We start from the raw sequence: 53,352 nt of genomic DNA on the forward strand, positions 1-53,352 counted from the left end.
CCCTCACCAACTTCAAACATCAGCTATCTGAGCAGCTAACCGATCGCTGCAGCTGTACATAGTCTATTGGTAAATAGCCCACCCTTTTCACCTACCTCATCCCCATACTGTTTTTATTTATTTACTTTTCTGCTCTTCTGCACACCAATATCTCTACCTGTACATGACCATCTGATCTTTTATCACTCCAGTGTTAATCTGCAAAATTGTAATTATTTGCCTACCTCCTCATGCCTTTTGCACACATTGTATATAGACCCCCCCTTTGTTTTCTACTGTGTTATTGACTTGTTAATTGTTTACTCCATGTGTAACTCTTTGTTGTATGCTCACACTGCTATGCTTTATCTTGGCCAGGTCGCAGTTGCAAATGAGAACTTGTTCTCAACTAGCCTACCTGGTTAAATAAAGGTGAAATAAATAAAATAAAAGAAGCTCTTTAAGTCTATGCTAAGAACTACAGAGCCTTCTCCCCTCCTCTTTGATGGCAGGGTGAGCTGAGGCCTGCTGGTCCAGGGCATCAGAGGGGTCCTAGAGAACAGGTGTGGTCTGGTGAGAGGATTTTCTACCCAGTCCTGTGGGTAGCGTAGATATCTCTGCTGCAGGTTGCCACGCTAAGGGGCTGTCAGGGGGAAAATAAAGGCTTTAGGTGACTGCTGTAGCTATTTGTTGTTGTTAATTAAGTCAGATTCACAGATCAGTTTAAGTCAGAATCACAGATCAGTTTCCATTGCAACAACACTCTTTTTTTATGAATCTTCACCAGAAGTATTGTGAATAGCTAGCCTAGACCGTCTCCCTAACATACTGACAGACATTGGCTAACCAGGAGATGTGGAATGAAGAATAGGTAGGAGATACGGATGGAATAAAAGCACAACATACAGATGGAGAGATGGACAAGAGGTCGACAGCCTACCTCATAGTCAGGACTTGGCACCACTGGTGGACCACGGCCTGCTGAGCGGTACGTCTCTAAGGTGAAAACCAAATATAAATTTATATAAATAAATAAGCTATTCACTGTACCTATAAGAAATGATCAATACTATGCCACAGAGGAATTTATATTTTTATGATGTGTGAATACTTTGCTGTCGAGTAGTCCTGGGTATGGTCAAATTAAATAGTTGAGAGCGCTCCCTATCACCAAGTGCCACTGTTGGCTGATGGATAATCAGATGGTAACAGCGTTACGTTTTTGGGGTGCAGCAGGTCCAGACTTCTTCTGAGCCCAGCTATACACAATGAAGATGACCCCTCCTTTCACCAGCAGGTCCCCAACAATAGCCCCGGTAACCAGAGTCGCATCCAGCTCAAGCAGTTTTCACACACTGCAACACCAAAAACAATACAGATAGGGTTAGTAGTCAAATTGTGTTAAAACATGGGTGTATGAAGGGAAGAAGGAAGAAGAAGATGAGTCAATGGGTGTATGGGTGTATGGGTGTCAATGGGTGTATATATTTCCTTTGCTTTTATCACTCTTATCTAATGTAAATGAGGAGTCATCTTTTTTCATTAATTCACCCCCGGGACATGTCATAGTAACAATGCTTCTCAAGAAGGATACACACCCTGAAACAAACAACAATTGACATTACCACATACTCTTTACATTTATTTATTTAATGCATAAGAAAAAGTATTTACTTCACAGCTAACTTTTCTTTTAAACTAACATTGAATTAATTGAATTGACACCAAACAAGACATTCAACATTACAGTTTTTCTCAATCATGTACAAGCAGTTGTTTGTAACAATCTTGTCGATCTTCAAAACAGAGTCCACAAGACACAGAACTCTATGGCCTGTTGGAAAACAGTCAATGTAGTTGCCTTCCCAAAACATATACAGTACATTTATCAAAACTACATTATACCTTCAAAATTGCAAATACATTTATCCAAAGAACACGACTGCCTGCAAAAAGATAGACACAACCATACATATCTCTTGATTCCAAGCAGACAAAACAGAAAGTTAGTCGGTCTTTAAAAAATCCCAGTAGATCAACACATTTTCTTTGCAGTCACTTAATCATGATGATAAAACATTTGAGTACAACTATCCAAAAGTGCAGAATTATGGGGAACTATTCTCCTTTGACACATATTTCTCCAAACAATTTCATACACAAAATATTATTCCAGATTATTTTTTAAATGCACATTGTGTGCAGGATTCGTTCATTGGTATCATCACAATCCAATTCCATGTATTCAATGCAAAGGTTATACTTTTGTAGACTTTTCATTGGTGCAATGAAACACAATCCACAATAGAAATATGGAAGGTTGAGGACAATGGAGGAACACACTTGACATGAATGTATAGGACATGAATGTATAGGACATGAATGTATAGGACATGAATGTATAGGCCTAAATCCACATTAAAGCAAAGCTCGATAATGAAAGGACACAATGTTGGCTATGATGACTTAGGAGTAACCCAAGGTTATGTAAAAGTAACACAACTTCATTGTCTGCGATATTGTGAAAAATCACAACAATTACACATAGATCTTTCCATATATTGTACATGGTATGACACTGATGTGAGACTTTTTGTGCAGTAGTAGTTACTGATTGCAGGAAACATTTATCTTCTGATGAAAACAATGTGTTAATATTCTTGAACTGAACACTAGACAGTGAGTTTTGTATTCACTGATGACATTTGTATTTAAAGTTTTGTGAGATATGCAAGTCAGGTACTAAGGCAATAAAACGATCAGAAGCTCTGTAAATCTATTTGAGCATTTGATCATTGATGTTCTGCTATGGATACGTTTCAACACAGATACCAGAATTGCTTGTACACTATTGAGAATAACTGTAAATACTTTCAATATATAACTAAACCATATATTTTTTGTTTAATACAATCAATCTCTACATTGTAATACATGTAAATATAGGACAACTGATTTGAACAAAGAAACCATAGAAACCATCTCAACCTGATTTTTGTCCCTGCACAGCAGTGATGGCGACCATGAAGAAGATGAGCACACCACTCATGTTAACTCTGTTCATGTCTTCTCTGTCTCTCAAGGTAAGTCAAGTGTACTTTTGTTATTGTATTCTGTCTGAATTTAAGTGCTGGAGATCTACAGTACTTATGTGAATATAGTCTGAAAATGTTGTGTTTAGAAAAGTCAATAGTTCTCTCAAAGCCCGCTCTCTCTTTTGCCTCTCTCTCTCTCTCTCTCTCTCTCTCGCTCTCTCTCTCTCTCTCTCTCTCTCTCTCTCTCTCTCTCTCTCTCTCTCTCTCTCTCTCTCTCTCTCTCTCTCTCTCTCTCTCTCTCTCTCTCTCTCTCTCTCTCTCTCTCTCTCTCTCTCTCTCTCTCTCTCTCTCTCTCTCTCTCTCTCTCTCTCTCTCTCTCTCTCTCTCTCTCTCTCTCTCTCTCTCTCTCTCTCTCTCTCTCTCTCTCTCTCAGGAAGAGATTTTTTCAAGATGAGGTTTTGATTGTTCTGATGTTACACACCTCTTTCCGTAGGCTTTACACTGAATATAGAAATATAGTAATTTAGTAGTTAACGAAATGATTAAAATAATTATAAAAATTGAACAGCATATTCATTATTTGATCTAACTTCAAATCGCATTTACTGTATTGTGTTTTTGAAGGTGTTTTTTAAATGTTGTGTAGTAATAGCAAACATTTTGACAAAATATATTTATATATGTATACATATATAATGAGAAATACACTATGTACTATAAAGAAGGAACTGGGACCAGCGGTAGGGCAACTTAATATGGAGAAGGCCACACCATAGGACAGTTGTGCCCTCTGCTGGATTCAGTCAGTGAACTACTGTAATGATGAGTACTCAGTACTGTAAATGAAAAGGTTGACAAATGCCATATACAGTAATAAATGAATACTCATTTTCCTGTGATGTTCATAAATATTGTAGGCTACATTCCTAATTATTTGCTATTTGACAATTCCGTTACTCTAGCTTTGATTTGTGAAATAAATAAATAAATGCAATGCATGACCTATAACCTACACGGAATTGTAATGGCACAAATGTCGGTTACTTGGTTGGTGATTTGTTAATAACAGACTTATTTTAGCTGCATAGCTAGTAACAATGTAAACCGTACCAGGAGGCCATCAAAACATTAAATATAGGGCCTATTCATTATATTTCAAATGTCAGCATTATAGTCCAAACATTTGCAACAAATGGCAGTTAAAGGGATAGGGAGGTATGATGAGGATGTGGAGACTATAGGTAGACATCATAGTGGGTCTACAGTGCATTAGGAAAGTATTTAGACCCCTTGACTTTTTCCACATTTTGTTACGTTTTACAGCCTTATTCTAAAAAAAATTATTTAATATTATCTCATCAATCTACACACAAATCCCCATAATGACAAAGCAAAAACAGGTTTTTAGAAATGTTTGCAAATGTATAAAAAAATGTTTAAACTACCTGGTTCCCTTTGCTATGAGACATGAAATTGAGCTCAGGTGCATCCTGTGTTCCATTGATCATCCTTGAGATGTTTCTACAAATTGTTTGTAGTCCAACTGTGGTAAATTGACAGTTGACAGTGCATGTCAGAGCAAAAACCAAGCCAGAGGTCAAAGGAATTGTCCATAGAGCTCCGAGACAGGATTGTGTCGAGGCACAGATCTGATGAAGGGTACCAAAAACATTCTGCAGCATTGAAGGTCCCGAATAACACAGTGGCCTCCATCATTCTTAAATCGAAGAAGTTTGGAACCACCAAGACTATTCCTAGAGATGGCTGCACAGCCAAACTGAGCAATCAGGGGAGAAGGGCCTTGGTCAGGGAGGTGACCAAGAACCTGATGGTCACTCTGACAGAGCTCCAGAGTTTCTCTGTGGGAGAACCTTTCAGAAGGACAACCATCTCTGCAGCACTCCACCAATCAGGACTTTATGGTAGAGTGGCCAGACGGAAGCCACTCCACAGTAAAAGGCACATGACAACCCACTTGCAGTTTGCCAAAAGGCACCTAAGGACTTTCAGACCATGAGTCTGATGAAACCAAGACTGAACTCTTTGGCCTGAATGCAAAGTGTCACATCTGGAGGAAACCTGGCACCATCCCTACGGTGAAGCATGGTGGTGGCAGCATCATGCTGTAGGGGTGTTTTTCAGCGGCAGGGACTGGGAGACTAGTCAGGATCGAGGGAAAGATGAATGGAGAAAAGTACAGAGAGATCCTTGATGAAAACCTGTTCCAGAGCACCCAGGACCTCAGACTGGGGAAAAGGTTCACCTTCCAACAGGACAAGAACCCACAGCCAAGACAACACAGGAGTGGCTTCGGGACAAGTCTTTGTATGTCCTTGAGTGGCCCAGCCAGAGCCCGGACTTGAACCTGATTGAACATCTCTGGAGAGACCTGAAAATACCTGTGCAGTGACAATCCCCAACCAACCTGAAAGAGCTTGAGAGGATCTGCAAAGAAGAATTGGAGAAAATCAGGTGAAACCCAAGAAGACTCGAGGCTGTAATCACTGCCAAAGGTACTTCAACAATGTACGGAGTAAATGGTCTGAATACTTACAGTTGAAATCGGAAGTTTACATACACCTTAGCCAAAGACATTTAAACTCAGTTTTTCACAATTCCTGAAATGTAATCCTAGTAAAAATTCCCTGTCAGTTAGGATCACCACTTTATTTTGAGAATGTGAAATGTCAGAATAATAGTAGAGAGAATGATTTATTTCTGCTTTTATTTCTTTCATCACATTCCCAGTGGGTCAGAAGATTACATACACTCAATTTGTATTTGGTAGAAGTGCCTTTAAATTGTTTAACTTGAGTCAAATGTTTCAGGTAGCCTTCCACAAGCTTCCCACAATAAGTTGGGTGAATTCTGGCCCATTCCTCCTGACAGAGATGGTGTAACTGAATCAGGTTTGTAGGCCTCCTTGCTCACACACGCTTTTTCAGTTCTGCCCACAAATGTTCTATATGATTGAGGTCAGGGCTTTGTGATGGCCACTCCAATACCTTGACTTTGTTGTTCTTAAGCCATTTTGCCACAACTTTGAAAGTATGCTTGGGGTCATTGTCCATTTGGAAGACCCATTTGCGACCAAGCTTTAACTTCCTGACTGATGTCTTGAGATGTTGCTTCAATATATCCACATAATTTTCCCTTCTCATGATGCCATCTATTTTGTGAAGTTCACCAGTCCCTCCTGCAGCAAAGCACCCCCACAACATGATGCTGCCACCCCCGTGCTTCACGGTTGGGATGGTGTTCTTCAGCTTGCAGGCCTTCCCCTTTTCCCCTTTTCCCTCGAAACATATCATCCTAACCAACCTGCCCTCCTAATACACCTCTGCTGTCTTCAACCAGGTCTGCTGTCAAATTACCACCCCTCATCAGTGTCAAACTCTCCCTAAAACACTTCAGCGAGCAGGTCTTTCTAATCGACCTGGCCCAGGTATCCCGGAAGGAGTAGAGGATGCCTGGTTATTCTTTAAAAGTGCTTTCCTCATCATCTTAAATAAGCATACCCCATTCAAAAAATTTGGAACCAGGATCAGATATAGCCATTGGTTCACTCCAGACCTGACTGCACTTGACCAGCACAAAAACATCCTGTGGTGTACTGCATTAGCATCGAACAGCCACCCCGATATGCAACTTTTCAGGGAAGTTAGGAATAATTATACACAGGCAGTTAGGAAAGCAAAGGCTAGCTTTTCAAACAGAAACTTGCATCCTGTAGCACAAACTCCAAAAAGTTCTGGGACACTATAAAGTCCATGGAGAATAAGAACACCTAATCCCAGCTGCCCATTGCACTGAGGCTAGGAAACACTGTCACCACCGATAAATCCGTGATAATTGAGAATTTCAATAAGCATTTTTCTACGGCTGGACATGCTTTCCACCTGGCTACCCCTACCCCGGCCAACAGCCCTGCACCCCCCACAGCAACTTGCCCAAGCCTCCCCATTTCTCCTTCACCCAAATCCAGATAGCTGATGTTCTGAAAGAGCTGCAAAATCTGGACCCCTACAAATCAGCCAGACAGTCTGGACACTCTCTTTCTAAAATTATCTGCTGAAATTGTTGCAACCCCTATTACTAGCCTGTTCAACCTCTCTTTCGTATCATCTCAACAGCCTTGGTTTCTCAAATGACTGCCTCGCCTGGTTCACCAACTACTTCTCAAACAGAGTTCAGTGTGTCATATCGGAGACCTGTTGTCCGGACCTCTGGCAGTCTCTATGGGGGTGCCACAGAGTTCAATCCTCGGGCCGAATCTTTTCTCTGTATACATCAATGATGTCGCTCTTGCTGCTGGTGATTCTCTGGTCCACCTCTACGCAGACGACACCATTCTGCATACTCTGGCCCTTCTTTGGACACTTTGTTAACTAACCTCCAGACGAGCTTCAATGCCATACAACTCTCCTTCTGTGGCCTTCAACTGCTCTTAAATGCAAATCAAACTAAATGCATGCTCTTCAACCGATCGCTGCCCACACCTGCCAGCCCGTCGAGCATCACTACTCTGGACGGTTCTGACTTAGAATATGTGGACAACTACAAATACCTAGGTGTCTGGTTAGACTGTAAACTCTCCTTCCAGACTCACATTAAGCATCTCCAATCCAAAATTAAATCTAGAATCAGCTTCCTATTTCGTAACAAAGCCTTCACTCATGCTGTCACGCCCTGACCTGAGATATCTCTGTTTTCTTTATATTTTGGTTAGGTCAGGGTGTGACTAGGCTGGATACGCTAGTTTTTTGTTTGTCTAGGGGTTTTGTATTGTCTAGGGTTTTTGTATGTCTAGGGTTTTTGTAGGTCTAGGTATTTGTATGTTTATGGTGGCCTGATATGGTTCCCAATCAGAGGCAGCTGTTTATCGTTGTCTCTGATTGGGGATCATATTTAGGTAGCCATTTCCCTTTGGTGTTTGTGGGATCTTGTTCTATGTTTAGTTGCCTGTCTGCATTATTCATATAGCGTCATGGTTTGTTTTGTTATTTTGTTAGTTTGTTCAGTATTTCATTCTTTAAATAAAGAAGAATGTATGCATACCACGCTGCACCTTGGTCTCTTTCGTATGACGAATGTGACACATGCTGCCAAACATACTCTCGTAACTATCCTACCGATCCTTGACTTTGGCGATGTCATCTACAAAATAGCCTCCAACAATCTACTCAGCAAATTGGATGCAGTCTATTACAGTGCCATCCATTTTGTCATCAAAGCCCCATATTTAATTTACCTTTATTTTACTAGGCAAGTCAGTTAAGAACAAATTCTTATTTTCAATGACAGCCTAGGAACAGTGCCTGTCTGTGCCTGTCTGCCTGTTCAGGGGCAGAACGACAGATGTGTACCGTGTCAGCTCGGGGATTCGAACTTGCAACCTTTTGGTTACTAGTCCAATGCTCTAACCACTGTGACCTGTATGCTCTCGTTGGCTGGCCCTCGCTTCATATTTGTCGCCAAACCCACTGGCTCCAGGTCATCAAGTATTTTCTAGGTAAAGCCCCGCCTTATCTCAGCTCACTGGTCACAATAGCAGCACCCACCTGTAGCACACGCTCCAGCTGGTATATTTCACTGGTTGCCCCCAAAACCAATTCCTCATTTGGCCGCCTTTCCTTCCAGTTCTCTGCTGCCAATGACTGGAACGAACTGCAAAAATCACTGAAGCTGGAGACTCATATCTCCCTCACTAACTTTAAGCATCAGTTGTCAGAGCAGCTCACAGATCACTGCACCTGTACATAGCCCATCTGTAAATAGCCCATCCAACTACCTCATCCCCATACTGTTATTTATTTTGCTCCTTTGCACCCCAGTATCCCTACTTACACACTCATCTTCTGCACATCTATCACTCCAGTGTTTAATTGCAATATTGTAATTATTTAGCCACTATGGCCTATTTATTGCCTTACCTCCCTTATCCTACCTCATTTGCACACACTGTATATAGACTTTTTCTATTGTATTATTGACTGTATGTTTGTTTATTCCATGTGTAACTCTGTGCTGTTGTTTGTGTCGCACTGCTTTGCTTTATCTTGGCCAGGTTGCAGTTGTAAATAGCCTACCTAGTTGTAAATAGCCTAAACTAGCCTACCTGGTTAAATAAAGGTGAAATAAAAAAATAACAAAAAATTAAAATTAAACATAACAATGGTCATTATGGCCAAACAGTTCTATTTTTGTTTCATCAGACCAGAGGACATTTCCCAAAAAGTCAGATCTTTGTCCCCATGTGCAGTTGCATACCGTAGTCTGACTTTTTTATGGCGGTTTTGGAGCAGTGGCTTCTTCCTTGCTGAGCGGCCTTTCAGGTTATGTCGATATTAGGACTCAGTTTACTGTGGATATAGATACTTTTGTACCCGTTTCCTCCAGCATCTTCACATGGTCCTTTGTTGCTGTTCTGGGATTAATTTGCACTTTTCGCACCAAAGTACATTCATCTCTAGGAGACAGAACGCGTCTCCTTCCTGAGCGGTATGACAGCTGCGTGGTCCCATGGTGTTTATACTTGCGTACTATTGTTTGTACAGATGAACGTGGTACCTTCATGTGTTTGGAAATTGCTCCCAAGGATGAACCAGACTTGTGGAGGTCTACAATTTTTTTCTGAGGTCTTGGCTGATTTATTTTGATTTTCCAATGATGTCAAGCAAAGAGGCACTGAGTTTGAAGGTAAGCCTTGAAATACATCCACAGGTACACTTTCAATTGAGTCAAATAATGTCAATTAGCCTATGAGAAGTTTCTAAAGCCATGACATAATTTCCTGGAATTTTCCAAGCTGTTTAAAGGCACAGTCAACTTAGTGTATGTAAACTTCTGACCCACTGGAATTGTGATACAGTGAATTATATGTGAAATAATCTGTCTGTAAACAATTGTTGGAAAAAGGACTTGTGTCATGCACAAAGTAGATGTCCTAACCGACTTGCCAAAACTATAGTTTGTTAACAATATATTTGTGGAATGGTTGAAAAATGAGTTTGAATGACTCCAACCTAAGTGTATGTAATCTTCCGACTTCAACTGTATGTAAATGTGATATTTCAGTTTGGGATTTTTAATACATTTGCAAAAAATGATAAAAACCTGTTTTTGCTATGTCATTATGGGGTATTGTGTCTAGATTGATGAGGGGGGAAAACTATTCAATACATTGTAGAATTAGGCTGTAATGTAACAAAATGTGGAAATGGTCAAGAGGTCTGAATACTTTCCAAATGCACTGTATGTGGAACAAAACCCTTTTTTCCCCCTATGGTCGGTCTCAATACATTAACAAGTAACCTATCATCGACGAGAAGAGAGATGAGGAGAAGTGCTATAGGATTAACTCAACATTGAACAAAACCCATGAATCGCACCAGAAATACAGTCTTGGAATGGAATGACAGTAAAAATGCCCACTTAGCAGAGATAATTAATTCCACTTTGGTTCAAACAACGTTAAGGTTGATTCAACTAGTGTGTGCCTAGTGGTTGTAATCCGAATAATGTAGTGTTTTAACAGGATGGACAAGAAGATTTGTCAACCTCAACTTGATAAGAATGGAGTAACTGACTCTGCCTGGAAAAGGTCACCGGTGGGAGGGCTTCGAGACGATGAAGGCAGTGGCAAGTTGAGACGTGTCCCATATCGGCTGAGACTGCTAGTCAGTGCGTGTTGGATTGGGGTTTACAGACAGTCTAAACGACAGGTCCAGAAGAGTTCACCGAGTTTATAGAATCGAAGTGTCCAGTCCCTTCAGATGTTATTCGGGGGATTGGTGGGGACTCCACAAGGGTCTGGTCAATTGGGTCGACTCCGGACACCTTTTCCAATGTGCGTAAAACGGTTTTATCTCCTCGTCCTCTTTTCCGGACTAGCAACTTCAGGTGAGTGTGCTGAGAAGTTATTTCGATTTATAAGCCTACTCTACTAACATTGAATGAATCCAAACAATGGAAACTAGTCCAAGAGAACAGTAATTGTGGTTATTAGTAATATCTGGTTATAGCAGTTTAGAATTATTATTATTCTTATTTATTTTTTTGACCTTTATTTAACCAGGCAAGTCAGTTAAGAACAAATTCTTATTTTCAATGACGGCCTAGGAACAGTGGGTTAACTGCCTGTTCAGGGACAGAACGACAGATTTGTACCTTGTCGGCTCGGGGGTTTGAACTTGCAACCTTCCGGTTACTAGTCCAACGCTCTAACCACTAGGCTACCCTGCCGCCCAGATCACATGGTTAGATTATGTTTGATCAGTAATTATTCTCCATCCCTCACTCGACAATTCATTACGAAGGTATTGTGATATTTGGGAGTAGCTGTTCTATACATTAGACCAGTGAAGTGGTGAAAACATTTACTCATACTGGTGCGTTAAGTGAAGTGGGAACTTGGGTCCATGCGCTGGCTTAGGGTTGGTCGTTTGAGCATTCCGACGTGATTATAAACTGCAACTTGCCTATCCCCTTAATGACTTTACCGTATTTGTCGGTATTGAGGCAAAGACACATTGTCTTGAGGCTTCATGCAACATAATTCGTTTCCTGCTTTTGATAATGTATATCCGTGCTTGCGTGCTAGCAAATGGATCCCGAGATTTTGACTGCCCTGTAGGAAGGTCCACCTGTTTCCCGTGAACAAGTCAAAGGATGTCACTAGTGGCTCATATGAGCTACTATCTTGGCAGATGCACAAAGAACCTCGGTGGATCTGTAATAAACAGATTACAATGAAAATAGGTCAAACTTTAGGCTATTTAGTTATCATGTATACAACTGAGCAGCTAGACTAATTGCAGTTAGCCTCACTGATATTCCTCTTGAGAACATTAGGCGTATTGAGAGAGGTATGCCTATTTAACCTTGACATAATCTCTGGAAGTGTCCAACTGTGTGCTATAAGTGGATTATATGCATAGGTGCAAGCTGCTTAGGTTTACATTGACATCATGTGCCAAGCAATAATTCATTCATATTAACAGAGTGCCTGACTAATTGTGCAAATAAAGATAGACAATATTGAGCAATTTACTGGTAATATTGAGCAACAAACTGTTGACACTTTTGACCATCACTAACACAATTGTATAAACTCTCACTCCTTCAAATGTTCACGTACATTTTCTTGATCACAGACATGATACCCCTCCCCCTATGGGAATAATTTAGAATTTTTCAAATATCTTCCATTTAGGTTAATAATCAATATCATGCCTGTCCTCTGCACTATAGAAGTCTATGCTTGTGTCAGCACCATGCACAGCTGTTGAGGAACAATCTTGGTAAAGAGGAGTGCATTAATTCACTCTAGGTTGTTTAGGACAACTCTGGGCCAAAGAGAAAAGTTGTTTAGATATTGTAAATATCCCTGTTTCCCTGTTTAGCTAAAACATCAACAGGAAACTATCACAATACTCTCTTAACCATTAAGTGATATTCTGCCATTGGTGATAAATGTTCATTCTTGCCATGACTGGGTTTCCTTTCATAATGTATACCTACGTTTCCTTTCTTCACTTTCCTACGTCTCAACCAGCCTATTTCATGAGCTCATGGACACGCAATCATGCATGTGTCGGCTTGTCCTGACAATCCTTGTTTACCATCTTGACACACACACACACACACACACACAAGTTCAGAGTAATAATGAATTGCCTGTGCTGGTTCCGTAACCTCCAGATATTTGGTTGGCCCTTTTAGCATAGTTAATCACATCTAATTTGCCATAATAGAGAAGGGACACTTCTTTTGCGCCACTGTTATTAGTTCAGGGTCAATATCACTGAGGAGAGTTTTTTGACATGCTAAACAGTCAACACACTTTTTATGCATAAAGTGAATGGGCTTCCCAGGGGCACAGGTGATAGTCACTTGGTCTATCTCAAGTTCCACCCTATAAGATAACCTCATAAAGTCAAAGGGTGAAACTGCTTTCTGGGCCTTTCAATGCAAAGCCACTCTTAAAACTCCTGATGATTTTTTCTTTCTTCATGAGAATGCGGTTGGCCCTAAGCTGAAACAATGATTTGATCTCATATCTACTTCCCTGTGCATGACAAAGTTGTTGTGGCGACAGTTCCGTTTTTCTCCAAACTATTTGTCAATAATGTAAACAAAAGGAGTTCCAGTCAACTCTAGTGGGTTTCCTCAGAAAAAAATAAACCCGTTCCAGTCATTTAAGATAGCTCATCGGACTCATCTGATGTTGTTTATTCATTCATCAGGAAACAGCTAAGTAATGTACCATGTTGGTAACACTGTACTTGACAGCTGACACAACTTGCCATAACCTGTTACAATATGGTCATAACACTGCCATGAGACATATTTAGACCTGTTGTGACATATATTGTGTTATTTTAATGACTACCTGTAAATATGGTGTGTGGAAAAGTTTTCTTCCAAGCATTAGAGTGTTATTGGTGTGGGTGGTAGTGAATTTGTTGCGTTGGACCTAGGCCCACTTAAAAGACTTTAAAAAAAATGCACTTTACTCCAAAACAACAATCTGTGGAGAACTGCTTGAGTCAGTGTTGAGGCCAAGGTGGGAGAGGAGGTTTGATGGATTCAACTTTTATCCTTTCTTATCGTAAAAAAACACTTTTCCAGGCCAATACTACAAGATGAATTGTAGTCTGTTAGTTCACCCCTGAATTCGGGAAAAAAGGGGGAGAGAGGGCAGGAGGTAGAGAGCGAGAGAGAGAGAGAGAGAGAGAGAGAGAGAGAGAGAGAGAGAGGGAGAAGGGGGTGGAGAAAGAGCGATAGGGAGAGAGGGAGAGTTTGAGTGTAGTGTGTGTGCAGTGGCATGTATTCATGGATGCCAAGGGAAGCCATTCTTCCCCCCAAAATTTACCAAGAAAAAAAATAACTAAATCATGTCTCTCTGTGTTTCATACTTTTGCTTCAATTCGCAAGAGGCTGAATGTATCTCACTGGAGAAAGCATCCGAGCGGGTGAAACAGTGCCCCTCTGTCTCTGACAGTATGTGTAGCGTATCTGATGCTGTCTGGTCATAAAGAGCATGGCATTGTTTATTTTTAAAATGTTAAAATTCGTTATTTTACCAGGTAAGTTGACTGAGAACACATTCTCATTTACAGCAACAACCTGGGGAATAGTTACAGGGGAGAGGAGGGGGATGATGAGCCAATTGTAAACTGGGGATTATTAGGTGACCGTGATGGTTTGAGTGCCAGATTGGGAATTGTTTCCACATGTAGCATTGAATGCAAGGGAAGCCAGCGAGCATTTGGCATCCCTTGATAATTAAAAATAATAATAACCAATCAGCGTTGACCTAAACTGAGTGAGCTCAGCTGTAAATGTTCCAGGCCACCAAAAGAAAATTGTCAAGGGAAGCCAGTTTGGATTTGGCTTCAGACCAATCACATCACAACCTAAACGTCATTATTGACAGATTTTTTGTTGTTGTTGTTGCATTTCGTTGTGTTGTTGTCCTCCGGTGGCTAGATGGGGTGGCAGGGTAGCCTAGTGGTTAGAGCATTGGACTAGTAACCGGAAGGTTGCAAGTTCAAACCCCCCAGCTGACAAGGTACAAATCTGTCGTTCTGCCCCTGAACAGGCAGTTAACCCACTGTTCCTAGGCCGTCATTGAAAATAAGAATTTGTTCTTAACTGACTTGCCAGGTTAAATAAAGGTTCAAATAAAAGATAGCTAGCTACAATCGTCCCTTTCCTAAATTAGCCATGGATAGAGATAGGGATTTGGACTTGTGGTTTTACTTGATTCTCCACACTGGAGAATTAAGTACATTTATTATAACGGCGATTCTGCTCCAACCTTAAATTCATACATTGTGCCCCTGGCCTGACAGGATGGAAGTTCAACATGTAGCTAGATGTAGTCGGCTAAGATTAACTAGCTTGCCTGGTGTATGAAAGGAAGGAAGTTAGGCTAGCAAGCAACTATTTTAGCCAGGTAGCCTAGGATAACACAAACTAAAAGTGTGTACTGTATGACAGAGAAGTTGAAAGGGTGCTTGAATAGTGGAGGCTGCTCCTATTTTCTTTGCAACTTGCGCTAACTCTCCTTGGTTTTAAATCAATAGTTGTTTTGTAGTCCAAAAATCTCTGAAACATGAACTTGATTGACCATGCTGTAGGTCATGTACTGTAACTGTTTGGTACTTGCTATATGTTTTGTGGACTTCAACGGACAGCTGTTGCTCTCCGGTTTTGTAATCAAACAAATGTGTGGTTGAATTTATTCTGCTACTGTGTCTTCTTATTGTCTCGGCCTTAGGGCTATATATCACTGTGTCAAGGCATATGAACTAACAGGTTATAGAGTAAACAACTCAATTATGACAACACATAGGTTGTAATAGGACTTTTTTTTCTGGATTGGCTTCCTTGGTGATTTTACCCATGCACTGTGTGTGTGTGTGTGTGTGTGTGTGTGTGTGTGTGTGTGTGTGTGTGTGTGTGTGAGAGACAGAGAGAGTGAGAGTGAGAGTGATAGTGAGAGTATGTAGCTTGGCCTGTGAATGTAGGTTGTTACCTGAACTCAGCTCCTCCCTCCCACTATGAAAGAGCTCTTGTAAACATAACCTGTGCTTGTGAAATCTCTGCCCACAAAGGAGCGAGGAGAGTCTTTGTAGTCTTCTTAGGTTTTGTGTTGTTATGTGTAGGAGACCCGGCCCAAGTGCTGTAAGAGAGTCAGGTTTTGTCCGGCGAACTAGGAGTCTGGTCCTAATAGGGGAAGAAAAACTAAACATAGACACGATGTAGGAAATATTGTAATGAACACAAATTCCCAAGTCCGAGGGGAGAGCCGTGCCGATCGGTTGAGTTGCCTTACATCGTTCTTCCAGATCCAATGTAAACCCTCCTTCTATTCACGTTAAGTAACAACAACTCGTTAGATTTGCACCTACGGTACATTTCAACGCTTTTTGGTAAGGAAGGTACTCTGTACTGTGTTGATAACATCCACATGCACTCTCTACTGGAGACTGACACATTAATCAATCAATGACTATAATGCAGCAGATTGATTGATTGAAGTTATTTGATGATTAAAAACACATATAGAGCCATAACACCGATTTAATAGCTACTGTATGCAGGTATTCACGGAGACCTTATAGACTAGAGAGAGCGAGAGAGAGTGAGAGAAAGAGAGAGAGAGAGAGAGCGAGAGAGAGAGAGAGAGGTAAGATAAACTGATCTTGGGCTAAAAGATATGCAGGGAGAAGATAATATTGACAGGTTCAAGCAACAGATTTAGAGCAATTGAAGGAACATGTTCATCCCAAAGTATGTCACTGCTGTAATAAATTATATCTACAAAAGTATGAAAATGACTCACAGAATGTGGATTATTCATACTTTTTTGGCATGGATCTTCCTACTTTTTCTGTCTATCTTGTCTGCGACATACTGCAAGCCCATACTGCAAGCCTACTGCACTGGCATCCTCACGATATATAAAATCACTGGACAATGGGTGTGGTCAGTAGACGCTAGAAGTCAAAGTCCCAATTCGAAATGTAAACAAGCCCAACGGACAGAAAGACGGACAAACAAATAAACAGCCCCTTAATATCATCATCTCCAATCTCTCTGGCTGTTCCCACTGAATTCCCCTACAGTGTCCCAGCTAGCACCTTTGGCTCCCTGGAAGTTGCGGAAACTTATGTTTTTGGTATCCCATTGGTTCTGGGAACGAAGCCATACGTTTCCTGACCAGTAAAACGAGAAGGGTTTAATTACAGACCGCTCCTTGATATCAAGTTACATCCAGTGATGCTTGCCATTGTTACCTAGCCATTTTTTCACGTCGGGACAAAAGTTGTTGACAACTGTAGCATTGTAGCTAAGCCTAACCCTAACTATTTTCCTAACTTTAACCTCATTCTTTTAACCTGCCACATGAATTCATCTAACTTGTCACGTTAATTATCCTAACCTGCTATGTAAACAAATCATCTGTGTCGAGAATAGGAATGACCACATCATGAAATCCCCCGAATTGTGGTCTGACTAAGTTTTGCTATGGTTTCCTAAAAGTTTTCCTGGGAGGTTTTATTAACGTTCTGAGAACACCAATTATAGTTTTTTTTTAATGGAAAGTTTTCTTAGCGTTCTCAGAACAAGGTGTGAACATTATTTTAAATAGAACCATCTGGAAATCTGTAGGAAACATTATGCTGAAGTACTGAAATTCCCACAGAAGAAAGTCGTTTTTAATGTTCTTGGAACTATGTGAGTACATGACTTTAAAGAGAACCATGAGGAAACCTGTAGGAAACGTTATGCTGAAGTACTGAAATTCCAACAGAAGAACATTGTTTCGTAATGTCCTCTTTACTATTTGAGAACATTCCCAATGTCAAACCAGTAGGATAACATTTATAGAACATTACAAAAATTGAAATGAAATGTAATAATGTTTGAACTTTTAAGAAACGTTCTGATAAAGTAATGAAATACCATTACATTTTTTTGTGAAGTTCCTTAAATGTGCTGAGAATGTTCCAAAGCCAAGCAACTATCCTGCACCATTCCCATAAAGAAAGGTTATGCAGAAGTACTGAATTTCCCACCTAAGAAACATATGGTTCTCAGAATATTATTCACTAGCTGGGTATCTTGCACATTTCCCAGAACCTTGTGGGAAGGTTGTATACAAAATAATTATAGGACAAATAATTTTAGGACAACCATGCTCTCACCAGGCTCTAAGAAACATACGGTTCTCTGGACATCCCACAAGGTTCTGGGAATGGTGCAGGATACCCAGCTAGGGCATAATGTTCTGAGAACCATATGTTTCTTAGGTGGGAATTTCACTACTTCAGCATTGTGTTTCTTACAGGTTTCCTCATGGTTCTATTTAAAGTAATGTTCTCAAATTATTCAGGGAACGTTAAAAAACAACGTTCTTCTGTGAGAATTTCAGTACTTCAGCATGTTTTCTGCAGGTTTTCTCATGATTCTATTTAAAGTCATGTTTTCAGAACACGAAGAAAACTTAAAACAAGAAAACATTAGTAATGTTCAAAGAACATTCTAAGAATGTTATTTAAAAGCATATACATTCTGTTCTCAGCGTCAATAAAACTCTATCCTCTATCTTGTTAATTTTAAGTATGTTCAGGTGTGTTGGCTGCTCCCACTAATTGGCCACACCTGATCTTAACCTTTTCACACACGAGTTCCAAATATCTCTAACAGTAGCCCCAGCGTGAGTTGTTTTATGCACGTGATGTCAGAATGCACTCAATGTTCCAAAATGTGATTGTTACGCAACAGGACAGTTAACTGGGCTGAATGCAAATTATCTATAGGCTATGTTTCAACTTGTCAATTTCAAGTTTTATTTTCTAACAACAGTTGGAATTGAGGTGTGTTCCGCCGCTTCATTAACTCCATTTCACTGTTGCAGACAATTTATGTTTGAGGCTTTACTGAACCGGACAAACTTCTATCTTCGAGGAGAGCCTAAGCCATTCCTGAGTGTTTCCGCAGACATTTGCATACATTTGCGTAGTCTTGCACAAACTTTTTCCATGTGCGGCACATTTTCTGGCTGGCGCTCGCATTGCTTTCATTGTTGTTTTCCTTACAAATAATAACTTTGGACATGTGTGCTTTTCTATCAAAGTAAGTGCCTTATTTTCTGTATAGTGTTTCTACTGTCACGCCCTGACCTTAGATATCTCTGTTTTATATATATTTTGGTTAGGTCAGGGTGTGACTAGGGTGGGTACTCTAGTGTTGTATGTCTAGGGTTTTGTATGTCAAGGGTTGTTGTAGTTCTAGGGGTTTTGTATTTCTATGTTGCCCTGATATGGTTCCCAATCAGAGACAGCTGTTTATCGTTGTCTCTGATTGGGGATCATATTTAGGCAGCCCTGTTTCCCACTTTCTGTTGTGGGATCTTGCCTATGTGTAGTTGCCTGTCAGCACTCGTTTGTATAGCGTCACGTTTCATTTTGTTATTTTGTTAGTTTGTTCAGTGTTTCATTCTTTAAATAAATCAGAATGTACGCATGCCACGCTGCGCCTTGGTCCGATCCTTACGACGGTAGCAGACAGTATATATGTATGGAGCATAATGTATTTACAGTTCTATTTACATGTTTTTAAGTGCTGGCGACAAATAATGCATTCTGATAATTGCATAGATTGTAATGGATACCTATGATGTGTGTAAAATACTTTTTTGAAGGTTGTACTGATTATGATGAGCTAATGCTAAGCTATTTGCCAGCTATGTGTGGCGCAATGTTTGTTGACATTATACAATGCATTGTGGGTGTCACGTAAATGTCTGTCAGACCAAAGTTATTATAATGAGGTGACGGAATGGTTCACTCATCTTTTGAGTAAACATCCGGAAGTGAATGAAGGGAAGTGAATGATCGTAGATGAAACACCCCTTTCAACATGCATACTGCATATAGACCAAACTTATCTTGTCTCCTGTTATCTTTTGTTGACCCAAAAAAACAAACATGGTGGCGCGCACAAACTGCCCATCGTCGGATTACATTTGATTTTTTAGAAAGTGTGTTCTGCCTCTTCACTCCATTTCACTGTTGCAGACAATATATGTTTGAGGCTTTTCTGAGATGGACAAACTTCTCTCTTCGAAATGATCAATGGTGAACTCACCTGTGATGTGATGAATTGTAAATAGGAATTTCTATTAGCTAATTCATATTGTAGTTTCTGACCGCTTGTGTTATGTTAATCTTTCCTCAGTTAGCGCTAGGACTAATGTAGCCTCCATTTTCTGGTTTGGATGATTGTGTTATGCTGTCACGACTTCTGTGAATGTCCAAAAATAAACTGGTCACATTCAGGACCAAGCTTTGTAAGGACTGTGTTTGTGCAAAATGTTTCTGTGAAAGAAAACAGTGTGGCCAGCTGAAAGTGTGGCAACCGACTGTTGCGTCAGTTAAAACTGGGCGTTCTAAATAAGTGTTCTAATCACACCGGTTTGAGGGTAAGCTGCAGGGACCACTGTAGAATGATCACGCTCATTTGTTGGTACATGTCAAAGTGCTTGGTACGTGGTGAGTGCTTGTTTCCTTTGAAATGGGGTCTGTTTGAATAGACAAATTAAATACATGGCATGCGAGTTCCATCCTGGTGGCGCAGTGGACTGTTTTCATGGCTACAGAACAGAGGTTTGAGTCTCATTGATGCCGTGACACCATAAAAAAAGAAACGTGTTTGCATGATTAATGCTTAATCAAATACATTTTCTTGCGACCTATCTGTGCTTGGAGTTAAAAACAGTTAACACAAACTAAGCAATCAGTGTGTTCTCAGAACAGTTTTTTAATTACCTTCAACTAACCTATAATTTATTAAAACCTCCCAGTAAAATGTTCAGGGAACCATAGTAAAATGTTGTCAGAACCTCCCTTCAACCTAGAAATGTAAGTTCCAAAAACAGGTGAAATTTTTACTTCTGTTCTCAGAACGTGTAAAAAACATTCAGTTTTACCAAATGTATTGTATGGCTTCATTCCCAGATCCAATGGCAAACCAAAAACATATGTTCCCACAACTTCCAAGGAACCAAATATGCTAGCTAGGCAGCTTATAATGTCAACAATTGCTTTCACTTGATAAAAATTCAAATGGTTTGGATCTCATAGTGCGATCTTTAAGATGATTACCTAACATACTTGAGTTTGGATGAACCTACTGTAAATAGGTACTGTGTGAGAACCAGTTTAGTCTACCTCCCCTTCCCTTTCCGCTCTCCAACTCCCCCCCCCCCCCCCCCCCCCCATCCTCCGTGCTCCAGTTTCCTGGTGGAAGATAAATGTGTTGGGGAAGGAGGGTGATGCTGGCCTATGTGCGGTAGCCCCATTCCCCTCACAACAAAAGCCAGTGTGGAGTCTGCTGTGGACAGACAAAGTGATTGGCCCAGGTCTGAGCCTCCTCCTCGTCCTCCTTCTGCCAGCCACGGTCATTAACTGGGACTGATATAGACCAAGCTAGCCAGCTCGGAGCTCCTAAATCGAGGCCTTTTTCTCGTCCCTGAGAATTTTGCCATTTCCCGAGGCAGGCCCAATCAGTCTGTCCCCCCCCCCCCCCCCAGCCACCGCCACCCACAACATCCCCTCAAGGATTTTGGGCAATTTAAAACACATTAGGGCCAGGGGGAACTGGGTGCGCTCCTCTGGTGTTGGTGATGAAGGAGGGCCTCTCTGTCTAATGTACAGTAGGGCTGGTTACTGGTAATGTGGCCTACAGGAAGCCCTCTGCACCGCTGATAAGGAAAATACAGGTTCCTGGGGAGCCGTGCCCAGCAGCTGTTTTCCCAGCTACATGCGTGAACTCATTAGATGAACAAGCATCCAGTCTTTATGGACCCATAGGCTTATAGCCATATCAAAAACCCTCTCAGCACGGGAGGGATGTCCAATTGTCCATTGTCCAATCAAATCAAATCCAATTTAATGCGCCGAATACAACAGGTGTAGACCTTACCGTGAAATGCTTACTTACAAGCCCTTAACCAACAATGCAGTTCAAGAAATAGAGTTAAGAATATATTTACAAAATAAACAAAATTTTAAAAGTAACACAAGAAAATAACATAACAATAATGAGGCTATATACAGGGGGCACCGGTACCGAGTCAATGTTAGTCGAGGTCATTTGTAGAGTGACTATGTATAGATAATAAACAGCGAGTAGCATCAGTGTAAAAAGAAAGGAGGGGGGGGGGGGGTCAATGTAAACAGTCTGGGTGGACATTTGATTAATTGTTCAGCAGTCTTATGGCTTGGGGGTAGAAGCTGTTAAGGAGCCTTTTGGTCCTAGACTTGGCACTCCGGTACCGCTTGCCATGCGGTAGCAGAGTCTATGACTTGGGTGACTGGAGTCTTTGACAATTTTGTGGGCCTTCCTCTTGCACCGCCTAGTATATACAGTGGCTTGCGAAAGTATTCACCCCCTTTGCCATTTTGTTGCCTTACTAGGGTAGCCTAGTGGTTAGAGCGTTGGACTAGTAACCGAAAGGTTGCAAGGTCAAATCCCCGAGCTGACAAGGTACAAATCTGTCGTTCTGCCCCTGAACAGGCAGTTAACCCACTGTCTCAAATCTCTGGAAGACTGAAACAGGTTTCCCTCAATAATTTCCCTGTATTTAGCGCCGTCCATCATTCCTTCAATTCGGACCAGTTCCCAGTCCCTGCTGATGAAAAATATCCCCACAGCATGATGCTGCCACCACCATGCTTCACTGTGCGGATGATGCTCTCGGGGTGATGAGAGGTGTTGGATTTGCACCAGACATATATTTTTCCTTGATGGCCAAAAAGCAAAATTTTAGTCTCATCTGACCAGAGTACCTTCTTCCATATGTTTGGGGAGTCTCCCACATGCCCTCTCTTGGCAGGTTTGTTGTGATGCCATGTTCTTTCAGTTTTTTAATAATGGATTTAATGGTGCTCTGTGGGATGTTCAAAGTTTAAAATATTTTTTATAACCCAACCCTGATCTGTACTTCGCCACAACTTTAACCTGTTTAGAGAGCTCCTTGGTCTTCATGGTGCCGCTTGCTTGGTGGTGCCCCTTGCTTAGTGGTGTTGCAGACTCTGGGGCCTTTCAGAACAGGTGTATATATACTGAGCTCATGTGACACATAGATTGCACACAGGTGAACTTTAATTGACTAATTATGTGACTTCTGAAGGTAATTGGTTGCACCAGCTCTTATTTAGTGGCTTCATTGCAAAAGGGGAAGATGTGGATATCGATTAAGGCATCCCTATGCACCTCTCTGATTCAGGGGTTGGGTTAAATGCGGAAGACACATTTCAGTTGAATGCATTCAGTTGTACAACTGACTAGGTATTTCCCTTATATGCACATTTTTGTTTTATGTTGCAAAATGTTTTACTATGGTGTTCCCTAATGAATACAACCCTGTACTAACGCTCATATCTTCCCAGAGGTTTTAGAGTACTAGATCATGATCTGCTTGGTCATTGGGTTGAACAGCATCCCTGGTGCCTACCCATATAAAAGCGATATTGCACTCTCTACAAAATGTGGTTTGGCCATCCATTTTAAAGGGACAGAACACTTCTTCTAATTACACTGAACAAAAATATAAATGCAACATGTAAAACGTTGGTCCCATGTTTCATGGGCTGAAATAAAATATCCCAGAAATGTTCCATACGCACAAATTTGTTCACATCACTGTTAGTGAGCATTTCTCCTTTGCCAAGATAATCCATCCATCTGACAGGTGTGGCATATCAATAAGCTGATTAAACAGCATTATCATTACACATGTGCACCTTGTGCTGGGGACAATAAAAGGCCACTCTAAAATCTGCAGTTTTGTCACAAAACATGTCACAGATGTCTCAAGTTTTGAGGGAGCTTGCAATTCGCATGCTGACTGCAGGAATGATCACCAGAGCTGTTGGCAGATAATTTAATGTTCTTTTCTCTATCATAAGCCGCCTCCAACGTTGTTTTAGAGAGTTTGGCAGTACATCCAACCGACCTCACAACCGCAGACCATGTGTATGGCGTCGTGTGTGCGAGTGGTTTGCTGATGTCAACGAACACAATTACATTTTATCAATGGCAATTTGAATGCACAATTGTACTGTGATGAAATCCTGAGGCCCATTGTGAGGCCCATTTTTTTAAAAGGTATTTGTGACCAACAGATGCATATTTGTATTCCCAGTCATGTGAAATCCATTGATTAGGGCTTGATGAATTTATTTCAATTGACTGATTTCCTTATATGAACTGAAATTGTTGCATGTTGCATTTATATTTTTGTTCAGTATAATAACCTAGAGCAGTCCAATAAATTAGGCATGAGACTAATTTAGAATATTTAAATGTTATTATAAAATAAATAGCTTGTCAGATTCATTCCTCAGTCCAATTGATTTTGTTGTTTCATCCTAAATTATTTACAATAAGGTGAAATTATTGTTATTTGTACCCTGTTTGAACTACCATGGCAACACGCACAAAGGCACACACACACACACACACACACACACACACACACACACACACACACACACACACACACACACACACACACACACACACACACACACACACACACACACACACACACACACACACAAAGAAAGAACACAAAGCACACAGAGCAATCTTAACTCGGACGACACCTGAACAGAATAAGCCGGGCTTCTGATTTAACTGGGGCCAAGATCATTTAGTACAGTTTTTTTCATTCGCTTTGTTGCTATTTAACACGTATGTGAAATTTCAAAACACTTGTACACACTGGTAACACTTGTAATGCAGCAAGTCTTATTCTAAACCTTATATTGTGCATTCATTTTGTTTGTAGACATGTCTCACCACGCAACCATTGATCCAAAATATAAATATACTGATATAATTACAACATAGGAGTACTGTATTAAAATTAAACTAAGTTAAATGAATGAAAAAACATCATGATTGGAAGGTACTAGTTTGCATCAAGCCTGTCTTGAGCATTTGACCATTGGTTCTTATCTACATTGCAGTAAATGTCCAGGGCCAAACGGCCACCCAGGGCATGTGCCCCGTGGCCTCCGACCTCTAGAAAGCCCCCAACCCCCCCAAAATGGCCCTGTTGTCACGCCCTGACCATAGAGAGCTTTTTATTATCTTTGTTGGTTAGGTCGGGTTGTGACTAGGGTGGGTTATCTAGGTGATTTATACATCTATGTTGGCCTGGTATGGTTCCCAATCAGAGGCAGCTTTTTATTGTTGTCTCTGATTGGGGATCATATTTAGGCAGCCATTTCCCCATTGTGCTTTGTGGGATCTTGACTATGTATAGTTGCCTGTGAGCATACTTGTAGCTTCACGTTTCGTTTTCTTCGTTTATTGTTTTGTTTTGCTCTGCTTTGCATTGAGTTTCACTAAGAAATAAAAAGATGTGGAACCCAGATCACGCTGCGCTTGGGTCCACTTATTATAACGAACGTGACACCTGTAAATGTCTTCATTGTTCATGCACCTGGGGAAAAACCTTTTTGCATGACGAATCCAAGCCTCATATAGGTCTGGATTGATGTCATTGCATGCCTCATCCATGGCCTGAAGGAGGGTGGTATGCTTATGTCTAATGTGACTCAGTTAACCAGAGTTGTGGGTTCGATTCACACTGAGACCACATACAAAAATGTGTGGACTCTATCACTGCGTAAATGGCATATAAACAGTGTTTTCCAATGCAATTTTAGTAAAGCAGTGTGAAACCCCCCCAATCAAGAAGACCCCAGCAACTTAATTTTGTAAACTTATTTACTTATACCGTTGTTACATACAGTTACATTGTTATAATTCTCTAAGTCTTCAGTGATGTTTATAAAGTGTAATACTAGGATGCAAACTCCAAATGGAATACATTTCAACTCTACAGTATATCTGACATGGTACAGGGGTCTTTTTTTAAGCCCATAAACATGTGTGTGAGCTGTATAAATTTTTTCAAAGTAGATTTGTTAAAGATTACCAAGAAACACTCTGGGTGACCCTGATGTATCCCACTGCAGTAAAAGGATCGTTATTGGCCTCCCCCTCAACGTCAGCAAGACAAAGGAGCTGATCGTGAACTACAGGAAACGGAGGGCCGAGCACGCCCCCATACACATGGACTGGGCTGTAGTGGAGCGGGTTTGAGAGCTTCAAGTTCCTCTGTATCCACATCACTAAGAACCTATCATGGTCCATACACACCAACACAGACACGGCCTCTTCCCCCTCAGGAGGCCGAAAAGATTTGGCATGGTCCCTCAGCTCCTCTAAGTTATACAGCTGCACCATCAAGAGCATCTTGACTGGCTGCATCACCGCTTGGTATGGAAACTGCTTGGCATCTGACCGCAAGGCACTACAGAGGGTAGAGCGTATGGCTTAGTACATCACTGGGGCTGAGCTTCCTGCCATCCAGGACCTCTATACCAGGCGGTGTTAGAGGAAGGCCCCAAAAAATGTTAAAGACTCCACCAACCCAAGCCATAGACTGTTCTCTCTTCTACTGCACAGCAAGCGGTACCCATACACCAAGTCTGGAACCAACAGGACCCTGAACAGCTAATCAAATGGCTACCTGGACTACCTGCATTGAGCCTTTTTTGGACTAACTCTCTTGCACTTACTCTATGCACACATATGCATACTGATGCCACACACACACACTCACACATACAGTCCTCACACTGACACATACACATACACTGCTGCTACTGTCTATCTATCATGTTGCCTAGTCAGTTTACACCTACCTATATGTACAGTACATAGCTACCTCAACAACCTCGTCCACGGCACATCGACTCGGTACTGGTACTCCCTGTATATAGCCATGTTATTTTCTACTCACTAAAATATATAGTCATGTTATTTTTACTTGTTATTTTTATTAGTTATTCACTGTATTTATTCCTCGTGTCACTATTTCTGTTTTCGTGTTTATATTTAACTCTACATTGATGGGAAAGGACCCGTAAGTAAGAGCTTCACTGTTAGTCTACACATATTGTCTATGAAGCATGTGACAATTAAAATGTGATTAAGTTATAGTAAAATGAATTTTAACAAATGAGAAGACAATCATATCAAAAGTAATGTGAGCATTGCATTATGAAAAGCAATGACTTTATATGAACATGTATTGCAATGTGAAACATTTATTTCTAGATGAAACACTGATTAAGTTTGGTGAAAAGTGACTGTATGATTTGATTTTGTGGTGTGGTAGTTAGTAAATTGAAAATGTGCGTGAGTTTTGAGTTTTGAAGCAACTGTCTTTTCAATGATCTGTTTTTAGTTTTGTACTAAGAGTTGTGAATCTCATACTTATGAAAATTGCACTAAAGCGATTGAAAACAAATGTAAGATCAGAGCCGAGTACTGATGTAATGTTGTTTTGTAGTGAAACAGGAACTGTTGAGTGATTAAGAATGTCTCTTCCTGATTCTGGGTACGAGTCCAGGCTCTGTCGCAGCTGGCCGCGATCGGGAGACCCGTGGGCACAATAGGCCCAGCGTTGTCTGGGTTAGGGGAGGGTTTGGCTGGCAGGGATCAAATCAAATTTATTTATATAGCCCTTCGTACATCAGCTGATATCTCAAAGTGCTGTACAGAAACCCAGCCTAAAACCCCAAACAGCAAGAAATGCAGGTGTAGGAGCACGGTGGCTAGGAAAAACTCCCTAGAAAGGCCAAAACCCAGGAAGAAACCTAGAGAGGAACCAGGCTATGTGGGGTGGCCAGTCCTCTTCTGGCTGTGCCGGGTGGAGATTATAACAGAACGTGGCCAAGATGTTCAAATGTTCATAAATGACCAGCATGGTCAAATAATAATAAGGCAGAACAGTTGAAACTGGAGCAGCAGCACGGCCAGGTGGACTGGGGACAGCAAGGAGTCATCATGTCAGGTAGTCCTGAGGCATGAACCTAGGGCTCAGGTCCTCCTCCGAGAGAAGAGAGGGATGTCCTTGTCTCATCGCGCATTAGCGACTCCTGTGGCGTGCACGCTGACATGGTCGCCAGGTGTACGGTGTTTCCTCCAACACCTTGGTGTGGCTGGCTTCCGGGTTAAGTGGGCATTGTGTCAAGAAGCAGTGCGGCTTGGTTGGGTTGTGTTTCGGAGGACGCACGACTCTCGACTTTCACCTCTCCCGAGTCTGTACGGGAGTTGCAGCGATGAGACAAGACTGTAACTACCAATTGGATAAGATAGGGGAGAAAAAAGGGCACAAAACAAATGCAATAATAGTTAATAATGTCTCTTCCTGGGACTGTGTTTGTATGTGTGTGTGTTTTTGTGTGTAGACCACACTGCAGACTCCATTATGTGGGTGTCACTCAATCCATTATCTGGAGCAGGGAAATTGCTGCCAATTTTTTTCTCCCTTTAATTTCCAGCATTTTCTCTGTAATGTGTGGGTGTGAGCGTCTGTTGGTACACAAACATCCATAACATACAGTATTGATGTTGTATGTATGTACTGTATGTTATGGATGTATGTTTACTAGTGTTTCTGTTGCATAACTACTATGCTGTGCTGTGTTCCTGTGGCTTCAGGCGTGTTACCGGTCAGTGGGATGAGGGTGTACACGCCGGGGGAGGTGGAGGCGGTGAACGGCACAGATGTGCGGCTGAAATGTACCTTCCAGAGCAGCTCGCCCATCACCCCAGCAACGCTCACTGTCTCATGGAGCTTCCGCCCCCTCGAACCTGGCCGTGAGGAGTCAGTGAGTCACCCTGGCTGATTGTAGAACCCTCTGGGTAGTTCAGAGACTGTGTGTGTGTGTGTGTGTGTTTATAGTCTGCATTCTGTTGTTTGTCAAGGACCTCAGAGTCAACCATCAACCTCCTTGTCAGCGTCATTTAGGAATCTGGCTGAACCGTTTAGAAAAATTACCTTGTTTTGGAAACGCTATTGTTGGAGAAGCTCTATTAGAGGCGACAATCTAGTAAATTAGATGCAATTAACTGCCCTCTAATGAGATGCAATTTGATCTCATTAAGCATTGTGCCAATATATGCCAGGTGTTCTACTACCATGAGAGGCCTTACCCTCCCCCAGAAGGGCGTTTCCATAAGCGGGCGACATGGGCGGGTGATATCATGGGGCGGGACGCCTCCATCGTGGTGCGTGAGGTCAAGTTCACCTACAACGGGACGTTCAGCTGCCAGGTGAAGAACCCTCCGGACGTCCACGGCAACGCGGGGGAGGTGAAACTGACCGTGGTCACCACAGGTTCGTGTCTGTCTACTGTGAAGCGTACAAGGGTGCTGGGTTAAAATATACTGTAGCCGTGTCTGCTGTCCAATCTTTGGCCTCAGGCTGTGAAAACCTCACAGCAATCTTTACAAAACCAATCTGGCCTATTTGCCATGTATTCAATCCAGCAGCTCCCTTCTCACAGTAGGTACGAGCTGACATTGTAATGGGATAATATGTTTGCTGTTGATACATAAAAAAAAATCCTAAAACATCCCATAAGGTCATCATCATGTACCTCCCCTGGGAACCAGCCATCTATTCCTGTTTGAGTAGAGAGTTTCCATTTAGTCTATTTATTTCCCCCTCTTTTCTTTCCAGCCTCCTTCTCTGAGATTGTCATTCTGGCTGTAGCCATCGGGGGCGCCATCATGCTGATGGTCATACTCCTCGTCATCATCATGTCAATAAGGCAATGTCTCAAGAAGAGACAGGAGGAGTGGGTGGAGGAACTGCCTCGCAGAGAGAGAAAGGACCCTACAGTGTGGTAAGACAGAGAGCGAGAAGGAGCGAGAGAGAGTGGGATCTCTCCAACCTGTTTTCCCTCTGGCTGGGCTATGTGGTGCTTACCTCTGTGACAGGGCTCAGTCAATTGCTCTGTCTGCGTGGACACTCTCCTCCGAACCTAGCTTTGGAACCAAAACCTGGACCTATCGTTGGGCAGATGTTTTTACAAAGAGCAGACTTCAATGCTAAAAGTGCCTTAGAATACTACTGTAGATTATCCATCTGCTGGATCCTGTAGCTTACCGCCATGCACCTTCTGGAAAGACAGTAGGCCTGCAGTAATATTTTCCTGTATATCAAATGGGCTTCTTAACACATTTCCTGTTTAAGTGTAGATGTTTTATGAGATAGTTGTGGAAAATAATGTACAGTATTTCTATTGTGATTTACTACTACCAGTTTCAAACTCTAACATCTGCCAAATCATTTTCCAATCGCATAGGACTTAGTAAGCCAATGCCCATGGTTGTATAGGTACCAGCAGTCTCTCTCTCATCTGGCTCAATGCATTTCAACCACAAGTCCACGACAAGATGTCTTTACATTTCTGTCTTAGTTTACTGCTGGCCGATCAATGATATTATTTGATTTTGTCCTGAAGTGATTTTGTATTTCTAAACAGATGTGTTTTTTTTTATCTGTGAAAATGTTCAACTACTGCAGAAATACTCAAAATGCTGTCAATATTCACTGCAAGACCTAAGGCACTTGCTTAAAGCAGACATTTCTCAAATATTATAATCAACATACAGTTGATTATATCAACATTGTTAAATCATTATTTTCAAATTATTAAACATTTCAAATAATTGACTATTTCACTATGACTGTCACTGTATTGTAGTTTTTTCACCTTTAGACGGTTGAAACCTTATGTGTCTGTTTTAGACAGTGCAATTATGGTCAGTTGAACACATCAAATTCTATATCAGTAGTGTTCTTTATCTATGGTCTATGGATGAAGGGACTACTTTGCCTCTCAATTCTGTTGGGTTTTCAGATCCCTCTGCATTGGGTGCTTCTTTAGGTTTCAATTTAAACAACGTCATGTGTAACCACATATGCCTCACCAACAAAAGCCAACTCTACTACTTGGCGATGGAAGTATTTTTCTTTTACAACAACAAAATCCAGACCAATTGATTGATCCCGATCAAACATGGTGTTCCAAGATGGTATCGCTTGAAGAGTTGTTCTTTTCCTATTCATTGAAGAGGTGGCTGCCTCTCATCTAAAAAGGCAAATTCATCCTCAACCTTTCCCGATTTTGATCTCTGCGTGTGCGTATGTTCGTGTTTGTGTGTGTGTCCCTGTTCCTGGCCTTGTCCTCTGTGTGTGTGTGTGTGTGTGTGTGTGTGTGTGTGTGTGTGTGTGTGTGTGTGTGTGTGTGTGTGTGTGTGTGTGTGTGTGTGTGTGTGTCTTAGCCACCCTGCAAGGGCCATCCACCTGTATATGGACGATGACGTGCTGGAGGTTGACAGCTCGGACTGTATGATCTCTGAGGCCAGCACTAAGGACCCCAGTTCCTCTGAGGAAGACGACAGGAGCTCTGACTACGACGGAGGTGATGACTCTGACTGAGATAGGGGCAGTGGCACCACAGGAGGTTGGTGGCACCTTAATTGGGGAGGATGGACTCGTGGTAATGGCTGGAGCAGAATAGGTGGAATGGTATCAAACACATCATTTCCATGGTGTCCATGTGTTTGATGCCATTCCATTCGCTCCTCCCCTCAGCAGCCTCCTGTGAGTGACACCGCTGAGCAGGGCTGGTTTAATGCAGGGTCTTACAGGGACTGAAGCCCCTTGGCCCAAGCCCGTAGAGCGCCCAAGAGACAAATATATATATATTCAACTGATATATATACAGTATATATATATATATATATATACACACACTGTATATATACACTGTATATATACACAGTATATATATATCACAGGAGGTTGGTGGCACCTTAATTGGGGAGGACGGGCTCATGGTAATGGCTGGAGTGGAATAAGTTGAATACACTAAACACATGGTTTCCATGTGTTTTATGCCATTACATTCGTTCCGTACCAGCCATTACCATGAGCCCGTCCTCCCCTCAGAAGCCTCCACTGATATAGTTATATTATTATTTATCCAACCACAGGAGCCCACTCTCAATGTTCAAAATACCTCAGCCTAATTTAGCCACAGAGGATCAATAGTTTCAAAAAAAGAACTGTGGATAAAGTTTTATCACAAGCCCATACAGGTAACTCCTAAAATAAAGTTAACATAAAGTGTCTTAAAAGGCATCGATTCTACAAGTGGACCTAAATCATGCCAGGAAAATGCACCCCACACCATAACATATACTTTGTGTCTTTCATTACTCAAGTATTTGCTTCATTTTGGCAGTAGTATGTTTACAGTCGGGAAGGCTGCAATTTAGGCAGCAAGCGCTCCAAATATACCGCTTGTCGCGTTGTGGCCATAGACATACAATCCATAGAAAGGTATTGTAAACTCTTACCCTGGCAATTTGACTGTTAGACTCATGGGTACAATAGCAATGGCTGCCAGTCCTGATTTGAATGGGAACTGCCATCTATGGATTATATTATACAGTGGCAAGAAAAAGTATGTGAACCCTTTGGAATGACCTGGATTTCTGCATCAATTGGTTATACAATTTGATCTGATCTTCATCTAAGTCACAACAATAGACAAACACAGTCTGCTTAAACTAATAACACAAACAATTATACGTTTTCATGTCTTTATTGAACACACCATGTAAACATTCACAGTGCTGGTTGGGAAAAGTATGTGAACCCTTGGATTTAATAACTGGTTGTCCCTCCTTTGGCAGCCATAACCTCAACCAAACGTTTTCTGTAATTGTGGATCAGACCTGCACAACGGTCAGGAGGAATTGTGGACCTTTCCTCTTTACAAAACCTTTCCTCTTTTCAGTTCAGCAATATTCTTGGGATGTCTGGTGTGGACCGCTCTCCTGATGTCATGCCACAGCATCTCAATTGGATTGAGGTCAGAACTCCAGAAGGCATATTTTCTTCTGTGGAAGCCATTCTGTTGATGATTTACTTGTGTGTTTTGGGTCGTTGTCCTGTTGCATCACCCAACTTCTGTTGAGCTTCAATTGGCGGACAGATAACCTTACATTCTCCTGCAAAATGTCTTGATAAACTTGTGAATTTATTTTTCCGGCGATGATAGCAAGCTGTCCAGGCCCTGAGGCAGACCCAAACCATGATGCTCCCTCCACCATACTTTACCGTTGAGGTTTTGATGTTGGTGTGCTGTGCTGTGCTGTGCCTTAGTGTTGTGTGTTCCTCCAAAAAACTCAACTTTAGTTTCATCTGTCCACAGAATACTTTGCCAATATCACTGTGGAACAACCAGGTGCAATTTTGCAAACTTCAAATGTGCAGCAATGTTTTTATTGGATAGCAGTGGCTTCTTCCGAGGGGTACTCCCATGAACACCATTCTTGTTTAGTGTTTTACGTGTATGGCACTCGTCAACAGAGATGTTAGCATGTTCCAGAGATTTCTGTAAGTCTTTAGCTGACAGTAGGATTCTTCTTAACCTCATTGAGCACTCTGCGCTGTGCTCTTGTAATCATCTTTGCAGGACGGCCACTGCTGGGAGAGTAGCAACAGTGCTGAACTTTTTCCATTTCTATAAAAAAAATCTTTCCGGTAACTGATGAACATCAAGGCTTTAAGAGATACTTTTGTAACCCTTTCCAGCGTTATGCAAGTTAACAATTCTTAACATCTCTTATGTTCGAGGTATGGTTCACATCCGGCAATGCTTCTTGGGAATAGCAAATTCACATTTTGTGAGTGTTTTTTATAGGGCAGGGCAGCTCCAACCAACATCTCATTGATTGGACTCCAGGTTAGCTGACTCCAAGCTCCATCTATTCAATATTGACAAGAAAAATACAATAACTTGTGTTATTAGTTTAAGCACGCTGTGTTTGTCTATTGTTGTGATTTAGATGAAGATCAGATTAAATCTCATGACCAATTTATGCAGAAATCAAGGTAATTCAAAAGAGTTCACATACTTTTTCTCGCCACTGTATATGGATTATATAATATTTCAAAAATACATTTGAAGGAAAAACATATAGTTTGGAAACCAAATGCCTACTGCTGAAAAAAGAACCAATCGGTCTGTAGAAACCTTTTATCAGCAACTCCCAAGTAGCTTATCTTGAGATAGTCTATTGCCACGACGAACACATTCGGCCATCACCGATGAGTAGCCTATGGCTTCATCTTCATCCTTGGGTGAGTCAGTGTGCCACTGACTCAGTAGCCTACAGTAGCCTACTGTACACAGAGTTGATGTCGGAAGTTTACATACACCTTAGCCAAATACATTTAAACTCAGTTTTTCACAATTCCTGACATTTAATCCCAGTAAAAATTCCCTGTCTTAAGTCAGTTAGGATCACCACTTTATTTTAAGAATGTGAAATGTCAGAATAATAGTAGAGAATTATTCATTTATTTCATCACATTCCCAGTGGGTCAGAAGTTTACATACACTCAATTAGTATTTGGCAGCATTGCCTTTAAATTGTTTAAGTTGGGTCAAATGTTATGGATAGCCTTCCACAATCTTCCCACAATAAATTGGGTGAATTTTGGCCCATTACTTCTGACAGAGCTGGTGTAACTGAGTTAGGTTTCTAGGATCCTTGCTGACACATGCTTTTTCAGTTCTGCCCACTAATTTTCTATAGGATTGAGGTCAGGGCTTTGGGTTAGCCATTCCAATACCTTGACTTTGTTGTCCTTAAGCCATTTTGCTACAACTTTGGACGTATGCTTGGGGTCATTGTCCATTTGGCTTAAGGACAACAAAGTCAAGGTATTGGAATGGCTAACCCAAAGCCCTGACCTCAATCCTGACTGATGTCTTGAGATGTTGCTTCAATATATCCACATCATTTTCCTGCCTCATGATGCCATCTATTTTGTGAAGGGCATCAGTCCCTCCTGCAGCAAAGCACCCCCAGAGTATGATGCTGCCAACCCCATGCTTCACGGTTGGGATGGTGTTCTTCGGCTTCCAAGCCTCCCCCTTTTTCCTCCAAACATAATGATGGTCATTATGGCCAAACAGTTCTATTTTTGTTTCATCAGACCAGAGGACATTTCTCCAAAAAGTACAATCTTTGTCCCCATGTGCAGTTGCAAACCATAGTCTGGCTTTTTTTATGGCGGTTTTGGAGCAGTGGTTTCTTCCTTGCTGAGTGGCCGTTCAGGTTATGTCAATATAGGACTAATTTTACTGTGGATATAGATACTTTTGTACCGGTTTCCTCCAGCATCTTCCCAAGGTCCTTTGCTGTTGTTCTGGGATTGATTTGCACTTTTCACACCAAAGTACTTTCCTCTCTAGGAGACAGAACGCGTCTCCTTCCTGAGTGGTATGATGGCTGTGTGGTCCTATGGTGTTTGTACTTGCGTACTATTGTTTGTACAGGTGAACGTGGTACCTTCAGGTGTTTGGAAATTGCTCCCAAGGATGAACCAGACTTGTGGAGGTCTACAATTTTTAATTCTGAAGTCTTGGCTGATTTAGTTTGATTATCCCATGATGTCAAGCAAAGTTTGAAGGTAGGCAAAGTTTGAAGGTAGGCCTTGAAATATATCCACAGGTACACCTCCAATTGACTCAAATGATGTCAAATAGCTTACCAGAAACTTCTAAAGCCATGACATAATTTTCTGGAATTTTCCAAGCTGTTTAGAGGCACAGTCAACTTAGTGTATGTTAATTTCTAACCCATTGGAATTGTGATAAAGTGAATTGTAAGTGAAATAATCTGTCTGTAAACAATTGCTGGACAAATGACTTGTGTCATGCACGAAGTAGATGTCCTAACCGACTTGTTTTTTGTTAACAAAAAAATTGTGGAGTGGTTGAAAAACGAGTTTTAATGACACCCACCTAAGTGTAAGTAAACTTCCGACTTCAACTGTGTACACTGACTGTACAAAACATGCTCTTTCCATGACAGACTGACCAGGTGAATCCAGGTGACCTGTGATTTCTTAATCCAGCCCTGCCTCTGAGCATGGCAGCCAGGACGACATAACAGCAGGGATCAGGAGACGAGAACATGAGGGGAATGCCTTTACAGTATTGTATCTCAAGCGGTGTATGAAGCAGAGTTTGAAGAGTCTAGAACAAGAATACACCAGAATCCTATTGGATGTAGATGATGATGAAGTTTTAGAGGTAAAATAGGAAGCACCAGGCAGCATAGCAGACTAGTATGGCCCAAAGCAGGACAGGGGGAGAGGGACAGAACACTGCTTCCTGAATGAGTTGAGAGGAGCTGCAGAAAGAAAAAATTGGGATCTCACTTAACAAAAGGGATGTATTACATCAAGAATGTTGGACTGATTTGAATAGTGTTCCGTTTATATGGAAAAATAACAACTATTGCAGTCTTACAACGATGATTGACTGTCCCCAGTGCTCGCGGGGGTGCGTGGGAGTTGAAGAGTCGCATGCAGTCAGATCTGAAAACCCTTTGATTCCAAAAATCTCCTTGAGACTTTTTATTTTATTAACGGAGGATGCATCCTACTCACATTTTACCGTACCACTTTTTTACAGAATTTTGTATTGTACAACTGAGAAATGTGTTTTTTGTCTCTGCATTTTAGACACGCAAGAAGTATGTTCTCCTGTCGTTTAAGAAATTCCAAGTTAATGTTATTGTTTGATTTATAATAAAATTCCTTTTACTGAATTATTGCTGGTCTTGAAGCTTGATGATGCGTCTCTGCTGAAATTTGAGCCTCAGCAAATATATCTGTTAAACTGATGATTGCTGACATTGCTGACATCACATACAGCATCTATTATGCATCGTTATCTATCATTTGTTGTCTCTAGTGGTCTATCAACTGATGTTTATATGTGATGGATGTGCCCTTAGCTGTAACTGTTGCCTGATTGCAATGCATTGTTTGAGCTGTATTCATGAAGTACGCTTGTCCATGCGTCTGCAAGTTGCGTTTGTGTGTGCTTGTTTGTTGGATGAGATTGCTTGCGTGTGTGTGTGTGTGTGTGTGTGTAGTGATCAAAGTCTATCCACTCTGGTGCGGCTTTGGTTACTGACTGACATAGCAGGGAGAGGAGGGAGGGATTTGGTGGATAATACTCTAGAAGGGAGTCTAACGATCCAAGATAATTGGATCTGTTACATTCTGTAGTTAAGAATGGCAGCTCTGTAATCTGGGCTCTCTCCAGCATCACCATGCTTCAGGTGATTATCCACTCAAAGCTATAAACAGGTTATCCCTTCAAAATGTCTTGGAGAAAAAAAAGATGGAAGAATGGCACCGAAGTGGATGGCTGCCGTGTTATGGCCTCCTAACCAATTGTGCTATTTAGTGTGTTTTTTTTAGATTTTTTGTAACTTATTTTGTACATAATGTTGATGCTACCATCTCTTATGACCGAAAAGAGCTTCTGGATATCAGAATAGCAATTACTCACCTCAAACTGGACAAAGATAATATACAGTTGTCTGAGTTTTCCGTGCATCGGCAGAACAGAACAGCTACGTCCAGTAAGACGAGGGGTGGGGGTGTGTGTCTATTTGTCAATAACAGCTGGTGCGCGATGTCTAATATTAAGGTACGTGATTTTTAATACTAAGGTAGTCTCAAGGTATTGCTCGCCTGAGGTCGAGTACCCATGATAAGCTGTAGATCACACTATCTACCAAGAGAGTTTTCATCTATATTTTTCATAGCTGTTTATTTACCACCACAAACCGACGCTGGCACTAAGACCGCACTCAACGAGCTGTAGAAGGCCATAAACAAGCAAGAAAAAATTATCATCCAGAAGAGGTGCTCCTAGTGGCTGGGGACTTTAATGCAGGCAAACTCAAATCTGTTTTAGCTAATTTCTACCAGCATGTCACATGTGCAACCAGAGGAAAAACATTTTTAGACCACCTTTTATCCACACAGACGTGTACAAAGCTCTCCCTCGCCCTCCAATTCTATCCTCCTAATTCCTGCTTACAAGCAAAAACTAAAGCAGGAAGTACCAGTGACTCGTTAAATACGGAAGTGGTCAGATGACGCGGATGCAACGCTACAGGACTGTTTTGCTAGCACAGACTGGAAAATGTTCCGGGATTCATCCAATGGCATTGAGGAGTATACCACCTCAGTCACCGGCTTCATCAATAAGTGCATCGACGACATCGTCCCCACAGTGACCGTACGTACATACCCCAACCAGAAGCCATGGATTACATCTGCAACGAGCTAAAGGCTAGAGCTGCCGCTTTCAAGGAGCGGGACACTAATCCAGACGCTTATAAGAAATCCACCTATGCCCTCAGACGAACCATCAAACGGGTAGTGCTACTACACCGGTTCTGACACTCGTTGGATGTGGCAGGGCTTGCAAACTATTACGGACTACAAAGGGAAACCCAGCTGTGAGCTGCCCAGTGACGCAAGCCTACCAGACGAGATAAATATCTTTAATGTTCGCTTTGAGGCAAGCAACACTGAAGCATGCATGAGAGCACCAGCTGTTCCGGACGTCTGTGTGATCACACTCTTCGTAGCCAATGTGAGCAAGACCTTTAAACCGGTCAACATTCACAAGGACGTGGGGACAGATGGATTACCAGGATGTGTACTCAGAACATGCGTGGACCAACGGGCAAGTGTTTTCACTGACATTTTCAACCTCTCCCTGTAATACCTACATGTTTCAAGCAGACCTCACATCAACACCATCATCCTGGAAACACTAGACCCACTGCAATTAGCATACCGCCCCATAAGATCCACAGATGACGCAATCTCAATCGCACTCCACAATGCCCTTACACACCTGGACAAAAGAAACACCTATGTTTTATATACCTATACCTACAGCTCAGCGTTCAACACCATTGTGCCCTGAAAACTCATCACTAAGCTAAGGACCCTGGTACTAAACACCTCCCTCTGCAACTGGTTCCTGGACTTCCTGACGAGCCGCCCCCAGGTGGTAAGTGTAGGCAATAACACATCTGCCACGCTGATCCTAAATAATTTTAAAAATAATTGGAAATCGGTGCCCAAAAATACAGATTTCCGATTGTTATGAAAACTTGAAATCGGCCCTAATTAATCTGCCATTCCGATTAATCGGTCGACCTCTAGTCCAAACACACCAAGAAAGTTGTGAAGATGGCAAAACAATGCCTTTTAACCCTCAGGAGACTGAACATATTTGGCATGGGTCCCCAGATCCTCAAATTTCTACTGCTGCACCATCAAGAGCATCCTGACCGGTTGCATCACCGCCTGGTATAGCAAGTGCTTGGCATCTGACCTTAAGGCGCTACAGAGGGTAGTGTGTACGGCCCAGTACATCACTGGGGCCTCGCTCCCATCCAGACACCTATATACTAGGCAGTGTCAGATGAAGGCCCCAAAAATTGTCAGACTCCAGTCACCCAAGTCATAGACTGTTCTCTCTGCTACCGCATGGCAAGCGGTACCGGAGCGCCAAGTCTAGGTCCAAAAGGCTCCTTAACAGCTTCTACCCCCAAACCATAAGACTGCTGAACAATTAATCAAATGGCCACCCAGAATATTTGTTTTTACACTGCTGCTACTCGCTGTTTATTATCTCTGCATAGTCACTTTACCCCTACCTACATGTACAACTTACCTCGACTAACCTGTACCCCCACACATTGACTCGGTAACGGTACCCCCAGTATATAGCCTCATTATTTATATTATTATATATTTTTTTACTTTAGTTTATTTAGTAACTATTTTCTTAACTGCATTGTTGGTTAAGGGTGTGTAAGTAAGCATTTCACGGTAAGGTCTCTATACCTGTTTATTAGGCACATGTGACAAATAACATTTGATTTGAACTTGGGTCAAAAGACTATTCAATGATTATATTAGATTGATTCAATGTCATGGTATGATTACTGCAATTCTCTGTTACAACGATTATTATTATGCCAACCAATACATTGTTTGGGTAACACTACTTGTCTTTGTCTTGTAATAACTGAGTAACTACTTTGATATGTCAAACATTTTATTGCTCAGATAAACATAGCAACTAGATGAGCTTTTGGCTGTCATATCAGTTACTATGTAATTACATAAATACAATAAATACAAACTTAATGGGATTTTGGTCAATATTTCTGTTGAAGTGTATAAGACTGTAAACCTAGATTTGGGATTAAGATCTGTCCTTTATTCCTCCTTCACACCTACTGAACTACACAAGAGATGACAAGCATAACACGGCTTGGTTAAAATAAATGAAAGGAATGTTGGTAGGCCTAAGCCTTTTCCTTGGAGCCGAAAGCTGGACAGACAAACAGTCATCATCTCATTCCACACCCAATGATGGGTTGTACCAGGCACAGACAGTGACGAGGGGGTAAACCTCAGCATTTCGTAAAAACATTACCCTATTGGTGCACTTTGTCCCAGCCCCAGGTCCTCACAAATGGGCTGGTCTGGGCATGTAGCAACAGCAGCAACAATACACACTTCACCATGGGAAGGTGACTTGAAGACTGAAGACTCGACTGACGACTTACAGCGTCCCCTGGCGAGACTGTGCAATCTATCTACGTTATGCTGAGAAGTAAAATAATGAGAAATAATGAAGAAAATAGTCAAGGGGAGAGGCAACAATACAATGAGTGTACAAAACATTAGACATGACATAGCTTTCACCTGGTCAGTCTATGATCCCTTATTGATTTCACTTGATAAGTCCACTTTAATCAGTGTAGATGAAGGGGAGGAGACTGGTTAGACACATTTTTATGCCTTGAGACATGGATTGTGTATGTCTGCCAATTCATAGGGTAAATGGGCAAGACAAAATAATTAAGTGCGTTTGAACAGGGTATGGTAATAGGTGCACTGGTTTGATTGTGTCAAAAACTGCAGCGCTGCTGGGTTATTCACGCTCAACAGTTTCTCATATGTATCAAGAATGGTCCACAACCCAAAGGACATCCAGCCAATTTGACACAACTGTGGGAAGCATTGGAGTCAACTTGGGCCAGCATCCCTGTGGAACGCTTTCGACACCTTGTAGAGTCCACGCTCCGACGAATTGAGGCTGTTCTGAGGGCAAAGAGGATGGGGGGGGAGTGCAACTCAATATTATGAAGCTGTTCTTAATGTTATGTTCCTGGGTGTATTGTCCACAGTATGATTTCCGTACAGATGATTTTTGAGCCTGCCATCTATTGCTTTGACAATTTTGACAGCTACACTCATGTTTGTATGTATACCTCTCAGATTTCTGTACACATGAAGAGATAATATCCTTTACCAAAAGATGAGAGGAGGGCCATGGTACTTTACATCACTGCACATCTACATACACCTGGATAATCAGATGCACAGTCTGTTCGTTGGACCTTGTAGCTAAACCCCTTTTATTAGTTTCCCACATGTTGACATCTGAAGAATCAGCCCTCTGTTGCTGCCCCCATGGAGACAGTGATAAGTGAGGGTCCATTCATTCTCACTGGGAAGGTAGAACTGAAATGCACACCACTGTACTAAACAGAGGCCTCTCTAAGAATACACATTACACAAACACAAAGCAGCACTGTTGGAAACACACTCAGGTAATACCCAGAATCCTTCACGTTTGCAACTAAAAGGACATCCTTGAAATTCTGTCCATGTAGAAATCTGATTATGGGATGTAATTCTCTTGTCGGTGTAGGAAGTGCATGCCCCTGGGATTGAAAGTTGTTCCCTACAGATGTAATGGTATCAGAATTAAATGAAGACATAACTTCAAAGGGCTCTCTAATGTAAGCATACACAAGGGTAAACTGTGGTAGTGCTAGACAAATAAATAAATGTCTCACCCATTAAGGATAATTACAAAGTTAAAGACTAGGGCTCTGGGACAGGGGTATTGTACTCTAGGAATAGCTGGCCGCTCCCACAGGGTAGCCAGAAGTTTACAGAGAAGGCTGATAAGAGAGGAGGAGTAGACACGCAAGGTCACATAAGGTGATGAGTGGCATTGAAAGAGGTTTAGGAGTGAAAACATTTAATTGTCATATTCAACCTCCAATGCTTTACAAAAGGGTGATGTTGCTACTAAAAAGACATAACGGCATATTGGCATATTGACAATGTAAAAATCATGAAGGCCTACTCAGGTAAGTGCAAAAGATGATGAGACTATTATTTTGACAGCTCAAGATGCTCCTCCTCATTCTTGGCAGTACTACAGAAGTGCATTACTCGACGAACCATCAAACAGGCAAAGCGTCAATACAAGACTAAGATCGAATCGTACTACACCAGCTCTGACGCTCGTCGGATGTGGCAGGGCTTGCAAACCATTACTGACTACAAAGGGAAGCACAGCCGAGAGCTGCCCAGTGACACGAGCCTACCAGACGAGCTATACTACTTCTATGCTCGTTTCGAGGCAAATAACACTGAAACATGCATGAGAGCACCAGGTGTTCAGTGAAGACTGTGTAATCTCTCCGCAGCCGATGTGAGTAAGATCATTAAACAGGTCAACATTCGCAAGGCCGCAGGGCCAGACGGATTACCAGGACGTGTACTGCGAGCATGCGCTGACCAACTGGCAAGTGTCTTCATACAACATGTTTTTTAATTATTTTATTTCACCTTTATTTAACCAGGTAGGCTAGTTGAGAACAAGTTCTCATTTACAACTGTGACCTGTCCAAGATAAAGCATAGCAGTGTGAACAGACAACACAGAGTTACACATGGAGTAAACAATTAACAAGTCAATAACACAGTAGAAAAAAGAGAGTCTATATACATTGTGTGCAAAAGACATGAGGAGGTAGGCAGATAATTACAATTTTGCAAATTAACACTGGAGTGATACATGATCAGATGGTCATGTACAGGTAGAGATACTGGTGTGCAAAAGAGCAGAAAAGTAAATAAATATAAACAGTATGGGGATGAGGTAGGTAAATTGGGTGGGCTATTTACCGATAGACTATGTACAGCTGCAGCGATCGGTTAGCTGCTCAGATAGCAGATGTTTGAAGTTGGTGAGGGAGATAAAAGTCTCCAACTTCAGCGATTTTTCCAATTCGTTCCAGTCACAGGCAGCAGAGAACTGGAACGAAAGGCGGCCAAAGGAGGTGTTGGCTTTAGGGATGATCAGTGAGATACACCTGCTGGAGCGCGTGCTACGGGTGGGTGTTGCCATCGTGACCAGTGAACTGAGATAAGGCGGAGCTTTACCTAGCATGGACTTGTAGATGACCTGGAGCCAGTGGGTCTGGCGACGAATATGTAGCGAGGGCCAGCCGACTAGAGCATACAGGTCGCAGTGGTGGGTGGTATAAGGTGCTTTAGTGACAAAACGGATGGCACTGTGATAAACTGCATCCAGTTTGCTGAGTAGAGTGTTGGAAGCAATTTTGTAGATGACATCGCCGAAGTCGAGGATCGGTAGGATAGTCAGTTTTACTAGGGTAAGTTTGGCGGCGTGAGTGAAGGAGGCTTTGTTGCAGAATAGAAAGCCGACTCTAGATTTGATTTTAGATTGGAGATGTTTGATATGAGTCTGGGAGGAGAGTTTACAGTCTAGCCAGACACTTAGGTACACCTATAGATGTCCACATATTCTAGGTCGGAACCATCCAGGGTGGTGATGCTAGTCGGGCGTGCGGGTGCAGGTAGCGAATGGTTGAGAAGAATGCATTTGGTTTTACTAGCGTTTAAGAGCAGTTAGAGGCCACGGAAGGAGTGTTGTATGGCATTGAAGCTCGTTTGGAGGTTAGATAGCACAGTGTCCGAGGAAGGGCCGGAAGTATACAGAATGGTGTCGTCTGCGTAGAGGTGGATCAGGGAATCGCCCGCACAAGAGCAACATCATTGATATATACAAAGAAAAGAGTCGGGCCGAGAATTGAACCCTGTGGCACCCCCATAGAGACTGCCAGAGGACCGGACAACATGCCCTCCGATTTGACACACTGAACTCTGTCTGCAAAGTAGTTGGTGAACCAGGCAAGGCAGTCGTTAGAAAAACCGAGGCTACTGAGTCTGCCGATAAGAATATGGTGATTGACAGAGTCGAAAGCCTTGGCCAGGTCGATGAAGATGGCTGCACAGTACTGTATTTTATCGATGGCGGTTATGATATCGTTTAGTACCTTGAGCGTGGATGAGGTGCACCCGTGACCGGCTCGGAAACCAGATTGCACAGCGGAGAAGGTACGGTGGGATTTGAGATGGTCAGTGACCTGTTTGTTGACTTGGCTTTTGAAGACCTTAGATAGGCAGGGCAGGATGGATATAGTTCTGTAACAGTTTGGGTTCAGGGTGTCTCCCCCTTTGTCTCCCCCTTCCAATCCTTGGGGATCTCAGACGATATGAAAGAGAGGTTGAACAGGCTGGTAATAGGGGTTGCGACAATGGCGGCGGATAGTTTCAGAAATAGAGGGTCCAGATTGTCAAGCCCAGCTGATTTGTATGGGTCCAGGTTTTGCAGCTCTTTCAGAACATCTGCTATCTGGATTTGGGTAAAGGAGAACCTGGAGAGGCTTGGGCGAGTAGCTGCGGGGGAGGGCGGAGCTGTTGGCCGAGGTTGGAGTAGCCAGGAGGAATCAGACCACCATAATGCCTGTGCCCTAGAACACTAAGGTAACCTGCCTAAATTACTACTGGTCCGTAGCACTCACGTCTGTAGCCATGAAATGCTTTGAAAGGCTGGTCATGGCTCACATCAACACCATTATTCCAGAAACCTTAGACCCACTCCAATTTGCATAGCACCCCAACAGATCCACAGATGCTGCAATCTCTATTGCACTCCACACTGCCCTTTCCCACTTGGACAAAAGGAACACCTATGTGAGAATGCTATTCATTGACTACAGCACAGCGTTCAACACCAAAGTGCCCTCAAAGCTCATCAATAAGTTAAGGACCCTGGGACTAAACACCTCCCTCTGCAACTGGATCCTGGACTTCTGGTCGCCCCCAGGTGTTAAGGGTAGGTAACAACACATCCGTCACGCTGATCCTCAACACAGGGGCCCCTCAGGGATGCGTGCTCAGTCCCCTCCCTGTCTACTTCCTGTTCACTCATGACTGCACGGCCAGGCACAATTCCAACACCATCATTAAGTTCGCCGATAACACAACAATGGTAGGCCTGATCACCGACAACAACGAGACAGCTTATAGGGAGGAGGTCAGAGACCTGGCCGTGTGGTGCCAGAACAACAACCTCTCCCTCAACGTGATCAAGACAAAGGAGATGATTGTGGACTACAGGAAAAAGAGGACCGAGCAAACTCCCATTCTCATTGACAGGGCTGCATTGGAGCAGGTTGAGAGCGTCAAGTGCCTTGGTGTCCATATCACAAACAAACTAAGATGGTCCACGCACACCAAGATAGTTGTGAAGAGGGCACTACAAAACCTATTACCCCTTAGGAGACTGAAAAGATTTGGCATGGGTCCTCAGATCCTCAAAAGGATCTACAGCTGCACCATCGAGAGCATCTTGATGTTGCATCACTACTTGTTATGGCAACTGCTCAGCCTCCGACCGCAAGGCACTACAGAGGGTAGTGCGAACGGCCCAGTACATCACTCGGGCCAAGCTTCCTGCCACCCAGGACTATACCAGGCGGTGTCAGAGGAAGGCCCACTAGGTCCAAGAGGCTTCTAAACAGTTCTACCCCCAAGCCATAAGACTCCTGAACACCTAATCAAATGGCTACCCAGACTATTTGCAGACTATTTGCCCCCCTCTTTTACACCACTGCTGCTACCTACATGTACATATTCCCTCAACTAACCGGTGCTCCCGCACATGGACTCTGTACCGGTACCCCCCTGTATATGGTCTCGCTACTGTTATTTTACTGCTGCTCTTTAATTTCTATTATTTCTTATTCTTATCCATATTTTTTTAACTGCATTGTTGGTTATGGGCTCGTAAGTAAGCATTTCACTGTAAGGTCTACACCAGCTGTATTAGGCACATGATACTAATAATATTTTATTTGATTTAATTTTATTGAATGTAAAATACGCACCAGGAATATGTGATGCCAGGCCAACGATGGGTAATAAATAAAGATACTTCACTCAGGCCGTTTACCATTGAAAAAAATGGCCAGTTCTGTTCTACTTAACTTGGTGTGTCTCCCATAGACAGTATTGCCTGGTCTCCGTAGTTTATTGACTTCCACTTAACCAGAAATAAAACGTCTGAAGAAACTGCGTGTGGGGTGACTCGCTTCCTTTTCCCTCTTTGGTCAGGGCGAGGAGTGTCAGCAATACTTCCTGAAACACCTGTTTGTCAGGTAGTGCACACTGGGTAGGCACAGCGGAGAAACTGAGTCACACAAAAAAAATGGACGACCAGTATCCGAAACGCAAAATTTGACAAGACTTGACAATTTATTCTAACTTTTTCTAAAGCCCTCCATCATTTTACTAAAATGGTTTGGCGTCAACACAGGATTATACGTTTGAACATTGTCGTGTTGCTGTATTTAATGGTTTGTTTTGGTGAGTACAACCCTCTCATTTGTCAAGCTCGTTTTCAATGTCACAGATCAACGAATTTGCGAGACTAGACTACCTTTACTGTACATATGAAACACAAGCATTTCGATTGTGGGTGTTTTTATAGAATCCTGATTTTGTACCTTTATAATTGTCTAGGACTACTTAAAAAAAGAAGAAGCGTACATACAAATTCTTTATGAATTATTGTTAGAATTATTATAATAAGCCACGTGTTTACCTTCATAGTTAACATAATATAGTACTGTGTATTTATACAACCTACAACATTTTGAATAGGCTACTATGTATCCATTTGTGAATAGCCACTACCAAATAATTATACTGCATGTTCACAACAAACCAAATTTCGCCTGAGACAGGAATGCAGTATCATGTCATGTAAAATTCATAAGCCTCATGGCTTTTTCCCTTGTTTTCAATTTCACTCACGTTTTGTTATTGAGTTTAAAGTACCCTGCGTCCAATTCCAAGCATCCATTATCTAGAACTGAGAATATGACTTTTGGGTGAGGTCTACTGACATTGATCAGATTTATATAACTACTGGTTGGACAGCAGGAGGAGTCATTTCCTGTATGTTTGAGACGTATAGTACATGCAATGGGCTCAAAGGGTTGCCAACTTTCTCATCAACAATTAGAATGTCAACCGCTATCAAGCATCTACTGCTCTTCAGCTTGAAATACTTTGTTCAACACGATTGCTACCTTGGTTATGAGATTAGCTTGTTCATTCTCGGTCCACTTTACTCCAAGGTGTTTTGAAATAGTGCCGGATATCTGCGTACCCTATTAGCCCTCTGTTTCTGCTCTGTACGATGTATTTTTAGATCCCTCAAATATTTGTAGTTCGCAGTACTCGGACTGTCTATTTGTCCTTAGAGAGAGTTCTTGTTTTTACAAATTATGTAAATGTTTTGTATTTCGTTTGCATTGCACAATGTCTGCATTGGCAACGCTCATCACAAGGAATACGACTACTACTGTAGGCTGTGTCGTTATTGCCATGTTTGCTGAACGTTGATGGAAAGATCAACAGCTGTTGTTTGTCTGCCAATCCAGGAATTGGTAAAGGATCATTTTAGACAGAGAGAGAGAAAAAAACTATGACACTATTACTGCTACAACTAGTAGTCTTGTTGTCAGATGGTGCCAAGAAAACAATGTTTCCCATGGAAAGTTCATTAGATTGTGTTTTTTCCAATTAATGCCAGGCAGTGTACAGAAGGTTTGATGTTGCCATCTGGGTACTGGGTTAATACTGGGTCAACAATGTGGGCCTTTGGGGTTACCTTTGACCTTTGACATTGTGATTATACACAATTGTCAAATGAGAACTTGAGCTTTATTCTGTTTCTTTGCGTTTTGTTTATGTGAACTACCTTGCTCCGAAATGATTCATCTTTTGACTTCTACAATCCAACTGGATTTCACTTAAAATTCTGTGCAATCGTCTGCCCTTCCTCCTCCTTAATCTATCTTCCTCATCTGACCACCTCCCTGCCCTGCTGCCTCTCTCAGTGCTGTGCCCTGTGTCAGCCATGACAGTGAGCTCCCCTGCAGAGGTCCATTCTGTGAGGGGCAATGCCGTCACCCTGACTTGCACCTTCACCTCTACCAGCCGAGCCACCAGTCGTATGTCAGTGGACTGGTCCTACAGGCCCCAGACCGGAGGCCCTCCGCAGGCAGTAAGTACGCACCATAGAAAGTGAATCAGTATATTGAGTTGATTTGTTAATAAAGCACACATTTGATGAAGAACTCTTGTGCTTTTATGTCCTGGCATGGGTACACTGAATATGGCTGCTGATACGTTGACTTTAATTGTGACGCCCTTTCTAGTAATTCTATTTCTCTGAAACCCTTAACCCCTGGGAATATGACTCAGAAACCCCAGGCAGTTAGGCGCAGGAATCAGGATCACTCTTCCACATCTTGGTGATGTGGTAAATGTATGTTAAATGTATGCCTCGAGCTGGAAGTTGCGAATCAGGGCTCCGACACCAAAGCTCCCCTAGATCCAATTTCCTTGTCGATACTCTGAGCGGCTGACCGCATAAGTTTTTAATTCCATTTGGAGGGGCCGATAACGTATACGCTATGTAGTTGTTGGGATATCATATCCTATAGGAGCGCTCAGCGCTAAGTGATGGCTAATGTGCTGTGGCTCCCTCGATGGGGTAATAGAAGCTGTTGGTTTAGTCATTAAGATGTAGTAGTCAGGCCTACTGCTGTGTCAGTGTTTGCAGATAGAGTGGGTTCTCACGTCACTGACACAAACTATTTATCCTAGGGGTGTGTCGGCTTGTCCGAATCCTGTATAAGCGTAGCTGGGTTGGTCGATACCAGGGTATACCGGAATCCAACAACATCCTTGGTTTCATTTCTTTATTTACTTGGAACAAGTTTGTTCTGTGCAACTATAGACGGATAGTGAAACGTGTAGAACATTTCGCCGCATAGCCCCACAGAGCTAGCCAACACAACGGAGCTAGAAAATGAATTTGTCTCTCGTGGCACGTTTGTTTCCATCCAATTTCATTAGTGGATTCGGACACTTTTATTGACACAATCGTATATCAAAAGGCACTGTGAATAAGCATTTGAAAAAAAACTCTATCAGAAATATAATTTACCAGCCAAGGCTTGAGAACTATGACTTGGTGGTGTGCTTCAGTCTCCCTGCATAATTATCAATATCTTGATGAGAATTCATTTCCAGGACTGAAAAGGCAGCTCTAGCAACGGACAGTGATGGAGGACTTGTGATTCAGTTCCTCTGAATGACACTGAATGAACAACTCCAGTCAATCAATGTCTTGTATAAGACATGATCAAATCAATTCAATATTCATTTAAATGCAATTGCCCATGATCCATCAGGTTTTTATTCAGTGAGTCAGTACCGTTACGGTAACAGCAAAGCTTTTAACCACAGGCCCTAACATTGCACCCTGAGTGCCGGTTTCCCGAACCCAGATTATTCCAGGCTTGAAAATCATTCTCAGTGGAGAATCTCCATTGAAAGAGAATTTTAGTCCAGGACAAGCTTTAATCTGGGTCCGGCTCTGAATGTTTCAGAGGCACTTGGCTGTGTATAATCTCCATTTGGCTAGGCGTAACCTGTCTGAGGTAGGCTTGAGTGTTTGTCTGGGTTGACTGAGTGCAGTGATTAGATTTAGTATGCTGTCTGTATCAGCCCTCTCAGCTCTATGGTCGTCTGAACTGAAGTGCCTCCTGGAGAGCCCAGCCCATACAGAGCTATAAAACAATATAACTGTTGAGCACCATTGATTGTTAACAGGCCTGCCTGCCGTGTGTTCGTCTTTGTGTATATTTTCCTGTGATGTTTATTCCCTATGTGTAGTTTGTTTTCTCCAATGTGTCTCTTTGACACTTCTTATTGTCCCCCTACTTTTTGAAAACACGGTGATGGTTAGTGTGATTGATGCAGTGTTTCTGTTGTCTGTGTCTCTGTAGTTGCTACGGTCTGAGTAACACTGTCCTGCCCAGAGCCGTCACAATCTCTCCTCTTCTCTTTGTTCCCCAGTTCTTCCACTTCTCCTCCCTGGCGTTCCCTCCGCAGGAAGGCCAGTTTAACGGGCGCGTGAAGTGGCTGGGCAGCCCGGCCCGGGGCGAGGCCTCCATCCAGCTCCTCAACGCCTCCCTTAGCGACAACGGCACCTACACCTGCTCAGTCAGGAACCCCCCTGACGTCCACGGATCCCCCACCTCACAGACCGTCCTCACCGTGACGCCCAAAGGTGAGGCAATTACTTCGAAAAATGTATGTTTAGGGAAAATGCATGGATGTCAATGGGACGCTTGAGAAAATGTGCATCTCAAGTCAGGATTTGGCTCTTAATTGAGAGGCAGAAGTTTAGGATTTGTTAGTAAAGGTGATTTGTGGGTTCACACTATTGACCTTAGGAATGATGACGTGTGGAACATGACTCTATGGGAATTGTGGCACTGGGGAGATATATTGGGCAGTAAAACCTACTACCTCGTGTTCAATACTGGTATGGTTGGGCGCATATTTATTGGCGCCTTTTTAAAGACTTCTACGGTAGATTTAGGCACGTATGTGCTACGGATTGAGTCATATTTTCCACAAAGCTTAAACAATCCCTCTTTTAAGAAGCATTTAGGGGTTTCTTAAAGCAGTTGTACACGAGAGGGCATGCTAAACAACTTTTTTTAGCACGGCTGTGCTGCGGTCATAGGTAATGAGGCGGATCTCGTACCTAAAGAGATCAGAAAATCGTTAGCGTCTCCACTTTGCGCTGACACTGAGTGTAAATGTGGTTATGATGAACCCTCTCCTCTCCACAGTGCCCGCGGTTCGTTTCTCGGACGTGGCGGTGCTTCTAGCCTTCATTCTGCTTCCTTCCGCCATCATCACGCTGGCTCTGCTGGGTCGCATGTGCTGCCCTCCGAGGGACAAGAGCCAGACCCAGGGTTACCACTCCCCTATTGAGGTCACACCCGAGTGAGTGGATTTACTCCTCAATCAGTGCACCAGTTCTTCAGGACATCCTAGACATATGGTTTTAAAGAAGTGATATGGTTTCTGGTGAAGGGATCCCCCAACCCTGACTTGCTGAATGGACATGGCTTTTTCTCAATTAATCTTTCCTTGATTCCTTGCGTCTTCTCTCCTTCCATCTCAAAATGCGTTGGAGAAGAGGGTCCAAGGGGAGGGGCAGTGGACCTTCTCCTTCAATGCGATTTGAGAAGGAGCTGAGCAGAGAGGATGCGAGGAATCAATGAAATTCATCATATTCATTGAAAAACTTACTTTTGCCAATATAGAAAATTACTAATGCTGACCGTTTTGTGATTTTACCAATTTGAACTCTATCATCTTTTTGACAGAGATGAGCCTGGCTTTATGCAGATCAACCGCAAGGAGAAAAACATGACATGCTGTGACCTATATTTTCTGGTATGGCCTTTTTTTTTTGCTCATGAATTACTTAGGGGCACATGTCTCGCCCGATCAATTACATACTCTTAAATTTTACATGTAGTCTACGTCTGACAATATGAGACGTCCATGAAATATTTATCTGTTACCCCACTTCCTGTCCCTAGGATTCCGACTATGAGGATTACTACATCCACAAAGAGAGGCCTCTGGCTCAGGGAGAGACCATGGCTGTGTCTCAGTGCTAGAGACCCCTGGTGGCGGTGCTCTGTAAGGACAGAGGCCCCCTCCATGCCTTGCCAATGGGAGTGGTTGGCCAGAATTCTCGCTTATACTGTTTGTTAAAAATGGCAAGATTCCTGGACTTAGTTCTGTCTCACACATCAGTATCCACTCACACTCCTCCCTTCTCTCATGGCTTGTCAACAGCTGATTCTAATGGTGGGATAGACATGGATCCAGTGCCTGACACATGGACACACACACATATGTTTTGCACTATACTATAAACATTTCTGGATAGATTTTCTTATTATGAAGGAGATGCGTATATTACTAAGTTATTGTCTGCTTTATCACTTTTGTAATGTAGAATCATTGTTTTTGTACAGCTATTGTGAGAGTTTTTGTTGAACTATTGGACCTTATGGAATCTATTGCTAGAATTGTAGACAGTCTTTATCTGTGGCTACATCTGCTTCATTGAGTCCAATTAATATTATTTGAAACATATATTTCAGAGTTTGTGTTACATTTGAACCCGTTGGTATAACTACATTGAGGAGTTGACCAACTATGACCTCTGATTTAGATGCTGAATACATTTACAGGATTTGATTTACATGTTGGAATTTGGATGTACAGTGTAGTGAATGTTGTTGAATGTATGTATGTGCAAATGATTGAAAAATGATGCTTAATAAAATACATAAATGTTCTTGTCCGTTGGTAAAATGGTTTGTCCATTTACCATGTAAGTTGAACTACAGTACATTTTCAATAGTGTCGGTCTTTAAACCTTATCGGACTTAAACTGGCACCCAAGCTGTTTGAAATCCCCATCCATGTTGCTGGTGTAAACTACACTGAAGTAAAATATAAACGCAACATGTCAAATGTTGGTCCCATGTTTAATGAGTTGAAATAAACGGTCCCAGAAATGTTCCATACGCACAAAAACCTTTTTTCTCACAACTTTTGTGCACAAATATGTTTTCTATCCCTGTTAGTGAACATTACTCATTTGCCAAGATAATCCATCCACCTGACAGGTGTGGCATATCAAGAAGCTGATTAATCAGCATGATCATTACACAGGTGCATCTTGTGCTGGGGACAGTAAAAGGTCACTCTAAAATGTGCAGTTTTATCACACAATACAATGCCACAGATGTCTCAAGTTTTGAGGGAGCGTGCAATTGGCATGCTGACTGCAGGAATGTCCACCGGAGCTGTTGCCAGAGAATTGAATGTTAATTTTCTATCCCACGACCTTCAATGCCGTTTAGAGGATTTGGCAGTACGTCCAACCGGCCTCACAACCGCAGACCACTTGTAATGGCGTCGTGTGGGTGAGTGGTTTGCTGATGTCAACGAACACAATTGCATTTTATCGATGGAGATTGGAATGCACAAAAGTACCGTGATGAGATCCTGAGGTCAATTTTCTTTTAAGGAATCTGTGATCAACAGATGCATATTTGTATTCCCAGTCATGTGAAATCCATTGATTAGGGCTTGATGAATTTATTTCAATTGACATGCTTGCATGTTGCATTTATATTTTTGTTCAGTATAATAACCTAGAGCAGTCCAATAAATTAGTCATGAGGCTAATTTAGAATATTTTTATTTTATTATAAAATAAATAGCTTGTCAGATTAAGTCCTCAGTCCAATTGATTTTGTCGTTTCATCCTAAATTATTTAGGTGAAATAATGATTTCTACCCTGTTTGAACTACCATGGCAACACATTTGTGTTCGATTCAGTGATTCATATTAATCTAGAAGGACCACTGGTTTATGCTACTGAGCGTAACCATATTACAGTTTGAACATCTTGAAGAACAGTCTGGCCTTAATGGCCATGTCCTCTTATAATCTCCACCTGGCACAGCCAAAAGAGGACTGGCCACCCCTCAGAGCCTGGTTCCTCTCTAGGTTTCTTCCTAGGTTCCTGGCTTTTTAGGGAGTTTTTCAAAGCCACAGTGCTTCTACATTTGCATTGATTTCTGTTTGGGGTTTAAGGCTGGGTTTCTGTATGAGCACTTTGTGACATCTGCTGATGTAAAAAGAGCTTTATAAATACGTTTGAATGATTGATTGACACAGTTCATAATAATAGATTTGAGTGGCTGGCTGGCTGGCATGCAGGCCACAGTGGTGGATGGACGTCTCAGTAGAATATTGTAATGATTTCTCTGTGAGGAGGAGATGTGGCATAATCCTGCAGCACATGTGAAGACAGAGCAG

General features: G+C 42.1%; 2 protein-coding genes and 1 long non-coding RNA gene across 4 annotated transcripts; 2 read left to right on the forward strand and 1 right to left on the reverse strand.

The window, feature by feature from the left end:
• Positions 1–337: 337 nt before the first annotated feature.
• Positions 338–3,209, reverse strand: LOC109909696 (uncharacterized). Its single transcript, XR_002257784.2, has 4 exons — positions 2,968–3,209; positions 1,198–1,334; positions 920–975; positions 338–622 (listed from the first exon to the last, which is right to left on the reverse strand). It is a non-coding gene; the product is annotated as an uncharacterized LOC109909696 (long non-coding RNA).
• A 7,423-nt stretch (positions 3,210–10,632) lies between these two features.
• LOC109908972 (myelin protein zero-like protein 2) lies at positions 10,633–36,110 on the forward strand. The gene is made up of 6 exons (XM_020507794.2): positions 10,633–10,916; positions 28,122–28,291; positions 28,590–28,800; positions 29,146–29,311; positions 30,756–30,895; positions 35,370–36,110. Exons 1-6 carry the CDS (start codon positions 10,790–10,792, stop codon positions 35,372–35,374), a joined length of 819 nt encoding a protein of 272 aa, XP_020363383.1. The 5' UTR covers positions 10,633–10,789; the 3' UTR covers positions 35,375–36,110.
• Positions 36,111–45,612: 9,502 nt separating this feature from the next.
• On the forward strand, positions 45,613–51,822 carry mpzl3 (myelin protein zero-like 3). Of its 2 annotated transcripts, none has more exons than XM_020508558.2 (6): positions 45,613–45,929; positions 47,471–47,637; positions 49,500–49,713; positions 50,285–50,441; positions 50,828–50,897; positions 51,047–51,822. In XM_020508558.2, the coding sequence occupies exons 1-6, from the start codon at positions 45,860–45,862 to the stop codon at positions 51,125–51,127; spliced, it is 759 nt and encodes a 252-aa protein (XP_020364147.1). In that variant the 5' UTR covers positions 45,613–45,859; the 3' UTR covers positions 51,128–51,822. The 2 variants fall into 2 exon arrangements, with proteins under 2 accessions (XP_020364147.1, XP_031651916.1); XM_031796056.1 differs by lacking the exon at positions 45,613–45,929 and adding an exon at positions 46,318–46,705.
• The last annotated feature ends 1,530 nt before the right edge of the window (positions 51,823–53,352 follow it).

This window comes from Oncorhynchus kisutch, linkage group LG18, assembly GCF_002021735.2.
Source record: "Oncorhynchus kisutch isolate 150728-3 linkage group LG18, Okis_V2, whole genome shotgun sequence".
Classification (NCBI taxonomy): domain Eukaryota; kingdom Metazoa; phylum Chordata; class Actinopteri; order Salmoniformes; family Salmonidae; genus Oncorhynchus; species Oncorhynchus kisutch.

Coding starts and splice junctions, on each gene's coding strand:
- mpzl3 (XM_020508558.2), top strand. CDS start 45,860: ATGGTTTGGCGTCAACACAGGATTATACGTTTGAACATTGTCGTGTTG. Junction 45,930..47,470: donor GTATTTAATGGTTTGTTTTG/GTGAGTACAACC, acceptor TGCCTCTCTCAG/TGCTGTGCCCTGTGTCAGCC. Junction 50,898..51,046: donor GCTGTGACCTATATTTTCTG/GTATGGCCTTTT, acceptor TCCTGTCCCTAG/GATTCCGACTATGAGGATTA.
- LOC109908972 (XM_020507794.2), top strand. CDS start 10,790: ATGTTATTCGGGGGATTGGTGGGGACTCCACAAGGGTCTGGTCAATTG. Junction 10,917..28,121: donor TTCCGGACTAGCAACTTCAG/GTGAGTGTGCTG, acceptor CTGTGGCTTCAG/GCGTGTTACCGGTCAGTGGG. Junction 28,801..29,145: donor ACTGACCGTGGTCACCACAG/GTTCGTGTCTGT, acceptor TTTTCTTTCCAG/CCTCCTTCTCTGAGATTGTC.